Source organism: Dryobates pubescens, chromosome 28 (assembly GCF_014839835.1).
Source record: "Dryobates pubescens isolate bDryPub1 chromosome 28, bDryPub1.pri, whole genome shotgun sequence".
NCBI lineage: Eukaryota > Metazoa > Chordata > Aves > Piciformes > Picidae > Dryobates > Dryobates pubescens.
The window spans coordinates 8,674,695-8,746,783 of NC_071639.1; the positions used below are offsets into that span (position 1 = coordinate 8,674,695).

Consider the following 72,089-nt stretch of genomic DNA (forward strand, 5'->3'; position numbering starts at 1 on the left):
CACTAAATGAGTGACAGATGACCCCTATGAACTCCTGTCCCTTCCCAAAGCAGGGGGGAAGGAATAAGGGAGAAAGATTTATGCACTGGAAAAGGAAACTAAAACAACTTTAATGAAAATAATAGCAATCAAATGAAATATATACAAAATCAATACCAAACCAAACCCCCCTGATGGCAGTGATGTCACTGTCCCCACTGATGCTATGACAGGGACCAGATTCAGGAGCTGGATTCTGGAACTGTATTTAGGAACTTCTGGATCAGGAGTGAAGGTAGAAAGGACAAGGTCATTCTCAAAGAGGGGCCATTGAGAAGAGGTTTGAACCTTGTGATCTCTCAGCTTTAGACTGGATATGATCTATAAGGACTGGAATGCCTTGTTGGTCAATTTAGGGTCCCCTGAACTGTCTGCTCCTTCCTGCAGGTGCAGCCTTTTACTTTTTACTCAGTGCATGAGATTTAGCAGCAACCTTGGTCTGCACCCTAGCCCGTGGTGATAACTATAAATATCAGCAGTGTTATCACTGCTAGAAGCAGACAGTGTCTGTGAAAACATGCCATTAACTTCAGAAAGTGCAGTTACTGAGGAGAAACTGAGCTGGAAAGTAAAATCACTGAAGTGAATTTGTTCTGTTCTAACTCAAACCAGGACACTACTGTCAACTCAGTGATTTGATAATTCTAAGTGAAGTGTAAAAAGTTACAGGAAAAGCACTAATGTCAAAAAGCTGTGAGTCAGACCTGCTCATACAGAAGCACAATACCAAGCCTTATGGCTTCAGGAGAAATATTGACACATGGTTTGAAAGAGCAACATCAAAGTGTCAGGGATTTACATGGAGTAGCTGAAACATGGCAAGTCAGAAATTAAAGACATTTTATTCATCATAACTGTTATCAGATGCAATAACAATTCTTAGGCTCAGAAACCTTGTCATTACATAGCTTTTAGCCTGGTTCTTCAGGAAATTCAGGCTCACACAATCATGCCTTTGTTCAAGATCTCTACTCTATAGATCTTTCTTTCCTCCCTTAACTGTAAGATATCTGGACCAATATCAGACAGGAGGTGAGATCTCTGAGGAAACTGAATGTTTCATGAAAAGAGCTAGCCAGAGATGAAGGAGAGAAACCCCTATACATGTATGACTAAGAAGCTTCTCAGTTCACCAAACCTAAGAAATTTTCACAAGCCCTACCAAATTTACAGAACCAATCAGAGAAAGCAGCAGCAGCTTGCAATTAATCCTGAAGAGATGGACTGAAGACATGATAAGTGCACTGATCATTTGGCACCAGGTATTTCACACTGCAGCGATGAGTTACAAATGTCCAGGCTTCAGGGAAAGATTCAGTTAGGTATGCAGGGAAGCATCTCTCACTTCACTGGTTTTCCTTTTCCTTTTCATGTCAGAAACAAATCACCACAGTGAATATAAGCTCTGAAAGCACTTCCATAGTGGCACCTACAGATTATGACTCTCTATTGCTAGGCCATGTACTCGGTGCTCTGCTGAGCTGCGTCTTATGGCACTCTTTGGCTCTGCTTGACAGACGTGAGGTACATCACTCCTCTCCGCTTTACAAACTCACTGAAGTGTATGCTGAAGAGCCGCTGCAGATACTACCTTCTCTCCACCTCTGAGCAGAGTGATTGGTATAAACATATTAATAAGTCTGGAGCAGTCTTCTCATGCAGGCCTCTTCATTTCACCATGCTTGAGTGACTTCTGCAGGCTGAAAGAGTAGCAGATGAATCAGAGGAGCAGCAATTTATCTGCACATATTGAAGCAGCCAGTGGCATTGCTGGAAGTCAAGCCAAGGCATGAGGAGAGCCAGCCTGAGAGCCAGAGATTTTCCTCCAGATGACTGTCCTATGACTCTCCTTTGTTGCTTCTGTTTGTTTGTTTGTTTGGGTTTTGGGGGGGCTATTGTACTTTGGTCATTTTTGTTTCTTTGCTTGGTTTGGGGATTTATTGTTTGCTTTTTTTGCTGTTCTCTGTTGAGTGGGTTTTTTGTTGTGGTTTTTTATTGGGGGGTGTTTGTGTTTTGTTTTTAAGGATTTTTTTATGTCATTCTGCTGTATAAATGAAGCATGAAAAGATGCAAACAATAACAGAGCTGTCTTTGGATGAGATTACACCTCTAATTCTAGTTCAGGAGACTGAGGAGAGGGAAATGACTATTCTCTCTTAAATATTTTGTCTGAATTTTGCAGAATTTATCACTGAAATAAATAAATAATATATTTGCTTCCCTAGCAAACCATTTTTGGGTTTGTTTTAATGTTTCATCAAATGAGGTCTTGGGTGACAAGTTGGACTTGATCTTTGAGGTCTTTTCCAACCTTGTTGATTCTATGATTCTATGATTCAAACTATTGTCTTTTCCAACCTTGTTGATTCTGTGATTCTATGATTCAAACTATCGTTTTTGTTTAGGAAAACAATTGTAGTCACTTTCCAAACACTTAAATGCCCACACCAGAAATTAATCTCTAGATCTACCTCCCTCCCTTTTCCTTTCAAACACACTGCTCAATCGTGTTTATACACCTTGATAATACAAAGTATTAACACAGTCTATTTCTATTAAGAACTTGTGAAAAACTGTGTGGGATTTCTTTGGCAGCATTGCTCAGTCCAAATGTGACTGCTCTGAGGGAAAGAGTGGTAACTCTGTGGAAAATTGCAGGAACACTGACAAATGAAACTTGTCACAATGCCCAAGAATTAGCACTTGTTAACAGTGAAAGAACATGATGTCTATCACTGCGTTCAACAACAAGGCTTACAAATGAATAGATTAATCATTGCTCATTTTAAAGGATTATTTAAGGGTTTAATGTAATTTTCAGAGTACTGGGATACCCAGGCTAGCAGAGACAATGATATTTCACACCTTGTATTGAAGGAACTATCAGAAATGGTATTTAAAAGGTGATTTTGGCCACAGACAATTATTGGCACAGTTGCTTTGGTTTTTCTAACTGAAGATCATATTACACAGCTTCTGGCTTTGGATGACTTTCTTTCAAGGCTAGAGCTGGGAATAAGGATGCCTCATGTTTCAGCACACTGATTTCTGGACATTAAATACATAAAATCCTTCTCAGTCAAGAAAGAAGAGAAGCTCCTATGAAAAGCGGAACATGTTAAAATGATTAGTAAAATCCCAATTTTGCAAAATACAGAGGAGAAGGAGACAGGAGTTCAGATAAGATAAACCATTTTTAGGCTAGCAGCTGACTATTTGGAGTGATCTCAAACAAAATGGCATGACCAAACAACAGTACTTGCAAAATACATTTAATGGTCTTGATTATAAAGATGCATTTGTCCATGAACCTCCTGTGGTGGTAGGACAAGGGACAATGGCTTCAAATTAGAAAACAGCAGATATAGATTGGATGATAGGAACAGGTTCTTTACTATGTGAAGGTGGTGGAACACTGGAACAAGTTGCCCAGGGAGGTGGCTGGGGCCCCATCCCTGGAGATATTCAATGTGAGGCTCGAGAGGGATCTGGACAACCTGATCTAGTTGAGGATGCCCCTTCAGACTCCAGAGGGGGATGACTTTTGGAGGTCCCTTCCAGCCCAGACCATTCTATGGTTCTATATATTTCAAAATTACTCAGAAGCAGGACATGTGATGATACTTCCCTTTGTAGAAACACTTCACTTCCTCAGTAGACTGGGATGTTCTTAGAGCACCTTACTGAAGTGTTTTGTTAGCGCTGAGGTAAAAGAAAAGGCAGGGGAAAAGAAAAAGAAAAGAACATGAATATTTCAGAGCCTAAAGAAGGACAATATGACTTGTCAGGTTAAGTTTGATCAAGATGGCTCTTAAATAACCAGTGTAGAAGGCATTTAGGAACTAATTGCAGAGCGGTTAATTGCATTTATCAACTTACTTGCCACAGTACTTATTCCTTATAAGAATTAATCCCTATATAGAGATGCTTATATTGCACCCACTATGTGGAATTTGTATTCAAAGATGAATGTATGCAGCTGTGTGAGTGTTTGTGTGCACACAGAGCTCTGTAAAGAAAACTGAAAGCAAATAGATTCATTCAGGATTGACAAAAAGTGGAGAATCTATATAAAAGGAGCATGAAAATCAGCATGAATGCTAAAAATACTGCATCAGATCTTGTTTAGAATTTCTATCCCCATCTTTCTTAAGAATTCAGAATGAGTAGTGAAAGCCAGCAGAGTGGTCTCATAAACTACATGAAATTACACAGCCCAAAAGGGAATTGGACAGGATTTTTCTCAATAGGTTCCTTTTATGGGCAGAATATTTGCATTCTATACACCTACAGGGTGCTTGGCCATCTGTATATGCCCCACTGCAAAAGACAGCCAGCCCTACGAGGAGAGGCTGAGGGAGATGGGATTGTTTATCCTGGAGAAGAGAAGGATCAGGGGAGATATTATTGCTCTCTACAGCTACCTGAAGGGAGGTTGTAGCCAGGAGGGGGTTGGTCTGTTCTCCCAGGAAACTAGCACCAGAACAAGAGGACACAGTCTCAAGTTGTGCCAGGGGAGGTGGTGGAGTCCCCATCCCTGGAGGTGTTCAAGAGGGAATTGGACGTGGAACTTGGTGCCATGAGGTGTTGGATGACAGGTTGGACTTGATGATCTTTGAGGTCTCTTCCAACCTTGGTGATTCTGTGATTCTGTGACAAATATTGTGGCAGTTCATGTTTATCAATGGCCAATTTTTATACAGAGTTCTTCACAAAGGTTACTTAGCTTTGCTCTACAAATTGCATTGACAGCTTCCCACCTGGCTCATTATTATTTCAAGCATGTTGCCTTCAGACATAACAACTGTAGGGAGGGGACAGAGCCACTGACAGGTACATGAAGAAGAATATTTTTGGCAGACTTTGTCGAGTCTGTGTTACAGCTTCGCAGCAGCGGATGAGCTCACAATGTGCTAATGTCTGCACCAGCCGATGATTTCCCACCTCACTTCCCTCCTCCCAGCACCTGACCTACTTTACATCATTCTACGCTGACGGGCTGTATAAAGACCTGAAATCCTTCAATCCATGGAGATTTGGTAACTCTCCAGGTACAAATCCTCAGCTATTACTGTCCATCACTTATGTGCTAGAAACAGTGGCCATTCAAATGCATTCTGTCTCAGGGAACAGTTTTGGTCCCAGAAGCACAGCACTGTTAAGTGAGTTCCTGCTGTTAGTTGCAGATGAGAGTTTGAGGAAAGACTTTAAGAAAGATTTATTTTTTACTTTAAGACTTTTTTTGTAAGACTTTTTTTTAACTTTAAGTAAAGACTTTAGTTCTGGGCCCCTCAGTTTAGGAAGGATGTTGACTTGCTGGAACGTGTCCAGAGAAGGGCAACAAAGTTGGTGAGGGGTTTGGAACACAATCAAGAGAGGCTGAGGAAGCTGGGGTTGATTAGCCTTGAGAAGAGTAGGCTCAGGGGAAATCTTATTGCTCTCTACAACTACCTGAAGGGAGGCTTTAGACAGGCAGGGGCTGGTCTCTTCTCCCAGGCAACCAGCACCAGAACAAGAGGACACAGTCTCAAACTGCACCAGGGGAGGTTCAGAGTGGATGTTAGGAAGAAATTCTCCACACACAGAGTGATTGCCCATTGGAATGTGCTGCCCAGGAAGGTGGTGGCATCACTATCATTGGAGGTGTTTAGGAGGAGGCTTGATACAGTGCTTGGTTGCATGGTTTAGTTGATTAGGTGATGTTGGATGGTGGGTTGGATGCAATGATCTTGAAGGTCTCTTCCAACCTGGTCTATTCTATTCTATTCTATTCTATTCTATTCTATTCTATTCTATTCTATTCTATTCTATTCTATTCTATTCCATTCCATTCCATTCCATTCCATTCCATTCCATTCTGTTTGTTCTGTTTTGTTTTGTTCTGTTCTGTTCTGTTCTGTTCTGTTCTGTTCTGTTCTGTTTTGTTCTGTTCTGTTCTAAACTCTCTCTTCCTCTCTGGTTCGTATTCTCTGAGCTACTGCTGCCCTCTAATAGGACATAAGAGATGTTATTGCACAGAGGAGAGCTATAGAATTCCTCACATAAACTCACAGTATAAAAGACTTTTAAAAAAGAAATGTAGCAATGAACTGCCTTGTTCTTAAACAGCTCATTTCAAAATGTCAGAGAGTTAGCCTGGCTAAAGGAACATGCACATAACCTTTGCCTCTTACTGTACAAAATAAGCTACTCAAAGTAGCTTATTGGTAGAAAAAATTAGAAATGAGAAAAGCTTTGGAATATTACATGTGCCTTTTAGGAAGCTGAGTGTGTCAGATGATATAGATGTATAATTACAAACACAGACTCTCACCAAAGTGTTGCAAAACGGTTGATATTTATATTGCACACAGCACTCATTGGTGAATTATTCTGACATCATGCTGGACATGACATTTGGTGAGGAATTTCCTCACTGAGAAGCAAAGACTGAAGGTGTCTGTGCACCAAACTTACCTTTCATCAAAGAAGTAAGGAGTCATAAGCAGGGTGGAAAACTCTTCTGAAGCAGAGGGGCAGAAGTTTTCTCAGATTCTTGACTTGAGTTCATGTTTATGGAGCTTTACAACCTCACAGAGGGAGAGTGAAAATTCAGACATACATCAACTCTTTACTCTTATATTGGACTCTGCTTTCTGTGGTGATGTACTCCTGGCCTGGGAGTATCAAGGGAACCTTCAATGCTGCATTTTTAGTGTTTGAGCAGGAATCCTTCCATATTTTGTTCTGCAGCCCTAACAGTTAGGGTAGCTGGATACCCTGCTTCATCAGTGCAGACAACAGGCAGCTATGATGACTTCCCACTCTGGAAATGAGAACATGAGCAAGAATCAAGGAAACAGGTCTTGAGGAAGAATCAGGGGAGCAGATCTTCTTCCTCTGGTGCCCATGTACTGAGCAATAATGATAACAATGTAAAACTAACACCTAGTTGCATGCTACTTTTAACCGCTTGACACTGAAAAACAAATTGGTGCAAGACAGTTTCTTTTGTTTTGGGCTTTGGGGTTTTTTTTGCTTCAAACCAAACCAACCAAAGAAAAATAATCAAGAAAAAAATCCTACAAACCCCCACAAAACCCAAACCAGACCAAACAAACAATACCCCCCAAACAATTAAAAAACCCCACAAAACCCAAACCAACCAAACACTTCAGGTCTTTGTTTTCATCTTTGGTTTTGATGGTTTATTATGATTTTTTTAATGGCCTTTTTGTGGGCTTTTGTGCTAATCTTTTGCCATTTGAAACCTGGCAGGTAGCAAAATAGGCCTACTCTAAATGCCAAAAGAATTTCTTATGTGTAGAGAAAAGCGTGTCATGTCTAAAAGCTTTTGGTGAGCAAGTAGAGAGCATTTTTTGGATGTCCTGTTGCTCCTGGGGAACAGTTTGGTAATAAATAAATTTAGGAACCAAATTTTCTGGTTTACTGACAGGTTTTTAGGGAAAAAAAAAAAAAAAAAAGAAAAGGCAAACCAATGAGAACAATAGCTCATTAGAACCAGGAAACATTTATTGTTACAAACAGGGCATCCGAAAGCAAATTAGGTGCTACCTTCTATAGCGCCGCAGCACTAAGATGCAATAAAATTGATGAGCCCATATAATAAAATTTATGGCACTAAGATGAACTCAATTTATTTGAATATGCTCAGTTATGTTTTTGTTTATTCCTGTAGCAGATGTTTAATTTACAAACCAGGCAATTACGACATCTCTTCCAAACAAATAAGGACAAATTAGTCAAACGTTCACATCAGTTTTTATGCTTATCATTAGCTTTACGATACATCATGAATATTCAGCGTTAAGAAAAAACTGTCATTATGATACCTGGAAAAAACCTTAAAAGTGATGTTTTGCATCTCCAAATGGTGTTGCATCCTGTTTGAAAAAGCTGCTAATGTGTGTTACTACGAGCTGGTCTTATATGTTAATAGACATTGCTCAAACGTCTTCCTGATGCTTCACACAGATGAGCTTTGCATTCGCAGTACTTCAGTGTGAACAGGTCTGACTCTAACACTTGGTGCCCTGGTCTTGTAGTCATGAGGTCTTGGGTGACAGGTTGGACTTGATGATCTTTGAGGTCTTTTCCAACCTTATTGATTCTATGATTCTATGATTCTTTGACTCTGTTACCATTTCACAGAATCACCAAGGTCAAGTGCAGCCTGTCACCCAAGACCTCATGACTAAACCATGGCACATAAATGAAGGAATTTTGGTTCCCCTTCCAGAGAGAATTCTGGAGACTGGAATTTTTTTTCTTCTTTTAGTTTTTAACAAGAAAAAACAAACCTACCAAAAAATGCCTTCCCATCTCCCAAAACAAATAACAACCTTGATATCCACCTTGAAGTTTCAGGTAAAATCTGTGTCATCTGGCTTGCTTTGTGTTTCTTAGAATATATCCCATGGTAGAAGGAAATCATTCTCTCAGCAGAGATGCCATGTTGCATGCTGCATGCTTGTTTTAGATGCATACTGGCTGATTAATAAGAAGCTGTTGCTCAGCATTTGGGTGGGTCTAGTTTTTTGTTTCTTATTGCTAAGCTGAGAGGAGACTTGATGGGATGCTTGGTGCCATGGTTTAGTTGATTAGATGGTGTTGGGTTATAGGTTGGACTCGATGATCTCTAAGGTCTCTTCCAACTTGGTTTGGTCTATTCTATTCTATTCTATTCTATTCTATTCTATTCTATTCTATTCTATTCTATTCTATTCTATTCTATTCTATTCTATTCTAAAAAACCATAATGCCTGGCTGTCCTGGGAGGTGTGTGCATCCATGAACCTATGTGTCTGAGCACAGGCATGGCCTAGAAATAAAAAGTATCTCCTGTCTCATTATCTTCAACCAAGCTGTTGATTGCTGGGCTTTACAATATAAGAACGGACACCAAACCTCAGTTTCTTCTCCAAATTCCTACAATGTATCATTTGCTTCAACCATTTTGGCACTCTGCCATTTTCTTTAATTGCCAAACTAGGAGAAGGTTTTTTGGGGGGGTTAGATCAACTTGCTGAGATGAATTCTTGCAGGAATATTTTTCTGTGGGAGTATGGTTTGCAGTGCAAGGTAAATGTGTAACAGATTTCAGCAAAAAAACCAAGCATCTACTGCTAAAGGTGATTGCTATTGTAAAAAAAGATGAGTCTACCTCCTTGTTGACAACAGTCTTTGATGAAACAATGTTCTCTTGACAACAACAAAATGCCATCTACTTCCCCTTCATTAGTTTCAGTATGAATTTGATTAGAAAGTTAAGCTTTAAAAATAGCTTCATTGTAAGTGTTGTTTTATAGCCTTTGCGTCCATAACATTGCAGGATGCTTTGGACATGAAAATTACAATTTTTGGTCTTTCCTTACTACCAGCACCATTTCTAAGCCCTTTGCCACTATAAAAATACAAATAAAAGGGTGTTTTCTGCATCAGAAGCTTTGGAACAGGTTACCTAAACAGTGGAACAGATTACTCAGGTAAGTGGTTGAGTCACCATCTCATGAGGTATTTAAAAAGACCTGGCACTTAGGAACATGGTGCACTGGTGGACCTGTCAGTGTTGTTTTTATGATTGGGCCTGATGATTTTGAAGGCTTTTTCCAATCTGAGAGAATTATATGATTTTATTTATTTTACTCAATACATCTTCAGCATAGCTGCACCACTTAGCATTTGTATATTCTTCCTGGAGCAGATATAGCTGGTTGAAGTGATTTTTCTCATTCAAACTGAAATCTGACAATTTCCAGGCCAACAAACTCCTGCTAATTCATACTGAAACCCTCATCCTTTCTCCTCCAAAAGTTCCAACATTGTTTCCCAACTTCATAGAGAATTTCACAGCGAATTTCGCAGCAGGGAAGGTATCTTATTAAAAATATATCATGATGTTGAGCTGCAGACCTGGAGCATTAGGACCACATTATGCAAATAGCCATAACACCAAGAAGGAGGAACTGTGCTGATAAACAACTGCACATAACTATCGGATTTCCCCTGGAACAAAGCAAACCACTCTAATGAGAAACATTTCCCTGGCAATTTAATTTTCAGTTAAGTAGTAATGTGTGAGTACATTTACATCCCAGAGAATGCTTTCCAAGACTAAGTACACATAATTGTACACAGAAAAAAAGTAAATATATGTGCACAGATGGGAATGTGTGCAGGTTATTTAAGAACTCAGGCAAAAATCATACCACAAATAATGCCAAGTCACATTACGGGACTGAACTCAGAAGGATAAGCATCGATCAGCAACTTCATTCCACAACTCACTGCTAATTATTCTAATACTAGCAACCACTCCCATAGTTTTAGTCTGTTTCCATGGCATCCGAGCCTCTGAACACTATAAAAATGATCAATTACTCGGAATAGTTTAATGAAGAAAATGCAAAGGTTGCGAAGCTAAGCACTCCAGTCAAGAAATTAACAGCCAAGGTTGCTTGCACAATCTTAACTCTTGCCCTTTATGAATATATATTATAGTCTTTACCTGCAGATGGCTTCTTAATGGATTTCACAGTTTTCTCCAGGTTGTATTTCTCAGTCTTCTGCAGTGCTAATGTGCTATCCATTGAGCAAGCTATTTATTTTTCTTTTGCTTTGTTATTTATGCAACCAGGCTCTGAGAGGAATGCATTATTTTAGCATTCCATAGTTGTTTCTGCAGCAAATACCATTACCAATGTAATTGTTAGCACTTTTCTTTCAGTGTAGCTAGACTATTGGGTTTTTCCACACCCCCCCCCCCCACTGTGATTTGCCCCCAGTTTTCTTCCTCTTGATGTGTTTCCATTAAAGCACTGGACTAGGTTACAGTCACAAATCTTTTTCTCAATTATTTATTGGGAAATAAAATAAAAAAAATCTTCCTTTAAAATGCAAGCAGCCGATTTAGTTGTGGAATTCCATCAATAATTGTCAGAGGTGGTGTCACTTCTTTTTTCCCCTATATAATATCCAACTGCTTATACACTCACGGAATGTGCTAGTCCCTGCAGCATGTCAGTGCTGAGGAGCAAAGAGGTTACTCTCCTGCAGCAAATACACTCTATAGAGAGTGACATAGCAGCAATGAAAAGGGAAAGAAATGAATAAAAACACAAACCCACATCCTGATCTGTAGAGAGCTTTTGTCTGTTCCCTCCAAAGAAAGAACTTTTGATTTAATTTCATGTCTACTGAGCTTTATCCCAGATGATTCAAATTGGTGAAGGATTTTTTAATTGAATGGGTCAGTTGTATGGTTAACTCTTTGGGGAGAGACTGCAGTCTGCAAAAGGCACAGGAAAAAGAAAAAGCCATTTTCATTAAGGGATCTTAATGAGCTGTGCAACTTCAAATCTTAAAATCTCTTTGATTTTCATGCTGGTTCCTGCTAATCCCCTTCACAGAGTGTGGGATTTTATACTGTTTCCAATAGTACTTGTTTTTCTCTGGCTGCCAGGCTCTGCAGGGCTCATCAGGGATAGGATGGACGTGCAAACCCAGTTTCTGGATAGAACCAGTCAGTGTAGTGCCCTCAAGTGTGTGAAGCTATAATGAATGCCATTAGCTGTTCCATAATCTCTGTTTTTCCCTCTGGAGATTAGGAGAACTATCTCATTGCTGTAGTGTTCACAGGAGGATGTTTGCAATGTTGCTACTACTCTCACTAGTTTTACACTGGGTAAGGTGTTAGCTTTCTTCACCTAAAGATCTTGGTGCATACTGTGGTGCTTAAAACCAGAACTGCTTCATGACTGAGTATGGAAATTTCATTCCAGGATTCTGGAACTGAGATGGTTCTCTAGCACTGATGGCTGTCATGTAGGTTTTTTTCTTTCAAAAGATCTTGTCAAAAATAACTGTAGGAAAGTTTATTATTGTGACACAGGTTTTCCTTTCCCCACCAAAGGCACTTGGGAGAAGCTGAGCTTCATCTTTTCCATTAAACTGAATGAACACTCCTAAGGCAGCAGAGGAAAATCAACCAGCCCTTTTGCAGGCTCTGTGCAGCCAGCTCTCTCAACAAGCTGACCCTTGAGCAGCTGCCAGGTACTCAGCCTGGCTGCTGCCTCATCCACCTGCTCTGTGCTCTGTACCAGGCTCCTGCTGACTGGTTCACAAAGAGATGGCCAGGTGTTTGCTGCCTGCTGGCCTGGCCACATGTTGGCTGCCAGCTACCAGGCTCCTGCTACCCTGTTCACCTTCTGGCATCGCACCGTTTTCCTGATGCCCTGGATCCCCTGCTGGGTGGCAGGTGGTGTCCTTTCACCCTCTTCACCTTTTCACACATTTCTGTTCAAAATGCATGACTCTGCTTTTCTTTATACATTTGCACACACGCCCAGAGTCCCATCTTCTCTGCCCGTCTGCCTGCTTTTGCTCCTGCCCGTGAATCTGCATGAATAAGCTGGCGTGGAAAAAACAGGTTCCATTTAAGATCCCAGCTGCACGCTGACATTATCACTGGTGTCAGTTTGTAAGCACATCTACAGTAATTGTTGCTGAGGCAGCAGGTTTTGCCCTGAGATTCAGCAAGCCCCGTGATTGTTTCCACACGACAGCCTCAGAAGAAATTCTTTGAGTACTTGCAATATTTGATTCCCTGGAGAATTCAAAAAGTACCTCTGGGATATTTCCACTCTGTGTACCTCAGGGTGGAGATTTCTCCCATGAACACAGCTATTTAGAAAGGAAATTAAAGCAAACTAGACCAGGTCTCACTGAACACAGTCATTGCATTTTTTTTCCTTTCTTTTTCAATTTTCTCTTCTTTTTTATTGCTGAAGAAATGAAAACCCCAAAGCAAGCATAGGCATGCTGTGTTCCACAGACCAATACAGTTTATCAAGCTGAATGGCCTTTATCCAGAGAAGCTAAATCCTGTCATGAAAATAGAAGCAGATTTAAATTTCTCCAGCCACGGACACAGTTACATGTGGAACAAAAACATGGTAAGGAGCAAGATGTTTGTTAGTGCAGCTTGAACATGAGTATTACCATTGGATTGACTGTGCTTCTTTTGCATGAAATCCTGAGTTAAAATCTTTGCTGGAACACTAATAGAATCATAGAAACGTTGAGGTATGTAGGTAGGAAAAGACTTTTAAGATACTGAGTCTAACCATTAACCCAGCACTGCCAAGTCCACCATTAAGCTGTGTCCATAACCATCACATCTATATGTCTTTTCAATACCTCCAAGGAAGTTACTCAACCACTTCCCTGGAAATTCTGTTCCAAGGCTTGACAACCCTTTTGGTGAAAATACTTTTTCTTATATCCAAACTTAACCTTCCCTGGCACAACTTGAAGCTGATTCCTCTCATCCTGTGTCTTGCTTCTTGGAAGAGTCTGATCCCCACTTTACAGCAACCTCTTTTCAGGTAGATATAGAGGGTGCTGATCTCCCCTGAGGCTTCTTTTCTCCAGGCTAAACAACCCCAGCTCCCTCATGAAGCCTGTGCTCTAGACCATTCATCAGCTTCCTTGTGCTTCTATAGACATGTTCCAGCACCTCAATGTCCTTCTTGTAGTTAGGGGCCCAGAACTGATCCCAGTATTTGAGGTAGAGCCTCAGCTGTGTTGAGTACAGAGGGACAACCACTTCCTTGGTCCTGTGCAACTAATGTGTTCCACAGTCCTCTGTGGATGTAATGGACAGCCCAAGTGGTTAACATGTTAAAATACTGTTTATTATGATGGATTCTATAGGGCCCAAAGGCAGACTTGCTTCATCAGATACATGCAAAACCACACCATATATCCTGTAGAAAACTATAGGGCTTTTGCAGAGTGAAATACTAAGGAACATGACAAAGTGAGTACTGGGAGCTGAACTCAACAGCTAGATATGGGAGGGCATTTAACACTGGGCTGCTGTATGTAAAATATTTCAGCCTGCTTGCAAATATGATTGATTTCAGATACAAAAGCTTAAGCTGCACATTGGGAGATTAGCATTTTGACTAGCTGGCCATTACTGTAATTTCTGATAAGAGCCAGCTTAATTAACTTATGAGATTTCCAGTGTATCTGGAGCCACAGGAATAGTTAGAAAAGCTTTAAAGGTCATAGCAAGCTCAGAAAATACATAAATATTAAACCAGACTTAAAGTATGAAGTATCTGTGATTCTTTTTGTGTTGAGGGATTTTTTGTTTGTTTTAGTATTTTTTAGTATTGGATTGATTTTTTTTTTCCTCTGGCCACTTGAGCAAAGAGGTTTCATCAGTATTAAATTTATTGGGCATCACATACTCCTACCAAGCCTGGAGAAAACTACATCCACCCAGACTTGCACAGTTTTGCAGTATGGATAAAGATAATGATCACAGCCTTGACTGGATGGTTAGGCTGCACAGGTCAAATTTCTAGCAATCTCAGAGCCAGGATCACAGAGCTTTCCACAAAGAGATATCACTGTGTACAAATAGTCCTTGAAGAGACTCTTCCATGCTGGATTAGAGAAAGGAAGTGCAAGGTTTCAGGGAACGTCACGGCCGCATGCTGAGTCCCACAGTCAAAGCCTGTCAGCATCTGGGCTGCCCTCCAGCTCTACAAGTGCAGCCACTTCATGGTTGTGGCCTTAAGACGCCCTGTTGTGGATATAGACAGGACCATTCAAGACCCTGTTAGTTTAAAAAAGATCTGTAACCTCTTTGATTGGTCTCTGTGTCTGACAGATCTGTTTACAAGTGTTTTAGAAGCCAAAAGTCACCCAGAGTGCAGAGGCAGCTGCTTTAATCAGGTAGAGACAGATGACTGCCTTAATGACTAGGGCAATAGAAACCGTGAGAAGCTTGTAGAACCTTTCATTTTATTATTCATTGCTTTATTCATCATCCAGAGAAGATTTTAAAAGTATCAGCAAGAGAACGAGGCTACTTTATACTGGATGCTGTGATGGGAATTGATGTTTCCTTAAACATGAATCCTGAAAATGACTTTACATAAGACATCTCTGACTCAGCATCTTTTGACAGTTCACTTAACCTTTACACATAAATATTAAATGGAATGCTGGCAAACTGTAACATCACCTCTACCTAAAAACTCATGTTTGTCTTATTTTAAAGCAAGAAGGGAAAAAAAGAAAAGAGAGAGAGATAAGAATCTTGCCTGAATAATTTATGAATCTTGAAACAGCTATTATCATGTAAAATGCAAACAGTGCTGCTCTGTATGAAGAAACTCTAAATCCTTACAAAACTCTTTTTTCCCCCACCCCCTTCCCCAAAGTAATGAATCTTATGAATTCATATTTTCCCTCTCAGCAAATCTGGGGCTTTTGTGATTACAATCCTCCTCCAATAAAGCTCTTCTAGGAGACTAGCACTTGTTCCCACTTCCCACACTCCTGACTCAGGGGCTGGATTTGAGGAGTCCTTGGTTCAGTCACAGGTTAGAGAGCCTGGATTTGCAAACAGCAGAGCGAGCATCCTGGGTCACTCCACAGGCTGGCTTGGCTGTGTTAGGCATCCCTCTGGGGCTTGGGCAGCAGACCTGCTTGTTTCCCATCAGATTGTTACCCTTGGACGCTGGAAAAATGAGGTATAAATCCTGAACTTCAGGAGACAAGAGTACATCTTCACACACATTAATTTGCATCCATGACTATAGTTCTCCTAACTTTGTTGAAGACATGTTTATTTATTTATTTATTTATTCATGTTAACAATGACACTAATAATTCAGCAGCGGCTGCTGCCAAAAGAATAATCCAGTTTATAGGCCCAATTAGGAGTAATCTTTTACATTATTTGAGATAAATAAATCATGATTTTCCAAGCAGACAAAATAATTTCATTCAGTCACCATCCCTGGAGTTGTTCAAGAGGGGATTGGACATGGCACTTGGAGCCATGGTTTAGTAGTCATGAGGTCTTGGGTGACAGGTTGGACTTAATGGTCTTTGAGGTCTTTTCCAACCTTATTGATTCTATGATTCTATGATTCCTCCAACCACTTGAAAAAATAAAGCTAGTGCAAGGAATCACAGAATACTTTGGGTTTTAAAGGACCTTTAAATGTCATCTTGTCCAACCTCATTGCAAGGAGCAAGGACACCTTTCAGTGGATCAAATTGCTCAGAGCCTTATCTAAGCTGACCAGGGTAGTGGTGGAGTCAACTGTCCCCGGAGGATCTGATGTGGCACATAGAGCCATTTTTGGTTGCCAGGAGGTGTTATGTATTAGGTACTAGGATGGACTTGATGATCTCTGAGGCCTTTTCCAACCTGCTTGATTCTGTGATTCTGTGACTAGGTTGCCTGATTTTGCTTCTGTTGAAGTGTCTTCCACATATGTTGGAATTTCTCTACACAACAGAAATGATGCAGTAGACCCTTAAATATGAATGAGATCTGTTATAGTATCTTGCTGCAGTACCTCCCACTGGCTCCCCAGATACAGAAAGGTGCCAGAACTGAAAACAGTCATGAGCTGATGAAAGGCAAAACAAGCTCTCCAAGCTACCCCCATTTCTAATGACCAAAATCCTAACTTGTGATGTGTCATTATGTGATGTGTAATTATGCCATTTTACTTTTCATTGCTTAACAATATCCTCTGACATTTTTCTTTAAAACTGTGAAATAACATAACATATATTAAAAAAAATGAGTAAAATAGAGTTCCACTGTTCATGCTCATGTTCCCTCATCATCTCTATGGAGCTTACAATTGTTATCACCCCCTTATTCATATCTCCACTAGTTTGCTATCCCTAAAGGCTTTAAATGTTGACTGACACTCTGTCACCCCTAATTCTCTATATTACCTATATACTATTCCTCTCTCAGCGAATTTTCCTTTCTACTTTATTGCAGCAAGCTATTTCACCAGAGCTTCTTATGAGACATTTAGGTTTTCTACATGAAAAAGGGCTTATTTTTTTAGCATGAGATACCTGAGAGGGAGAATTGTCTTCGGGACAAAGGGAAAGATCACCATTCAGTATCTTAGCAGCAGCACCACAGGAGGAAACTTGTGCTCCAAAGTTTCTATTTCATTCTCAGTGGATCTTAATCAAATGTTGTAGATATGTTGTGCTTGGCTTCTGGGCTTGTAATGAAAAAAAAGAAAAGCTTTGTGCAGACAGAATTTAGATTAAAATCAATTCTATTTTTTTTTCCTTTTCTTTTCCTTTCTTTTTTTTTTTTTCTTTTTTCTTTTCTTAGTAATATTCAGAGTTGTCATTTCAGCAGAAAGTGAGCCTAAACTTAGGTTTGTAGTAGAAACACAAAAACACTGTGCTGGAATACAAAGACTGCGATGCTAATGAAATGTAACTTCAGCAAAAGGGAGCGGTTTCCTTGCCCCATCACACACAATGAAAGATGTGATTTCCCTTGAATGTCTCCTGTTCTCTCACCCTCCTAGCCCTGGAGGGTCTGTTCTCTGCTACCTGGGATTCTGGAACAGAAGGTCAAAACTTGCATCATTGGGAATATTAAAAAGTGAATCTTTTATCTCCAGATTCACAGTCAAGCTGCCTCGCACTGTATTTTGGCCTTTGAAAATGGGAACCTCCTCGTGTCCTGAGAGTTGCTTTAATGAATTTTTCTGGTTCTGAGACCCTTCTGTGCTTGAAGGCTTTTTCTTTTCATGATTCCCAGGATGTAAAGACACTCACAAGGTTACAACAGGTTGTAATGACATGATGAAAGCAGCTCTTATTAAAGGATAAGTACTGTGCTGGGTAAGGAACAGAGCAGGGTGATCTCTGAGGAAAGCAGACCTGACAGCTCTTCCCTGACTTCCCCCTCTGTAGCAGCTCCATCATGTCCTGGGCTCTACCATTCCATTCCTAGATGTCTCTGTGAAGTACTATCCCCTCTGTGAGTACCACCCTCAGGAAGTTTACAGGCTGACCTTGGCTGACACCTGCACCACTAGGACTCCATTTCTGATTATGTCTATTCACAGAATCGTAGAACCATAGAACTTTCCAGCTTGGAAGGTACCACAAAAAAATCACCTGGTCCAATCTTCCATGGGAAAAATAGGAGCCCAGAAGAGGTCATCTAATATCCTGTCCACTTGCTCTGGTGATGGGAAACCACCATGTCCTTGAGCAGGTTGCTTCAGTGAATGATTGTTCGTGCTGTAAACAATTTATATCGATCTTATCTCAAGATGAAAGTGCAACTTGTACTCATTGCTTTTTGACTTCACCATGTAGTTCCTTCTGAAGAGAGCCTCTGCCCTCTTTGTAGCCACCCTTTAAGTACTGGAAAACTGTAATGAGGTCTCTTACCATAATCCTTCTCTTCTCCAGGGAGGAAAGACCTAACTCCTTTAGTTGATAGATTTCATTTACAAATGGAGATTAGAATGTGTTCAGCCACATATATTTCTTCATTTATGGCTAGCAAAATCCACCTATGGCTTTCTTTTCTTTCTTCAGCAAGGTTTTGTGTCACAGTCTCTGACCACTAATAGAGGCTATAACAAATACAAATACAACAAGAAAACAAAACCACATGGGAACAAAATCTATACTTATTCTCAACACTGAAGAATCCTGAACATGTCTTAAAACATGGGATATAAAACATAGGATATAAAGGCTTAAAGATATTTGGAGAGTGGTCTAAATTTTCCCAAGACCTTACAGTAAGTCAGCTTTTGAGTCCAAGAAACATCTCTCCTGCATTTGCAGATAAGTGAGAAATGACTGAACTGTTTCTTAGCTTTCCCTGATCATATGAAGTGTCATTGTTTTCCTGTCTAAGCTTTCTACATCACACATTTATTCCAAAGCCATCATTTGAGCATGCAGAGATATGCCTACTGCTCTGATGACTATTTTCAACACATGGAATTTAACCAGTACATATTTCAAATGAATCTAGTTATACTTACATTGATATAATTAGCATGATTTGCCTGTTTGTACTTTGGCTGCAAAGACACCATTGTAGAATTTGGAGGACATACTCTTTAATAAGAAATGGAGAACCCTTACCCCCTACTACCTCCCACCCCCCATTAATGTGTCATTTAGACTGAGTAATTAAACATACACAGGTCAGGAGATCCAGAATGTGAAGGTATGAATTTAAACTGCCCACCTTGTAGTTTTATCCCATGCATTATTCAGATCCATACTGAATGGTGAAAACAGCAATGTAAACCACAGTTGTTCAAACAGGCTATGGAGACAGAGTCATTTTACTTCACAGTCAAGGTGAGATCTAAAAAGATGGTGCTCAAATGCAAAAAGCCTAATTCAGATTAGAGAATGGAGTTTAGAATCACAGTAGGAATTAGAGTTTATCATGCTGGATCATTCCAAGGAGATTTCTGCCCAAGCTGTCAGACACCTTGTATTTATAAAGCTTGTATGCAACATTTGAAAACAAAGAGAGTGTGCTTTTTAAGATAATTTGATCTTTTTGAGATATCTTTGACTCTTACATGCAAAGTGAAATGGAGCCTTTAACTACTTAGAAAACATTGTAATATCCCCTTCTTTTATGCTTTATCAGTAATTACCCAAGGATATTATCTTGTCATAGGAATAAGCTGATTTCAGTAAAGTCAAACCTTCCCTCAACATCACCCTGTCAAAAATCAAATCAAAATTACCTCTGCTTAAAAATACCAAATGCCTAAAACTCACTTAACAGAGGTAGGATTTCAGTTGCCCATATATAGGAAATTAATAGCAATTTAGACACATGGGGACATTTTCCTTCCTTCTCAGCTCATTCTTAACAGCAGCATGAGCCTTTCATAGGTATCAGGTCATACCTGTCAGCCGTTTGGCATGTCTCTGATACTCTGGAGCATCTGCAGAGATTTCTTCACATGAGCACAGGATTAATCATTTTCTGGAAGTCAAACTTATCTTAGGACAAATTCCTACATCCAGTCTTTGTTCTTTCAGAGAACTGTATTTTATCTCTGCCTTCGAATGATATTCTTACAACCTTTTTTAGAAGTTGTCTTACCATAGACCTTCAGTTTCTCAGCCTGGAAAGAAGATGACTGCAAGAAGCTTGACCATTTCAGTACCACATATTTTTTTCTCACATTAGAGCATACATACAAAAAACCATTAATAGTTTCCTAAACACTTTTAGGTCAATGTACTTTATAAAGTCAATGTAACCTCAGCCAGCCTTCAGGTTTGTTTAAGGCTTAAGACTATGTTTGTACTTTTCTTTCCCTGTACATAATCAGTAGCAGAACTCTGGAGCTGAAAGGACATTGAAAAAGGCCATGGTGGAGCTAACTTTCTCAGCCCTTGTAAATGATTTCAACCTGATTAATTCCAGGGAAATTGCTTCACTGATTTGATTCTGGAATGATATTGGTGTGTGTGAGACCAGCATGCAATCCAGTATTTATTGTTTGGGCACACACTGCAGCAAACAGCATTGGAGATGTTACTGCTCTCTAAGAAGGTATCATAGAATACTAAGTCACCTAATAGTCCTGTAGCTTCATGAGCTGAAGAATATTTAGATAACAGCAAACAATTTTGTTTTGAAATGAAAGTGCTAGTGACTGTCTTCTACCCTTCTCATTCAAGGAAACATAATTTTCTCCTGCAAGGCAGCAAATTTCCTGCCTCAGGCTGAGCATGAATCAACAACAAATGTTATAGCACATACTATAATTTTATAAACTATCACACTGTGGAGAACTGAGTTGGAGTTATGAGCACTAACCTGAGGTACATCTGTGTTTAAAGCTCCTAACTGTTGAGTTAGGAGTACCTCAAAATGCCTTGAAGCATAGCAACGGCTTCAACAGGGATGTGCTTCCACTGATAAATATATTGCAATTGGAGGATCCCCATGATCTAAAAGCTTTCTCCTATGAGGAGAAGTAAATTTATTTCTGAATTGACCCATTTCTGGAAGATTCCTTTGTTAAAAATGGGGAAAAGGAAAAGCTCAAACCAAGGCCATAGCAATAGTAGAAAAATATTGTTCATTTTTATTTTCCAGTGTAAAAATCAGATCCTTGTACTTTGATGGATGACATTGAAATTCAGTACTTGTCCTCTGGCCATCTGTAACAATCACAAGTCATTAGCCATTGGAATGTGCTGCCCAGGGACGTGGTGGAGTCACCACCTGAAGGTGTTCAAGAGGGGGATTGGACATGGCACTTGGTGCCATGGTTTAGTCATGAGGTCTGTGGTGACAGGTTGGCCTTGATGATCTTTGAGGTCTCTTCCAACCTTGGTGATTCTGTGATAACATAAATTAAGATCAGAAAAATTGCTTTGCCTGCAACTCACATTAGTTTGCCTTAGCTTTGGAAGACAGGAAGGTGTTGTTCAGTAAAGCTTACAGAACTATGAGCTCTAGACATTTCTTGCTCTCTGCAGCAGTTCTGTAGGAACTTTAACTCTGTGTTGAATCTGTGACTTGAAGCTGGTGGCTCATCTTGCTGCTGCTGTTTGCTGTAGTTTGGTGATTTGCATTACCTAAATTCTGTGAAGCAGTGACATCAAAAGCATGCTAGGCTTTCTCACAGGCATCACCAGCTTCACAGCTCTTTGCAGGTTGCTACTGCTCCTCTGATTTGTGGCCCCATACCCCAAGATATCCATGAGCATCACCCCAGTTGGAAACTTTTAGGTTTCAGAGAGAAAAATGAGAAGTCCTACAGTTGTAATGCAAGCTCTGTTTGCTCCAAAATCTTAGAACAAGCCGAGTAACGTCAACAAGAGACCTGGAACATTGTCTTTGACTATTAATGTTGAGAAGTGCATAATGAAAACTGATTTCCAGTTTTGAAATGCATTCATTAGCATTTGGGCTGTGTTTTACCAGCCAATAATTATTGTTTTACTAGCCAATAAACACAGATTTTTCTGATCATCACCTAATGTGTTCCACATCATCAGACTGTGCAGCAGTTCCTCTTGGAGGAGCGCAGTTGAATGGAAACAAATGGATGTTCTGAATCCAAGAAAAGAAGTAATTAATGCCCAAATAGGATTAAAAAGCTGCAGAAAAGAAGAAACACTTTATTTTAAGTGACTTGTTTAATTAATTTGTCTAGTTTTCATGACAATAGCATTGATCATAAAGGATTAATTTGATATTAATGGAGATGTCATATGTACTTCTGTTGAAATTCCTCTGTAATTCAGTATTAGCTAAATGCACCATTAAAAGGAAGTGTTACTCATAAAAAGGTAGGGTTAGTGAATTTGAGTTTACTTTATATTCTTCCTTCCCATTATAGAATATTTATAGCTGAAAAGAAAATGAAAGTTCTAAGGCTATTAGGGAGGCATAAAATGTATCCATTTGCAAGTTTAACATTCCTTAAATTGGTCAGATTTTGCCCTTTCCTAATCTAAATCTTGCAGGATTAGCTAAAATTGGTTGTATTTAGAACAATCAAAGCAGTAAAAGAAGTGCATTAAGTTGCTTTAATAGTTGTTCAGCACTGAATTTTGTACCATAACTGTGCTCTCTAACTAGCTTCTTTCCTGCTATAAAAGGTGCATATTTTTGCCTTCTTTCTCTAACAGCATTAGGAAGGACACAGTCTCAAGCTGTGCCAGGGGAAGTTTAGGCTTGAGGTGAGGAGAAAGTTCTTCACTGAGAGAGTTGTTAGCCATTGGAATGGGCTTCCCAGGGAGGTGGTGGTGTCACCATCCCTGGAGGTGTTCAAGAGGGGACTGGATATGGCACTTGGTGCCATGGATTAGTAGTCATGAGGTCTTAGGTGACAGGTTGGACTTAATGATCTTTGAGGTCTCTTCCAACCTTGGTGATTCTGTGATTCTGTGAAAAGTTATACACACTAAGACAGGTGTTTGGAATTGTCAGTACAGTGCTTCACAGTTGAGTCACATTCTCATTAAGCATTATTATGGTAACAATATTTATAGTTCTCTTTTTTTTTAAGCAATCAAGGTCAAAACTTGGAGTGATGTCACTCAGCATCTTGCCACTGTCTTTGGTGGAAATGTACTGATTTACAAATCACCTGCCTAGTGATTTTAGTAATGGAGGTGGTAAAACTGGTGTCAGTTGAACACTAATTTATACCTTATATTCTTATTTACAGCTTATGTCCTTATTTATAGCTTATGTCCTTATTTATACCTTATAGCTAACTTCTATCCTACTGGCATATATAAATCAAATATAACAACAACAACTATATATATATACATAAAAGGTAAATTATTCTGAGATAACAAAGAGTACTCTCCATGTGGTAAATGCATATTATTGACAGAAAAAAATATTCTGAAAATAGCTCATATCAGGGGGAAAAAAAAAATGAAGAAAGAAAGAGTTTAAGCATTCATTTAAAATTTAAAAGAGTTGTGCTTAAATTTGTCATTTAACATTAACATTCTGAAAGTTAGCTGTCTGGTCCGTGCTGTCACTTCTCCTTTAGCCCTCATCTAATGAGCAGAGGCAAGGATCTCCAGGGGGTGATTCATCCCACCTCTCCAGGTTCCTGTACTAGTGAAGATGATTCATTACTACAGTTCCTTCAGCCTGCAGCCTCATTATGACAAAAACATTACAGAAACACATTACAAAGACAGACACAGTCCCAAAGAACCCAGAACCCAGGTCTACTCTACCTCTGAAAGGCAGAGAGGTTCCAATACTTACAACTGTTTACATATGGAAAATTAAAAACCCTTAAAAATAGGATACAGCTGTGAGTAAGGAACTCTGTCCAAGGCAAAAAGTAAGCCAAAAAGCCACTAACCAGAAAAATAAGAAGTAATTACAAGAGATACTAATTTATGTATTCTTTCCAGAGAATTCTTTGCAGGCTTCTGAGTACCTCTGCTAATTTCTCTCAAAGGAAGAGCTTTTACCAGTGTGCAGTTCCTAACAGATGGAGAAAAAAGTTTAAATGTGTATTCATGTGAAATAAATTACCAGTACCATTCCACATATTTGTGCAGGAAAGCCCAATCTATCAAACTATTTGCAAAAGCAATTTCAGCTTTTGTATTCAGGGCTTTGCAAGACTACAAAGAGATATGAATATATTAAAGATTCATTTCTTTTTTTTCTGTACAGAATTGGAAGAGAAACAGTACAGCTCCTGAACTTTTAGGAACATTTGGAGGTGTTTGTATGCATAAGCTGAAACTGCTGAAGAAAAGAGCGGTGTAAATGTTTTGGATAAACCCTAATTGAGTCATTTAATCCTTAAATTCCATGGCCTGTCCTAAAATCTGCATCATGAGGCTGTATACATGGACTGGATTTCAAGGTGATTGAACTGCAGACCTGTGTTTTGTATTTATTATACCTAAAATGCACAGCTTCTTATTGTATTTCTCCTTAGGTGAACAGCTGTTCAATGCTATCTAGGTTATGAAATTGTAAGTATCATTTAGCATGACCATTTAAAATGCTGCTTCAAATTAGATCCCTTGCAGTACCATGCTAAGTCTCTTTAAATGAGGAAAACTATGAAATCTGTTTAGAAATGGCAAGAAAACACCTTGAAAATAAAATACCTCTTTTGCTTACAACAGCTGCACTTTGCACACAGTTGAATGCTTGCTGCAAAACTACCTTAAGAGAGCCTGATATATTCACACTTGATAAGAAAGAGCTCAGAGCTCCATTGGTCAAAAACCCTCCAGGGAAGGAAATGTTTCCTTGTATTTGATTTAACTCTTTTTTTTTTTCCCCAACTACCTTATCCATTTTCTTTAGATCTTAAATATTAAACAGATGATACAGTATTCAAAAGCCTGCCTGCATGTCTTGGGGCATCTCTGTCATATGAGTAGAGCAACTCTGAATACATATTCTCGAATATATTGATGGATCCTTAAAAATACGAGGAGGCCTCTTTTCTGACAGTGTGGCTGTAAGTGTGATTAATATTCTTACATTTTAAGATTGTACATTGAATGCATTATCTATTTCCTGATGCAAAACTCTGCATCCAGTGCTGTTGGAACAGCAATAGCCCTGCATCTCGCAAACAAGCTGGCTACAGCAAGAGGCCATCCACGTGCCTTTGTAACTGGTGCTGAGCAGCTAATTCAAGTGAGCAAATAATATGCTCAGGTCATTTAAGGCTGTTTTCCAAAACCACAGGCTGCCCATGATTAACTTGAATACTTACTCAGGTTTATTATTTAGCAAATTTTATATTCAGCCTTCACTCATTATCTGATATTTGAATCATGTTCTTTGTCTTTGGGTAACAAGAACAGTAGGGTACTATTTCAGCATCCTACATGTTCATCTAAACAACAACAAAAAATAACTGAAAAGGAAACTTGAGAAGGTAGCTGAATCTTTTAAGTATTTTGGAGAGTGATGGTGAAAATTAATAAATGGAGGAAATCAAATAGCAAGAAGGAGGCACTGGAGGGGCAATGAATTATTTCTTTCTTATTCTCTTGTACAGAGCACTTGCACAAATATGTTTACAGGAAAAAACCACCTCTAAAAGTAATTTCCCTTTATATATACTTTCTCTCTCTCTCTTTTTCTCTTTTTCTCAAAGTCACTGAAAGAAATACCATGTGTTTACCAATTTTCACAATACTTCAAAACAGAGTCTGCACTGAGATTTCTGCCTGGTTTGATAGCTTTTTGTGTTAGGATGGAAACACAGGGAGGGGGGAAATGCTATTGCTTTGGTCTTTTGGGAAGTGGCCTAACTTCAAAGAATACTTTTAAAAGTCTATTGTTGAAATTGTCACAAGAAAATACAGGAGGCACATACATTAAAGGAAATGGAACTTGCTGAATACATGCAGTAAATTTGAATACTGTTTTGTATCTCAGAAAAATCAAATAGTGAGTGTCAATCAAGCAAACAGTGCAGCATGGTCATCTACAGGCCCAGAGCTTCAGTTTTCTAAGCTTAGCAAAACTCCACTGATGTCAATGGAGTTTATTCAATTTATACTGGATGGTAACCTTCCCTGAAACACTTATTTCATTAGCAAAACCAGAAACACAGAGGGAGAACATTTTCTGACAGAGTCTTTAGCAGAGGTTTGCAGCATGGCTGGAAAACACTGAAGCCAGCCAGCGTACATTAGCACCTGCAAACTGCAATAAGCGATTCTTTACCAGCAGGTTGCACTAACCAAAGATACAGACTAAAGGGTTTAATTCCTGCTTTATTTCACTGTCTCCACATGCATTAGAAAAAGATTGTGGTGTCTAAACCCTTTGCCTTGAAAGCCTTTCATGGCAAAGCTGTGAAATCTTGCCAGTTGTGACCGTTCGACTCAACCTACCACACCAGTTAACAAATGCATTAAAGACAACTTGGATAGAGAAAGTATTTCCATGATTTCATGATACATTTAACTACTGCTCCAAGAATAAGAGCTTACTTATAAGGATCTGTATTTTGCAACCTCAGCTTGAACAGAAGCATTAAACTTGTAGTCACCCTCAAGCTTATGGAACTGTCTCCTTAAGACCCATGTGAAATGCAACAGTAGAATTTGATTTGATCAGGAATGCTATTTATCCAGAACAATCTTCTTACTAAAATCCACTAAAAAATTGAGTTTGCCATTTTCCTGTGCAATTACCAAGTGATATTTTTTTGGGGAAAAGATATCACTATTTCATATTTTGCTTTTTGTATGGCTACAGGAAGGATGACTTTAATGTAATGGAGTAGCTGTCAAACAAATGGTCTGCTATTTCATCTATTTCTTTTTCAAACAGTATTGCTCCTTCCAAGAAGAGAGGGATCAAATTTTCATTTCAAATTACATTACCAACTTTATTAGGGTAGAGATGATTATTCACCTGTGCAATGCTGCAGGTTTACAGCAGATGAAACAACCTGAGATGCAGGATTTCAAAGATTTATAAGTGTAGTCTTGTGGCCTGGGACCTGTTTTCCTGTGAGATTGTGAAGAGCCTTAAGGGATGAAAGAATCAGATCAGAGGATTTGAACAATAGAACCCAAAATGAGAAATGTTTCAAATTAAATCTGAAAGCCTTTTGTTGATTTCTTTGACTTGTGTGAAGTCAAGAGAGGACAGGTTTACAATGAAGAGGGGGAAAAAAAGAAGATCAAAAAGACCAGAAACACAGCAACAAAGCTCAAAGTAGTACTGAATTTTTCAAAGGGACAGAGTAGTTCTGTGTGTGGATGGGTTTAGTGGGAATTTCAACTTCATTAACTTGTACAAAAAACCACAGTGCCTGAACTTACAGACACTAGCCCAGAAGTAGACTTCGGTTCCCATTTCCTGAGTCCCAAGTTCATACTGTTTTTATGTAGCCAGCTTCTTCACTGGGAACAACAGCAACATCCCTCTCCTACTTGTTCCTCACCCACTGTTCCCTCTTCCTTCCTCTGGAAGAGAAGTAGATCCTGGAGAGCAAAACAGAATGGCGCTACTTCTCAGGAACTCTCTAGGAAGTCTAGAAGCTTTGAGAGATAGCAGATATGGGCAAAACACTAGTGAGGGCAGCAGGTGTCTCCTGCAAACTCTAGTCTGCACTACACAAACACCTGAAATCTTCTCTTTTACAGCAGCAGAATTTTGCTGCCAAACCACTCTGCCTCGCCCACTGCTTTCTTTACAACACCAGAGACAGCAAATCTAGCTCCTCTGCATGTGCAGGAGGCACTTTACTGACTGTTGTGGTTTTTTCTAACAGTCTTCCTCAGCATGCAAAGGATGTGTTAAAACACAAGAGCTGCATCAGATGGGAGAGTACATTCCCAGGTTCTACACCACCAGCTATTCCACTGACTTCCCTTCATTTGTTTTACCAACATGACACACAAACCCCATTGCCAACAAAAATGTAACTGTGTGAAATGAGAAGTTATTCCTTTGTGAATAAGTATTCCTGTCATCTTCTTACCTGTTTGATGCCAACATCCCGTGCTATTGTTTAAGTTTAATGCTTGCTATTCATTTTAAAGCACAATTTCCTTCAGTTATATTGCAATCAAGTATTTGCAGATGTTATCAGGTGGAGAAATACTTCAATAGGCAGCAGACTGGATATTCTGTGTGTTGTGATGCTAACTGTGGGAGTAAATAAAAATTAAAGTAGTGAGAGAGCTTGTAGTGCCTGAACTGAAATCAGAACCAAGAGTAATTGCCTACAGCTCAGCGAATGCAAGTTAGAGCTACAAAAGAACAGCAACTTATACCTAAATAGTTCACAAAATCTTCCTAACAGATTAATTTTTACCCATATTTTTCTTTGTTTTAATCCCTTTGCTCTTTGTTTTAATCCATATTTCTCTCTGAACAGTTAGATGACCAATTTCTCACTTAAACATAGCACAGGACATATAAATTACCCAAACTCCTGCCAATATGTATAACAAATATCAGCAACAGTATCTCAGCCCTAATTAATGATACCACATTTTCACATAATCAAGGAAAAGCAACATGCTGATGTGGAGGAAAACTTACAAATAGGAAATGCTTAGAAAAAATCTCAAAATCCTTCATGTTGAAGTAAGGAATGCACCTTTAAACCAGGAAATTCAGGATAAGCACATATTCAGAAGGTAGGTTACGTATATCACAGAATCACCAAGGTTGGAAGAGACCTCAAAGATCATCAAGTCCAAGCTGTCACCACAGACCTCATGACTAAACCATTGCACCAAGTGCCACATCCAATCCCCTCTTGAACACCTCCAAGGATGGGGACTCCATCACCTCCCTGGGTAGCACATTCCAATGGCTAATGACTCTCTCTGTGAAGAATTTTCTCCTCACCTCAAGCCTAAACTTCCCCTGGCATAGCTTGAGACTGTGTCCTCTTGTTCTAGTGCTGGTTGCCTGGGAGAAGAGACCAATCCCCTCCAGGCTACAACCACCCTTCAGGTAAGCTGTAGAGAGCAATAAGGTCTCCCCTGAACCTCCTCTTCTCCAGGCTAAACAATCCCAGCTCCCTCAGCCTCTCCTCATAGGGCTTGTGCTCAAGGCCTCTCCCCAGTCTCGTTGCCCTTCTCTGGACACGTTCAAGAGTCTCAATGTCCTTCTTAAAATGAGGGGCCCAGAACTGAACACAGTACTCAAGATGTGGCCTAACCAGTGCTGAGTACAGGGTCTCAATGACTTCCCTGCTCCTGCTGGCCACACTATTGTTGATGCATGCCAGGATGCCACTGGCCATCTTGGCCACCTGGGCACACTGCTGGCATGAATGTAGAAATAAATGAGGTGGTAGCTCTCCATGAATTTTGATCATTGCATTTTTTTTTTCTACTAAATTTAATTTAAAATATTACTCATTCCTTAAGGAATGAATTTAAAATCATTTGATCCAGTATTAAAATCTTTGCATGAAGAAAGCAGCCAGGAAGAAACAGACATTTCAGTATCAAACTGACAGTGAGTTTTTCCTATTGTCCATAAAAGCAGTGAGCAACACTGACTGTAGCCATAGTCTACAGCAATTCACTGTTCAACTCCTTCCTTGTTTAATTTAACAGTGCACTACTGTCCCTGCTACTGCCTTCTTTTGCCATCTCTCACTTACCCAGATTTAAACTACACTAACATTTACCTTTCAGCTCAGGCACTGTCAAGTTTTCTTTGCAGTCTCCCGTGAGGTCTTTTCAAAGCTGTTCAAGTAAATGAAATACTCCTTGGAAATGCACAATTTAAAGGGCACCTAACTAGAGCTGCCATATTTTTCATCTGATACTCCAAAAAAATAAATAAATTAAAATCTAAAAGTGCTTTAAGCAAGTTATACTGCTGCTCTGCCAATTATGCATATGTGGTATTAAAAGAAAGTTTGCTTCATTTACCCTAAGTCTCTGGAAAATGATTTACAACGCTGTCCTAATCTAGTACTTGTTAATTTTCTCTTCCATGCATCATTGTTATTTCTCTTCCTTTTTTTTTTTTTTCCTTTTCTGTTTCTGGTGGCTGCTTGGTAGGAATCACATTTCTTCAGGTGGTCATCTGCCTGCCTACAGTAAGTGTCCTTCTAACACCTTGAGTACTGTGTCCAGTTCTGGGCCACCCAATTTAAGAAGGATATTGAGACACTTGAACGTGTCCAGAGAAGGGCAACGAGGCTGGGGAGAGGCCTCAAACACAAGCCCTACAAGGAGAGGCTGAGGGAGCTGGGGTTGTTTAGCCTGGAGAAGAGGAGGCTCAGGGGAGACCTTATGGCTCTTTACAACTACCTGAAGGGAGGTTATAGCCAGGAGGGGGCTGGTCTCTTCTCCCAGGCAACCAGCACTAGAACAAGAGGACACAGTCTCAAGCTATGCCAGGGGAAGTTTAGGCTTGAGGTGAGGAGAAAGTTCTTCACAGAGAGAGTCATTAGACATTGGAATGTGCTGCTCAAGGGAGGTGGTGGAGTCACCATCCCTGGAGGTGTTCAACAGGCGACTGGACGTGGCACTTGGTGCCATGGTTTAGTGGTCATGAGGTCTTGGTGATAGGTTGGACTTGATGATCTTTGTGGTCTTTTCCAACTTTATTGATTCTGTGAGTCTATGATTCTATGATTCCAACTCTGTTCAGTGCCTTGTGATCTGTCTTTACTCTGTGAAAGCCAGCTGAGCAGACATGGCCAAACACAGAAGTATAACGCTGAAGATGCAGTGACTCTAGGCAACGTGAAACCAACACACCAAGAGACGGTGGTTTGGTTTTTCACACTTCCTATACTCTGTCATATTGTATCCAGTGAAATTCATTTACATGTTCTTTGTTTTGTTTTATTTTGTTTTTCTCCACTCAGGGTGCCAGGGCAGATAATAAAGCAACATAAATATACAGAAATTTGACATGGCAAACGCCTGAAAGCCCATGCTGTACACATCAAGCCATTTTCATGAGAAGATTTTGGCATATTTTTATACTGTAGCATGATATTAATCACAAGATATGTTGATTGATGCCTTATGGCAAAAGAAAAAATCTCTAGGAAGCTTCTCAGAATATAATGCGGAGTTTCAGGGATGCATGAAATAGGAGGATAATGAGGTAGAAGGAGCTAATTTTTAGCTGGAATTGCCTCCAGCTAAGCATGTATTCCTTTCACATACAAACTTTAAAAAGTAATTAAAAAAAAAAAAAGCAAAAAGACAGAATGAAATATAATGTTAAACTATCAGGAAAATACCAGTGCATTCTAAAAGCCCATTACTGTTCCAGTGCCTTGTCCACAGGCAATATAACAAGAAGAAAGAATTCAAGGGAATCACATAGGCTGAACCTGCTTTCTGGGACCTGAGTCTAAACCACACAGCCTGTGTAGCCACACAAAGTGCTGTTGTTTTCTGACATTCTGCCAGAAATCCAGCAATAATGCCTTCAGGTTTTCCTTGCCACTGTCCTGCTTGTAAGGCCCTTGCTTCTGAATCTGATGCTGTTACTCCCTGTGATATTCCCCAGCTGATGCAGGCAGTCTCTGAAATTCATACATTCTCCTCAAAATGATGAAGAGAAGTTTCCTATCAAAAGCTTTCATTAATAGTAGGGGTTAGTAACACTGGTACATTAATGCTTTCCTGAGATTAATTAATGAGCACATACAAATTACCAAGACACGTTCTCTCTACAACACAGACAGGCAAGAGTGCTAATTTCAGCTACTGATATGTACTACTTTTAAAAGAGAAAACATGAGTGAAAATGAGGGGTGGAAGAAAAAAATCTCAAGGTAGTAGTGCAAATAATTAATTACTGCTAAAGTAAACCAGGCTTATAAACACTGAATCTGAGCTACCTTCATTACCATGGAGGGCAAAATGGGAGCACTGAAAATGCACACCTGTCATTTCCCCACTGCTGGCAGCTTTTCTCTCTCTTGATATAGGATTAGGTGCTGAAAATATTGTTCTTGTCTGGCTTTGTTTTATTATTCTGTACTTGGTTCTACATACAGGATTCTGCTGTGTTGGAAAGAGACATCATGCAGTGCACAAAAAAGCTTTCTAAATAGAACTGTCATGATCTCTTTGGAATATAAAGATTGAATTTCACACCTAAGGGAAGTTCAAGCATTTCCTCCATGTTCCATGTCTAAGAATGACTATGTATAACCTTAAACTGGAGCAGCCTGTATGTTACCTGTAGCTTATCAATTTGCAGATATAATGCAAAAAAACCCCTGTCATAAACCCCCTAAAATAATTGGAAAATGGGTCAAGGAACACTAACTTTTAGCTGTAGTAGATAAACAATAGATACTGTAAAACCTATATCCATATACCCATAATCATCCACACCTCTAATCTGCATTGCTGGTCAACTACATAGAATTCTCACTTCTGATTCCTACTTTATTTTTATTCCTTTCACTCACATACACCAGGATATACAATTCAGCTATCAGAGGATCAGAGTAGCTTTCCACCACTGATCATTACATCAACTCAAAGATGTTCTGTGTGACAGACAGTGTAAGACATCACTTGCATTTTGTCTTGCCTTCCAACTCCCCCTCCCCCCCAAGTTCCTAAAATACTTTTATTTCAAACACTCTTTCTCAGTTGCTTTCTGCAGAAGGTGTGGCAATGTCCCATCTCCCTTCATTCCTTTCCCCATGACCATTTTATCTTCTCTTCTCCCACCCATCCACCTCGTGCCTCCAGTTGTAATTCAAAAAGCAGGGAAAACCAGGCCTAACCTCAATTTCCTGTGTTGAAAGTGCAGCTGCTTGATTGATGGCCTTATGAATTAGTAATGAAAAGACCTTGTGCATATTCATGGCAGTGCCTCTTTATTAATTCTTAATGCAGCTGCTGTAAAGGCAAGGCGTGGAGGGCTCAGTCTCCTCCCACCTACAGGCATAAGCAATGTCTATTCCTTAGCTTCTCTCCAGTACCTGACCCATTACTACCTTGCCCTCAGTTACACACCACCACCAAATTCCATATCTGTTGTGTTCTGTTCTGATGTCTTGTGCACCCATCTTGTGCTAGCTCACAACAAGAGGAAGCAAGAAGACTGGCAGCAAATTCCTCAGTAACATTTCTTATGAAAAAAAAATAAGTCTTAATGAGAGTAAAGAGAGTTTACAGCTCATTTCAGTTCTTTTCAGCTGCTCTCAGGTGCTGCAGCATATGCTTCATTTAATTCTACAATGCAGCATGGTGATGTTTGTCACCAAAGACTACAAAGAAGCAAAAATATCCCAGAGGAAATGAAGAAAATCATAAAGTAGTTAGTTACCTGTGCAGCTATATTTTTCCAGCAATAAGAAACAGGAAACACTAAAGAAATGAAGAAAATAAGTTCTTAATGAGAAAATTTTGTCTGAAACCCAAAATCCAGTTAAAGCTCTGTGAATTATTGGTGTAGGAAAACACTGAGGGTATGATTCTATGTGAGCAGTTCCATTTTTCTGTCTCTAAAACGGTGCTGGGTATTTCATGGTGTGATCTGGCTTTCAGTAGAGTTTGTGCTGATGTAACTGGCAAGTGGAATGATTAAAGAGAAACAAGGACAAGCAGGAAAACCCAATACTTAGCACTGCATAACTCCTAGCCTCTGAATGCATCATTCTGAATGGGGTTAGGTGATAAAGGAGGAGTTTGTAATTATCTGAAAAAAGAAGAAGGTTCCTCAAAGTTTCTCACTGGTCCTGTCATCACAGGAAAAGGAAACCCCTGGGCACTGTGGCTCTCAAATAAACCACTCAGACTTACAGTAGCTGCAGTTTCAGAGCTGAGGGCAGGGTATAACTGAGTAATTCAAAGGATTTTTCATGGGAGAGGTAGGAGAAAGAAAGGTATAAAAAAAACCAGCAAGGCCACACTTGGGAATCACTTCTCAGAGGATTAAAGAAGGTGCTGCTGGAGTGAGGAATGAGTTTCTGAACCCTCATGGACCCAGAACCTGTTAACATTTTGAGCAGTTAGTTTACACATATATACAGAAACTGTAGTCTAGTTCAGATTCTGAATCCAAGAGTTTAAAGCCAGAAGGGACTATTAGATCATCTCTTCTGACCTTCTCTGTAACACAGATCATAAAATATCATGCAGAGACTGTTAGAGTGAGCCCAAGGACCAGTGTGGAGTCATAAGTCACAGGAGTTTCACTGTCAGGTTTTGTCTGCAATATTTGATCTTAAAAGCAAGGTGATTTAGCTTTAGATAAATAGAAAACCTTACCTCATTGTCTCTATCATAATTCCTACTTGCTCTGGCAAAAGTCAAGGAACACAATTGTTGGATGAAATGCAATTCAGAGGAGGGCTGTCCATTAAATTAGATAATGGAGATTCTATTTGTTGCTGCTAACACAACTATTAACATGTATTAAATAAGCAACATCCAAGATACAGCTTGAAGTAGTAGTAGAGTGTGGACATATGTTTTAGTGGAGCTAAGAGCTGTCACAGATGCTTCAGCACTGAAGATGTCTGTCAGTCCCAGCTTCTTATCTGGACATTATAACACTGAGGGTTTTGTGGGGTTTATGCTTCTTTCTTTGTTTGACCTCAAATTTTACTGCAACCTGCATACTTCTTTGCCAGTTCTTATGCAAATGTCATCCACCTCAGTGCTTGTTATTAAGACAGGCAGCAGCATACACATCTGACTGCACCACAGCAGGTTCAGTGTTGGCATGTTTGTCTAAGCCACAGAGAGCTTTTTCCTCACAGAAGGCTTGTTTCTTCCTCAGGCTCAGCAGAAATCTGCTAAAGCTAGGAGCTAGTGCTGTGATTTATTTTCTCATCTCTCCCTGCAGGGCATGCAAACATTTCCTCAGATTTGGAAGGAACTATTCTGAATGGGAAACCTCTACAGAGTCAAAGTGAATGTGCATGGTTTTATCACCTGCATCTGCCTATGGGAGAGGAACAGAAATATAGGTCAGTGGCAATTCATGCCATGAAATAAAGGAGGGAGGATTCAGCTGCATGATGGAAATGGGAAAATAGATTTGGATTGTAATCTAGGCTTTGGGTAACTACCTTTGCTCTTCCCTGAAGTAGCCATATAAGTGAACACTTTTGATGGCATTTCCATCTTCACAACACACCAAAAGCTTTCATGCAGTGCTGTTGTTACCTGATACTCTCCAGAATGTTAACAGCAGCTGAGTTGGCTGCCCTGCTGTCTTACAGAAAAGGTAGAACTCCTTTTGAAGAAATATAATGAGGGTTTTTTACAGATTAAAGGCCCAAACTAGATCACATTTCAGGGAGAATCCCATCCATGATTTTACATTTTAGCATAAAATCTTTCAAAGGTAATGGTGGATCTGAATACATTTGAGTAGCAGTGCTGTGTACATGGGATTCTTAAATGCTGTGGGACTCTTAAACATTATGGAACTACATACTTGGTAAAACTACATTTCTTTTTCATAGAAATGCTAACAGGAAAGTATTCACCTGTAGGTGAATAAACTCACACAAAATAAGGATCAGTTCAGCCCTTCATTTAAATTTGACTGCAAGCCAAATTTCTACCTTTGGGAAGCTTGCAAGTGGTCAGAAATAAAGAGTTTCTGTTTACAGATCATTTTCAGGTGTGGAAATGTCAGCTTACCACTGAAAATTCTTAGAACTGAATCACAGACTCAGAGATTATAGAGAGTTTTGGGTTAGAAGGGACCTCCAAAGGTCATCTCATCCAACCCCACTGCAGTGAGCAGGGACATCTTCAAGTAGATCAGGTTGCTCAGAGCCCTGTCTCACCTGACCTTGAATATTTCCAGGGTTGGGGCTTCTAACCATCTCTGTGGGCAACCTGTGCCAGTGTTGCACCATCCTCATTGCAGACAATTTCTTCCTTCTATTTAGTCTAAACCTTTTAGTTTAAAACCATCACCTCTTGCCCTGTCACAAGAGGCCCTGCTAAAAAGTTTGCCCCCATTGTTCCTGCAAGCCCCCTCTAAGTAGTAAGGGTTGCAATAAGATCTCCCTAGAGACCATGTGTGTGTTTCAGTTACTTAAGGGGTAAAAAAGATGAACTTGCCACATATATGGCTAAATAATTTACCCTAACTAAAGGTAATAGAATGAAAAAGTTACATAAAGGAGAGACAGTGAGGGATAGAAATACCATGTTAGAAATAACATGTTTAAAATTTCCACAGAGGCATCAAATTATTATTGTCATATAGAACTGGAAGACAGTTTAAGAAGTGCATTCTTCTGGCTGCACATCCTGAGTGATTTCAGTCAACACAATCCTGAACTGCGATGGTGTAAATGAAGAGACTCTGCTGAGAACTTTATAATTTTAGGACTCTGTTCCCTGTCATAAAGTGAAGTAAATTATAGCAGAGGCATTACTCACAGTTACAATCTGAGAAAAATAACAGTTTGAGCACACTACTGCACATTCTTTCCTCTTTTACTGCTTAACAGTCAGTGGGGGAGAGGGATAATGATACTTTTCCAGTTTTGAAATTAACATTCATATTTGGTATTGAGTAAAAAAAAGAACCAAAACCAAACCCACAAACAAAAAAAAATACCCAACAACCCACCCAGGTTATAATTATCCTTCTTTATTTAAATAATAAATATTCCTACTGGGAGCAAGGAGCTCTTCTTTTTAGGTGAATATAGGGATAATGTCAGAATGAGTGATGCGTATGGATCGTTGTGAGTTAGTTCTTTTCCAAGTGAGTAAGAGGAGGAAAAAATAGCATTGACAACGTTCCTCAGGGGAGCAGGAGTAAAAGAATTTAAACTTTAAGGAAATAAATAAATAATCTAGCTAGTGTTCAGCTTGCTTTATAGGGCATTTCTCTATCCCACACTTGGGGAACTTTCTTTGGTTTTACCGTATTTATAGTCTGTAGGTTTTGTTACTGCAAACCAGCTGATATTGAAGCCTGATAAAGGGGAAAGTATTCACAAGGTCTCACAATGATCAAGCTCAAGTTTGCTGATTTGACTTCTTTTCCACCTGCCTCATTTATTCCTGTGGTCTTTGGGAAGAGGTGACATCTTCAGTGTAAATATGGTGCTCCTGGCCCAGTGAATCTACTGACAAAACAGTGAGTTCTGGTAGCTCACAAGGCAGACTCAAACTCACATGATCTGTAACTAGCATTTTTTTGTGGGTCAGGCAGCAAGGGCCAGTCAATGGAAGTAGGAATGGCAAAGAGGAGCCATCCACAAAACTCCTGTCTAAAAATGCAGGCTCAACATTATTCTTAAGCACCATAAATAGAAATTCATTGAATCAAACCAAAATGTTAAAACACAGTGAAAATTTAAAGCTAGACCCTTAGAAAAGATGATAGGCTTAATGCTTCTAAAATTGTGAAAGACTAGAGAATAGTTAAAGTAGACAGACAGTCTACCTGCAACACTTAGTGCATGACCAGTTCTTTCCCCACATTCTGGGCCGTCATCTACCCCACCTGTTTTAAGCATTCTCCTACTCCTGCACAGAAGCTGGTGGATGCTGTTGCCCTCTCCTGGCTGCAAACTGTGCAGTGCAGCAGTGCAACACATGGATGCTCTCAGCAGGTGAAGGAAAATTGACAAGGAAGGTCTTGGTCCATGCCATATAAACATCTGCTGTGGTTGAACTCTGGGGATACAGACAGCCTCAGCACAGAGAGAAAATAATAGTAATAATCATTAAAGTGAGGTTAAAGCCACCGTTTACTCAGGGAAGAATGGATCACACAAATTCAGTCAAAGTGTTCCTTGGTCCTCCTGGCACTGGAAAAATTCACATGAGAGAATGTTTTGTCTAGGTGCAGTTCATCTGCATAGCTGCTCTCCTGAATGTCTTCCTTCAGTCACCTCCACTTAAAGCAGACTGAGGCCCGGCGGACAGTAGAATGACACTTGCAGCAAGCCCAACTTTCTTCTTTACTCTGCTTCCTGTGGTGGGCCCCTCCTGATCTCTCTGCTGTGACAGCAGCTTGAAGGGTTTAACAACACAGTGCCTTTTGATCTCACTTCTGCAGCTGTGATTAAATAGACACACATCACTTGCTGTGCCACTATGTGTGCAGCCCATGGTTCACCTTCCCTGAATTAGTACCCGCTGAGCACTGCAAATATTTGAAATGTCAATCCATTTGATAATGTCAAAGAGGGCTGCAAATACCACAGAATGGCACCAAGGAAGCATTCAACACACGCAGTGGCATATATAATATCTCTTTTCTTCAGGAGAAAAAGCAGAGTTAAATAGAAACAGGAAACCATCACAAGAAGATGTTAAGGTCAAAAGGTCCAGGAACCTGAAGTGAGATGTGCTCCTGCAATTTATCACCTTAAAATTATAACCAAGCCCATTCTCTCTCACAGAACTGTAGTCTTCCACATTCACTCATTCTAGTAAATCATTTTCCATCAGTAAAAATTGGAATCTTATTAGCATAATGGCCCAAGTGCTTTACATGTAGATTCTGGAGCTTCAAATCAGGGTGGAAAGCAGAGCCTTGTTATGACATCATTATTATGTTTTCCCACTCAAGAATCCTAAACCAGAGGGGAATATTTTACCTGAATAGAATACAATAATGAGGCCATATTTTCAGTCACAGAAGCCTGGCTCAGCAAAGAAGCAGGTGAAAATAGAAGAGATTAAGCTGACTAGTGGGTTGCACTTTGCCCTGCAGAAAGATTTGCCTTTGCAAAAGACAGCAGGAAATAAGCATTAAACTTGTTGCTGGAGGTTGAATGAGGAAGTTACTAACCTAAAGCACAGGTAACAAAGAAATGAAATCTAGCAATTACACAGAGGAGGGAACAGTCTTCCAATGAGTTATAGCTTTGGGGGTGTTGGTTGGTTGGTTTTGCTGCTTTGTGTGTGTGTGTGGAAGACTTTCCTTGCTAAATTGCAGATTTTTAAACGTTTCCCCAAACTGTACCAGCTCATACAAGCAGTGATGGAGGGCAAGTTTCTTTTTCAATTGAAGAGTCATTCACTCACCTTAAAGTTGTTGGGTTTTAATTTTTTAAATGAAATAGAAAGAGGTAAATTTCCTGTACTGCCTGGCACAGCAGGCAGATACCTTGTGCCTTATTTGTGGTAGCTGAGTCAGGAGATGCTTTTCCCCTTTTTTATGCTGGTAAAGGCTAATGCACCAACACATGTGCATGCAATTAGATGAGTGGTACCTTAGCAATAGAGGCTTATAGTGAGGCTTACTTTTGTATTTTATACCTCTGCCTGATTATGTTGACTTGACATTGCAAAAGGCAGCTGCTTTTCAGTAGCTCAAAGGACAATCTAAAGAGCTATTCTTAAATAAGGCAAGAAAAATTACATGCTGCAGTAAACACAGCACTGAAACTCCTTCTAAAGGTTGGGTTACCTGTTGGATTTATTAGTCACTTCAACATAGAATCATAGAATCATAGGATCAACAAGGTTGGAAGAGACCTCAAAGATCATCAAGCCCAACCAAAAAAATTCAAGTCTCTTTCACTGCCCCTTGTACTTTACATGTATTTAATTAAACCTGAGCTGTTGATCACTGTTAAATAAGTGCTTCAAAAACAAGCTTATCAATTATTTTTCTTCCACCTGCTTTTCATCTGAAAGCAGGAAGGCACGAGGATGGAGTCAAAAGCAGGCAGGCTCTACAAAGCTTTTCAGTTTTGATCACCTCTACTAATTTTTCCTTTGATTATATCATTAGGCAACTATGGCAGATATTCCTTTTCATGTGTGCAGTTTATCTCAAATCTTTGCCTTCTTATCCCCTAATCAAGAAGGTACTAAAGTTCTGATTAATGTCTCTGTTACACTGGCATTCATTAGTGTAATTTTTCTTTGCCCATATCTCTCAATCACCTTTGAAGTGATTCAATTGCACACCTAATGCACAGAATTGCACAGAATATTAATGTATTTCAACAATGGGGTGGCTTCAGCAGAGGATCTCTCTTGTCTGACTTTAGGACATGCTTTATCCTGAGCCAGATCCTCACACACTCTCCCCAAGTGGAATGAAGAAAAGGTCCCTGAAGACATTTCCAAGATGAAAGCAAGTCAAGATCCTTCCTCAGTGCCTGATTAGCTCATTCTCTGTTCTTTCTCCTGTCTTTATTTTTGTCTTTATTTTCTTTTCTCCTCTCCTAAACATGCTCATCCTTTCTCTGACATCAACAAGGCTGGTATATCAACTGAATATGGAGGAAAGTAATTAGAAGAATAGACCCCCAGGTGATAATTAAAATGTGTGCCTCCATCCATTATTCTGGGTTCTGGCTTTGAATAATACCAATTTATTTCTAATCCTGGAATAGATAAAGATACAGCTCCCTTTGCATGGTGAGACCTGCCAATAATCTTGTGTTTATTTACTGTTGCTTTTATTCCCACCAGCACTCACTTTGCAGATATTTGAGTTGAATGTAGTGCATTCAAATACAGCCACCCACCTGCCTGCCTAAGACTTACTACCCTTTACTCCTGTGCATACAAGCTTTTCCTCAGGATGTGTGGGCAAAAGAAGGCAGTACAAGAATACTTTCAAGTGTGCAATAACAACTCCCACAGGCAAAGAGGATTCTGGCCTGATAGAGGCTTCCTGGTGAATATCTGCGTATGCTGTGGCTCACTTCGGAATCACAGAGTTGTAGAAACAGAGAATCATAGAATTGTTAGGGTTGCAAGGGACCTCAAGGGCCAGGACACCTCACACTAGATCAGGTTGCTCAGAGTCACATCCAGCCTGGCCTTAAAAACCACCAGGGATGAGGCTTCCACCACCTCCCTGGACACCCTGTTCCAGTTTCTTAGCTCTTATCTCCAGTTTCTTCACTCTCATGATGAAGAACTTCTTTCTAACATCCAATCTAAATCTGCACATTTCTCTTTTTTCCCCCATTCCCCCTAGTCCTATCATTACCTGCTTTCAGTTGATCAATAACTAAGGTCCTAGACCCATGCAGGCAACCAGCTGTGGCAATGTGGATGATGAAGCACTGCATTAGAGGAAGCAGCTAAGTTCCTGAGGGCAAGGGAGAGATGCACTGTCTGTTTGCCTCTCGTTTTTGTAAACATTAAAGATGCTGTACTACTACATCAGTTTGGACAAGCACCAGCTGAACCATTGCTTTACTGAGATGCATTGCTCAGGACTTGATGATCTTTGAGGTCTTTTCCACCCTTATTGATTCTATGAAAGGTATCCAAACTCAGCTGAATCTTCCTTTCTATGCTGACTGCAATACACATACCTGAGAGGACTAGAATAACCCTCGGTAGCAGATATAGCTTCCCCAGAGGCAGCTAATCCTAAATGCTGCTTTTTCTGGGGGCTTCCTACATCATATTCTTCTATCATGACTTTTGTGGGAGGTAGCTTATCATGGTAATGCAACTGTACTTTTCACTGTTTTAATGAGTAGTCACAGGAGCTAGGTGAATGTTTGAATGGATATAGAAATTAAGGAAAAATATGAAACTAAATCAGTCACATTGTTATCATTACTTCTTAAGAAGTCTCAAAATAATCATCACTTTTTGGAACCAGTATAATGACTTCATAATACCATATGGTAATGCAGATATCACTTGTTGAACATTCTTTTCTCCAAGTCTAGCTGTCAGCTTGCGTGGTTGTTACAATCACAGAATTGTCAGGGTTGGAAGGGACCCCAAGGATCATCTAGGTCCAACCCTCCTGCCACAGGGAAGGACACTCTCCACTAGATCAGGTTGCTCACAGCCACATCCAGCCTGGCCTTAAAACCTCCAGGGATGGGGCTTCTACCAGCTCCCTCGGCAACCTGTTCCAGTGTCTCACTACTTTTATGGTGAGGAGAGACTGAGGAGAGACTGAGGGAGCTGGGGCTCTTTAGTTTGGAGATGTGGAGCCTAAGGTGTGACCTCATTAATGTTTGTAAATATGTAAAGGGTGAGTGCCAAGAGGATGGAGCCAGGCTCTGCTGGGTGATGCCCAATGCCAGGACAAGGGGCAATGGTGGAAGCTGAGGCAGAGGAAGTTCCATAGAAACATGAGGAGAATTTTATTCACTGTGAGAGTGACAGAACAGTGGAACAGGCTGCTGAGGGGAGTTGTGGAGTCTCCCTCTCTGGAGATAGTCAAAACCTGCATGAGACTCTTTCGTATTCCACTGTCTTTAGGAGGACAGTCATTATTAGAATAGGTTAGTTTAAGTCAATAGCTTTAATAAAATACAAATTTTTCCCCAGGGCAGGAAAGTAGCCTGTTCAATGCCTTATGCAGCTCATTTCTTGAGAATGGTAATAAAAAATGTGACCCATATCAGGGGTTAAACAATTATTCTCCCACTCTCCCAACAAATGAGTCAAATGGATGCTGGCCAATATCCCTTTTACCTCAAAAGGAAGTAGGAGATCTACAGAGCAGAGCAGGGATGATCATTCAAGGTGTCAGGAGTGGCTACTTGATAAAGATCCCACCACACACTTCCAAGCTGGATGAAGCACTATAAAAACAGTTAGGCAAACCCCCAGTGATTAAATCAGATCTGCAAGGACTGGAAAATTGCCAGAATATAGCTAGTATCAAACAAAGGGAGCAGCACTTTTTCATTGTCTTTTTACTTATTTATTTATTTTTTTTCAAATTGCAATTTACTGAGGGTTGTTCAAAGATTTCTAAAGGTTCTTAAAGAATTAATTAATTGATACATATTTATATCTGATCAATGGTCCTAATGAAAATTACTTTATTGAACCCAGCTTGAAAGGGATTGTAAAACTTTGAGTTTCCAGACACCTAAATGAGACTCCTAATCTTCTACCTGGGCATAATAAAAGTTTGGAGTCCAACAAAAGAAAAACAATCATATTATCAAGATATTCATAGAATCATAGAATCAGTCAGGGTTGGAAGGGATCACAAGGATCATCTAGTTCCACCCCCTCTGCCGTGGGCAGGGACACCTCACACTAGATCAGGCTGGCCTGAGCATCATCCAGCCTGGTCTTAAACACCTCCAGGGATGGGGCCTCAATCACCTCCCTGGACAACCCATTCCAGGGCTTCACCACTCTCATAGTGAAGAACTTCTTCCTCACGCCCAGTCTGATGGAAATATCTTCCTCTTGTTTTGTTTTGGTTTGGTTGGTTTGGTTTGGTTTTAAAAAGCTGGCAAATGGCTCACAGAAAGGTTGGAGTCTGGCTCTAGAATATTCAGAGAGTAATATAGTGAAATATTTGTAATGGCACAAGCGAGTTGCCAAGGACGTGGCAACTTCTCAATCTTATAGGAGCAATCTGTCTCACCTGTCTTAAACATTTAATTCAGAATGGGATGAATCATCTTCTGGAGAAGTCTGTAATACCAGTGAACACAAAGCCCAAAGAAGCCAGAGAGGAGTCTGGATGACTAATTTAGCCCAAGTGTCAAATTTTTAAGTAGCCATAGTTAGATGAAATAGACCCAAGTTATCACAAGACAGGTACCTAAAAATATACTGTAAGTCAAACAAAAACTATCTTGTTTTGCAGAAATAAAGAGAGAATCACAGAATCCAAGAATCACAGAATCAAAGAATCACAGAATGTATCTGACTGCAGAAGACCTTCGAGTTCATCCAGCCCAACCTTTGACCCAGCCCTGAAGGGTCATGTCCCTAAGTGCCAGGTCCACAGGCTGCTTGAACACCTCCAGGGATGGTGACTCCACCACTGAACTGGGCAGACCATTCCACTGTTTGAGAACCCTTTACAGTGAGGAAATATTTCCTAACATCCAGCCTAAAACAGCTTAATTGCTGCATTTTCCAGTGGGTGTATTATCAGCCAGCCTTTCCCAGGACTGTGAAAACTGTAGATGGGCTCTCATTGTAATGGCAGACAGAAAACTTTTCCTTTTTTCCCTAATTATTTTTTCAGCTTTGTTCAGATTTGCTTTCATTTTTCTCTCAGACCCTACCACTAACTTTCGTATCTAATCTACCCTATTATTTCATCTCTGTTCTGTCAGAATGTTACCTTGCCAGCCCAATTCAACCCAGGTTCCCCTTTGGATCAGAAAATCTCTCATTCAGGGGTTTTGCTGTTCTCTCCTGACAAGCTGGCAATCAAAGCTTCCTCTTTGTGAATAACCCTATGCATTAGTTTAAATCTGACAGATCGTTCTGCCAGAGAGCCTTCATCAGCATAATGTGTCTCTTTTCTCTCATCTCAGTCATCTGCTTCCTCTGCATGTCCTATTGCATTCACAAGCCTCATCATGCTGCACTCAAGTATCTTGGCTATGGACCTCATCTCCTGCAGGGAGAGGAATCACTGTGTCCTAGCTTGCTGCATATCTTAATATGGGTTTGATTTTCAGTAATCAGGACAGAGCTCATGCAAGAAGATTTGTATTTCAGTTTCTTCTAGATGATTAATATTCAGAATAAAAGCAGTGTACACACCCTAAACATTCTTAGGGGTACAGAGTGAAGTCTTGTCATTGACCACTCCCTGTGGTTTTAATAGTTTCCAAATATTTCCCCTCATGTCTCAAAGCCTTCTTCCCTTTCATAAGCTACTGCTGCATTCCCTGTTTGGGCCAGCATCTGTGGAGGGTTCATGATACCTTCTTTTTAAAGGGAGAAATTGTGTCAAGAAACATTTTCTTCTGAGAATATCCATTTTTCCTCCTTATTGAAATCATAGGCTGGCCATACATCTTCATTATAAGAAAAACAAATTTGGCTTCCTTAATGACACAACATCTTCTTGCTAGGCCAATATATTGCCTCTGGGTAATTTACTAAGGAGCAATAACTGCCATCTAGCATTTTGGTGACTCACTGTCATGTTTTAGTGTAAGAAGTCTTACACTAGATGTTGTGTTCTGTCACTTAAACATTTAAATTGGATAAACATATATATCTTGCACCTTGATTGAGAGGACACGCCATGATTGTTAACTAGTTTAGAGATCTAAGCTCTGCACGCCTCTTCTAAACACAGTGTAGCTGTGCTCACTCATTCCTCTCTTTTTTTTTTTGGTTAGAATAAAAGGAGAATATTACACCAGAAAAGAACTAATCACCTTCAGACAAACAAAATGTTAATTAGAACAGATTAATCATAGAATTGTTAGGATTGGAAGGGACCTCAAGAATCATCTAGTTCCAACACCCCTGCCATGGGCAGGGACACCTCACACTAGAGCAGGTTGCTCAGAGCCACAGTAATGTTAAGCTCTGTTTCAGAGCTCCAAATACAGATTTTGTTTTTCCACTTTCTTTGAACAAGTATTTGTAGAAATTGAAGGAATAGAGTTGTCATTTACCACTGCAGTTCTGATGGTCTTACACAGCTTAAGTTTCTGTTTCCAGCTACAAAGGCTATATCAAGACAACAACAGAAAGTTTTGGTGGTAAAGTCAGCCACAACTCAGATGACATTTATAGATGACATCTAACTGCTGAGCCAAATTCATAATGAAGAAGAAGAAAAGGAGCATAAGGAATGGCAGCTATACTTCCATTTCCAATATAAATAGTCCATGAAACAACATTTAGCCCTTCTTGACAAGGTATTACCAGCATGAAGTCTCAGCTTAGATTTCTTCTCTTGCATAATGAATATATGGTGCAGCACAATTATACAGGCTTACCCTGCAGAAAATCTTCATTAATGTGTTTCAAAAGCCCATGTGACAAATTGCCCCATTTGTAGCCTGCATCCATTTGCTTCAATTTAATTTACTTACACTGGTTGCTCAGTTTCTTGGAAGAATTAATAGTCACCAGGGTTCAGGAGTTGTGTACTCTCAACTAGTTACCATTGTGCTGTAGACAGTATTCAGGTTCCTGTGGTTTGGGGGTTTTGTTTGTGCACTTTTCTTCTCCTTTTATTTCCCTCTCACCCCCCCCCCCCCCACCCCCCCCCCCCCCAGTTTCTTTCTCAGGATTGTTGAAATTCTTTCTTTTCTTCCACGTGCCTGCCCTCAAGGTTGTGAGCTGAGCACTGCATCTCCTGCTTGCACTATTTCTCCTTCCCTTTTCATTCCTAACAACAGAATGAGCCTGTTGTGGACCTAAGCTTCATTACTACTCAGCTTCATGGAGGTGGGGTACTATTCAAATCCCATTTTTCTTGTCTGTAAGTGAAACAATCCAGCTGGCTTGTTTGACACAGGCAATGTGCTTCTCTGCCCCTTGTGATTTCCACTCCTCTCAAATGGGCCAACACTGTATATAAACATCACATAATTCCTTTTATTAGTCCTTCCAGTGAAAAACAGTTCTAAAAGGGACTGGGATAGCAGCAACATGTTGCTGCTCTTCAGCCCCAGGGCTGGAGTCATGCAGCCCAGAGTCAGATTTGAGAGGGGAATCTCTGGCAGAAAAAGGGCAAACCATACCGGCTGCACAGAGCTCTACACCAGAACTACGAGCCAGACTGTGCTGGAGCTGATGGTGCGTGAACTTGCCCAGCATAAACCATTGAGGTTGGTCATTTTGCAAAAGGGTGACCCCTGTGAAAAACTGTGGTGCTGCCACAATATTTTGCCCCTGTGAAAATGCCTGTATGTGCCATACAGCTACCTCAGCTATCCTCAAGGAAAGACAAAAGCTTGGTATTTCTGCATCTTTCTGAGCTGAGAAGCGCTGTGACTCTGGGCTAGACTCTACTAATTTATGACCATACGCCCATCAATGTTCTTAGGGTTTTCTTTGTGTGTGTTTGTTTTTTTACCAAGTATTAGCATCCTATCTACTTCTGGAAACAGTAGAGATATATGTTAAAAGGACCATATGTGGTAGTGTGATACTGTGGTATGTCTGGCCAGGAAACGAAGCGAATTGATCAGCAGCTATTTATTGCGTGTGGTTTGGATCTGCCATAAAATGACTGATTCTCTTTTTGCTATTCTTGACATCTTTCAGGGTGAGGATACACACCAATAACACCAAAAATGATTAAATAAGTTTTTATATCCCTAAACCTTCTAGACAATGTTTGTCAAAAGAAGAAAAAGAAGAAAGAAAGAAAAGATGTTGACTCCAGTACTGGTTTCTACTGTTAATTGAATGGTATTCTTATTTTGCTGGGGATTTTATTAGTTTGGGTTTGGGTTGGTTTTTTTCCCCCTGATCTATCTAGTAGCCATTCCTGGCTGCAGCAGCTACAAAACAGGTCATATGTAAAGTTGAATGCTCCACCAACCTGTCTTTTAAAGTGCAGGCTTTACCTTACTGATTGATTGGTGGCAGTCTTCTAACACAATGATAATAATTTGAAACCTCAAGAACAAGGCTGGCTAGCTTTGAACAGTAAGAAGTGATGCACTTGGTAATTCCAAAGTCAGGAGACAATAGCTGGCTGATGCCTTTTCCTTTCTAATCAACTTCCTGTGGCAGGTAGTATAAAAGATTCATTGGTTAGAACCAGAAATAGCCAGAGCCAGTCTGAATTATGGACACTAATCCAAATATTTCATGTTAACACTAATGCTATGATTTACCACGATTCAGTGCTCAGAGAAATAAATGATCATTGCTAATAAGTAGACCATTGAGAACACACAAAGAAAAGCTGTAGCTAGCAAAGATGAGACTAAAGCAGCATAGGAAGTCAGAGACATGCTTCTGCTGTAGGAAGTACAAAAATCCCTAATGTGACTAAAGAGCAGCACTGAGATCTATCTTTGTGACTCTGCTATATGGCAAAGAGTTACCAAGTTACTAGTGAGGGACATCTTTTTGTTTATTTGCCAGTTAGCAGCCAGTTGAGCTGTCAGTTCATACTGACCAGCTCAGAAGAAAAAGATATACCTATTAAGAAAAAAATAATAATAAATTATGATCATTTTATTTTAAACAGAGGAAAGGGAGAAAAGAGAGTTGTTATGAAATGAGGTTTTGTCTTTGGTTTTTTCATCTTGTCCTCAAAGCTCAAATAAAGTAGCTGTTAAGAAAGATTTTTCTGTATGTAGAAGTCCATTAGGATTTACTTTCTGTAACTAGCTTTTCTAGCTGTAATGCTAGGTGTTTCAGTAAGAGGATCTTCTTTCTTTTTCTTATACCATATTAATTTCTTACTGCCTTAAGTATCTCTTAACTCTGGAATTTCTTCTACTATGTTTTCTTTATCCGACTGGAAGCATGTGAAATTCTGGCAGCGTGTGCATCCACAAGTCCCAGACCAAGGTTTCCTTGCTGTCCAGATGTGAACAGAGCTGAAACATTCACATTTTCCCAGTGTGTGAGCATACACAAACAGGCCTGCAGTAAAGCACCATATAAGTTTGGAACCATTGCAATAAAAGTTAGTTCAGAGCTCATCGTTACATGGGATTTCACAGAGTGATCATTTAACATACTAAATTACCACTCTGCTCCTCATAGAACATGACACTTGTGACCACACAGTAAAATACTTTATGACCTGTTGTTCAGAGTCATAATTCCACTTTGCTACAGGAGGAAGCTACAAGTCATTCCACTCTAGCTGCCATTAGGGGATGCATTGCCTTCCCAGCTTATGCACTGCCATTAAAAACACCACCCGACAGCCTCTCATCTGCAGATGGCAGAAGCCTCTAAAGCTGTTGAACTGGCACTCAGTCAGTTGGCTTTTGATCTAGTTGTTCAGCTATAAGAGCCTATTTAAGCAGAAAAGAAAATAGGCTGTTCATGTGCAGTTAGTCTAAAACTCTCTTCCGACAGGGCTTTGTGTCTTTCTCTGTTCCTTCAGCTGCCTTTAATTAATGCTTTGAAGACACTGTGCATTTTTGGGTTAGGTGCAAGAATAAGTTTTCCTACCTCAGCTCCATATTAAACATCCTGATTGTGAGCAGCAGCCCTGTTTCTTCCCCACTGGGCTCCACAGAATAACTTATTAATACATTTCTTTAAATACATCCAGGTTTTTATCTTTTAGCGAGGAATCTATTTGCAATCCCAATCTATTTTCAGTTCTTTGGAGAACCAGAGCTTTGTGCAGACTAAATGTATAGATAAATAAAAAGCTATTTCACAGCTTTGTGCATAGCAGCCATTAAACTTCCAGGGTTAAGGGAAAGCCCAGCAGCATGATGCCTATAATTTGCAGGGAGCTTTTGTGATCCTTCAGGATGAATCCCTAGGTAATAAATAGCTTCATTACTACTTTTGTATCAGCTGTCCAGTGGATGTAGTGCAAAGCAGCAGTTTGCACAGTGCTCCTCTGTGGTGGGGAAAAGAAACTCCCTGGGCAGCCATAGAAAATGTAAGCAGGGCAGGATTCCCAGCTGGTGCAGAGAGGAAGAGAGGCACTTTGCTCTTCTAAGGGAGAATGTGTTAAAAGAAAGAAAGCAGCCCCCAACAGCAAGACACACAGGTAAAAATTGTAGAGGTGCACAAAAGGCAGGTGAAGGTGGCAGTGCTGAGGTGGGGGGAGAAGAGGCACACTGCCTCTTGCGATGCTGTCACACTGCCTGCTCTGCTCATTGCTGTGGCATCTTCTGTTTAAATAAGATAAAGCAAGCAAACCTTTCAGTACTTAGAGGAGATGATAAGAATGGTGAGGACAGAATTTTTAACAAGGCCTGCTGCAACAGGACAGGGAGCAAAGGTTTAAAACTAAATAAGGAGATTCAGAATAGATAAAAGGAAAACAGTGAGGGTAGTGAGACACTGGCCCAGAATGCCCACAGACGTGGTAGATGTCCCATCCTTGAAAACATTTCAGGTCGGGTTGGACAGGGCTTTGAGCAACCTGATCTAACTGAATCTGTCCCTGCTCACTGCAAGGCATTGGACTAGGTGACCTTTAAAGATCCCTTCCACCCTAAACCATTCTACAATTCTATGAGCTGTAATTGCATTCAAAATACTGAAGGGGAGAAATCACCAGAGAAGTCAAAAGCTGTCAGGAGCAAGGAGTCCCTTGGTTCAGGAGCAGTGGGAACAACCCCTTGAATCATGGTCTGATCAAAGACTGATCAAACAGTTGTCTGTGTTATTCTAAGAAAATTTGTGCAGGGTTTACATTGTTGAAGGAAAATGAAGTAATCTATGGTTTAATAAAAATCCAACATAAACACTTCTCTTGCTGTTAAAACTACTGTAATCCAAACACTTGCACTCAGCTCTGAGTTGTTTAAAAAATGTATAAAGTATTTACAGAGATCAATGAGAGGAACTCAAAATGTTATCTGTTACCAAAACTGTCTGGAGTATAAATATTTGTAAGTGTTTTACATGTCAATATCCTGGAAGATATTTACCTTTCATGTGCAATCTTATCTCAAACTGACTGTCAAACATGAAGACATCCTTCAAAAGGTAGAAGACAGGGTTTAGTATTCCAATCACAAAGCAGTGCTGCAGTCACACAGCAGATGACAACCCTATGTTGCACTTCATCATGCTCCAGTAAAGTCAAAACTGATTCATGAAGAACTGAATAGATTGATGTATGCACAGAGCTTAAAAACTAGCTGACTCATGGCTGGGGTATGGACAAGGGTGGAAGCAGAGAAGAACCATGCTTTCTGGTGGGCTCCATAGAAAGTGTGTTAACCCCTTCATTTTGCTTCCAGCTCATCTAATTAGTTTCAATAAGGATAATTGGAGCTTGGGACAGCAAGAATTCACTCATCAAAATTGCCTGCTATAGAATCTAAAGATGTGTTTGGTGAATTTGCTCACAAATTTATTTCCTCATATTTGTAGCAGAGATTCTTCTGAAAAGGATTCCCTCAGAGGGGTTTCACCACAGTATGGCAGCTTCTAGAAAAAGGAGGGTCTGGGTTTATCTCATGCTGGGTCTCAGGATCTTAGTTTTCCATTGAACAAGATCAGAGATGTGGACACAGCATGCTGAGGCTTTCTTTCATTGCAAATGTCTAGGCTTCTTTCTCTCCTCTTTGGCATAGCCTTATTTTCTTTAGCCATGAATAACTTGGAAACTGTGCCTTGCCACTCTCTTTCATGCCAATCAAGTGTATTAGTATTTACCTTCCATTTAAAATTCTATTACCTTTGAGTACACTGTTGTTGCTGAGCTCACAGAAATGTTTTAAAAGCTCTTCTTCAACTTTTTCTCCTTGCTGCTGTGAAACTGACACAGCTGATCAGTTTGTCTTCAACAGGCCCATGTCCACAAAGTTCTATTTTGAAACATTGACAAAACCTTATCCTCTTACCCTCTCAGACCATACACTGTTAAAAGAGTCTTCTTTTTCCTCTGCAAATCCAGTGCATCCAGCCCTGTTAAAGAAAAGGCTCTCCCCTGGCTTGATTTCAGTAAGACTGGTTTCAAATTCTCTCTCTTGCATGTCACATCAGTTTCCTGTTAGACTTCTCTCATTCTCAAAGCCCTCCTTTCTGCAAAATATGTTCAAAAAGGAAGCATTATGCTAATTACTCACAGTTCAGTAAGCAGAGTCATCTTTGCTACAGCAAAGGTGATCAGATTCATGCACTGCACATGCTATCCTAAATTTCCACTTTCATTCTATTCACCAATGCCCTTCAGAAGAGTATTGTTTTACAAGGAAATAAAGAAGGGGGGTAGGGGGGGGGAACACACCAAAACAAACCAGGCAAAAAAATAAATACATAAAATAATCAAAACAAAATGCATTTTATTCCCTCAAAGTGCAGCTGTCTTTACAAAGTTACTGTAGACTGCTGTGCAAGCTGAATATATTTGCTCCAGAAGCAGTGTTCCAGTAAAGTCCAGTAACATAGTACTCCACCTTAAACAATTGAACATTAAAGCCTACTTTTTAAAGGAAATAATAATTACTTATACTCTAGCTACCCATAAATCCCACCTAAAAAGCTGTAGTTGATTTTGTCTCTTTGAGAGAAAGAACTGCCAACAGCAGAATATTCTTAGTTTTGAAATATTGTCTTCCTTTCAATGCATTATTTTTCTTCTCCTGTTCCATCTGTAAGTATCAGATAAATGAGCACAGCCAGAGGGATATGAAAAGCAGTTATAATGAAACCCCAAACCACTTCTAAAATACTCTTCTCTTCAGTATTGCTTAAGCAGAATACACATTGGGGTAACATAAAAGGTTTATTAGCTTTTGGAAAGAGGTACATAATTCACTCATTGCTTCATCAGTTCAAAGGAAACAAACAAACAAATAAATCACAGAATCACTGAATGTTAGGGGTTGGAAGGGACCTCGAAAGATCACCCTGTCCAAAACCCCTGCCAGAGTAGGATCACCCAGGGGAGGTCACACAGGAACACACAGGTGGGTTTTGAATATCTCCAGAGAAGGAGACTCTACAACCCCCCTGGGCAGCCTGTTCCAGTGTTCTGTCACCCTCACAGTGAAATTTTTTTCCTTATGGTTACATGGAACTTCTTCCTACGCCTCAGGATATGGATTGCCTGAAAGTTCTGCAGAGTTAGCTTTGCTCATTTCAAGGAGCCCTTCCCTTTCTTGTCTCAGAGGATCATTGCACAGGAATGCGACCTGTCCCAGAAGTCTTTATATAGGCCATCAAGTGCTTCATAAAGCATTAGTCAAACATGAGAAAGTAATCAAGTAAAAGTATAACCAAACAGGTTGATCTTAAGCAAATATTTCAAATGGCCTTTGGACTGAGGACTCAAGCAGTCCATGTGTATTTGAGAGGTGAGGATGGCAAGGGGAATTAATAAGCATGAGGTGTGAACACTTTCCTTTCTGAAATGGAGTGAGTCTTTGGAGTACAAGAATCAAACAAAAAAAAATGCAAAAAACACCCTAGAGACCCTTCAATGAGATTTGAACTAACAGGAAAAAAAAGGGGGAAGGGAGGAGGTTGTCAGAAAGTAACATTTTACCTTTTGGATCTGTATGGACCATAGAGTAACTGAGTAATAGTCTTGGCTGCACAGTGGTAGCTGGTAAATATTGCAAGAAGTATAAGAAAGGATATTGAAAAATCTTCTTCTGTTCAAAGAAAATGTGAGCATCTGCTCCACTCTTTCACAAAATGAACAGCAAATGGAAGTCCTGTTTGGGAGGTTTATTAGCCTTGGTGGATTGCACATGGCACTGCCCTGCGTGTCTTGTGTTCTTTGGAAATTAATTTGGAAGATAGAAGAAACAAAAAACCAAACCAAACCAAAAAGCTAACCAACCACTTGTTTCTTCACAGCTTTGATTTCTTAGATTCTATATGTAACTAAATCCAAGAGGGTGCCACAGAATGTGGAGCTTGGATTTAATAATGTTCTCTTCATTAGTTCCAAGATTTAATAAAAGAAAATTAAACATCCCTAGACCTTTCTGCTTAAAGGGTAGAGCATGTGACCCATTGGTATTCATGCAAGAGTTTGGGGAACTGGAAAACTGAAATAAACTGAGAAAGAGTGGCACTTTTTTCATGTAATGGAAGATACACTGAACAGGGCTGCAGCCATTAATGTGCTAGTTGACACCAGTGAAGAATAGAATAGAATAGAATAGAATAGAATAGAATAGAATAGAATAGAATAGAATAGACCAGACCAGGTTGGAAGAGACCTTCGAGATCATTGCGTCCAACCTATCATCCAACACCACCTAATCAACTAAACCATGCAACCAAGCACCCTATCAAGTCTCCTCCTGAACACCTCCAGTGATGGTGACTCCACCACCTCCCCAGGCAGCACATTCCAATGGGCAATCACTCTCACTGTGTAGAATTTCTTCCTAACCTCCAGCCTAAACCTCCCCCTGGCACAGCTTGAGACTGTGTCCTCTTGTGCTGGTGCTGGTTGCCTGGGAGAAGAGACCAACCTCCGTCTGTCTACAACCTCCCTTCACATAGCTGTAGAGAGCAATAAGGTCTCCCCTGAGCCTCCTCTTCTCCAGGCTAAGCAACCCCAAGCAGCAACTGCTACCAGTATGCAGACTGTCAAGCTGAAACAAAGCAAGCATCACAGGCTGTCCAATACATCAAAAATTGCACAGAACTTACGACAATTTTCAAACTGTGCTATGAGAAAATGAGAGGCAGGAAAAAATTTAGCCTTATTCTCTGCAGATGACTTAAAAATGCTTCTATCTGCTTTGCCTGGAAGCTGTGTCTCATAGGAAAATCTGTGCACTCCCAGAATGCTGTGTACATGAATGAGATTCCAAATTCTCCTCTGTTTAAATATAACCCTTCATTGTGCCTCTGCCACTGTTGAGAAATCAAATGAAGCTGAACATTCAACAAACCGAGAGAGAGGATGTTAATGTTTGAAAGCACAGCTATAATATTTGAAACAGTGGAGTGGAGACTTTTTTTCTCCTTGTCTTTTTGACCTTGGAAATGTCAACTCTCTCAGCTGCCTTTCAGCTCTTCTTTTGGAAGATTGCAATACAAACACAAGAAAGAAAGTTTAAGGCAACAAATCTCTCAACAGTTTGTTTTTAGGGTAAGCAGCTGATCTGGGGAAACTCATGTGAAAAGAGCTGTCTTGCAGCTTCCAAATCAGGTTTGCCAGCTTGTAGCAGACAATAACTATTATTAGCTGTTGCAGCAGGCAAGATATAAATGTCTTTTTTTTTCCTGAAAGGTGAAGTTAAAGTTTTCAGTTTCACTAGAGAAGATCCCTGTCACAGTTTAAAGCAGTGCTATATGTGGAAGCTGCCACTGTACCGTCTGTCACAGCAAGTGATATTTTGGGGTCATGTTGTAACCCAGCTGATGACTAGCTCACAACCTTGACCAAAATATTTCCTGTGAATTAAAGTTACATATGCACTTGGGGCCTAAACTCAGCTTATTTACAGGTAGGTCATCACCTCTGGAAGAGCTCTAAGGGAATCAGGAAAGGCAGGAAAATATTGAATAGAGTAGGAACGCTTTGGCCATCTAAATCTGAACATGCTTCTAACCCTTGAGTTCTGCTGATAGCTGGGGTCATTTGCCTACCATTCTTGCAGTCAAAGGAAATCAGATGGACACACTCTTTTGTCCAATATTTTTAGCCCACCTTGCAGAGAGATATGATTTTCCTGACCTGGTGTAAACCTTTACAGTTATTAATCCTTTTTGTGCTGAAAATCTTAACTCTCAACAGCAATTCAGCCTTTAAAAGCCACTTTTTGAGGTTTTGACAGGTGAGACTTTGCAAACACAAACTCTTTGAAGGTTTTTGTTCTGAATCATACTTAGATACATTATATGTATGGTTTTGCCAAGGTTTTGCCAAAATGTGCCATTTCTACAAATGTGATAGGTAGCTTTGATATCCTGGGTTCCTGTGTGAAGGTGAAGGAGGCAAATCCTATCCTTTCTGCAGCCTGGGGAAGCAGTTTGCTGCAGTTTAAAAAGCATTACCCAGAAGCTGCTGAGAAGACTCAAAAAAGGTCAGCCCAAAACTGAAGAAAGCTAGCAAGACAGACCAGAGAAACAAATAATTTCTTTCTTTATTCTCCTGTACCATGTGCAGCTGATGTGCATTAACTTCAGAGAGATTGGTCTGTGATACAGTTTTCTGCAGTGTATTTTGGCAGCCTTAAATAAGTAGCATGAAATTTTCTGAGAGGTGGCTGATCACCAATAAACTCCATCGTTGTTCTTATGAGGGCTACAAGGCAGCTCCTAAACTCACGTGAGATATCTTAATGCCCAGTGGGAGGATAGGAGCACCATGACTCTAAATTCAGGTCTGAAGGTGAAGGAATGAAGGTCCTCACCTGAAAGAAACTCAGATTTACATAGCTGAGACCTCAGTAGTACACCTATTGGGAGCTTGTGAGGGGTGAAGCTGTAGCAAATGACTGTTGCAGGAACTGTGGAGGTGGCTAAAATACTTTCAAAATCTGTTTATAAAGGACACTATTGACCACTAAGCCTTGGAATGAGGCTTAATTTCAAAGTAGATGCACCATAGTCCTTTTGTGCACTTAGGATGGTACAGGTTTAGGAATACACAGTGGCAAACAAATACTTTGAATATGAAGTTCTGCTCTTCAGTGCTTATATATCAAAGCCTATTTCCATGGTTATTTCAACAGCACAGCTGAAAATAACTCTGAATCTCAAAGCTGTAATATCACTCTAACAAAAGAGAGTATTTTACCTGTGTGAGAAAGTGAGGGAAGAGAATTAAAAAACCTCTCCACAATTTTAAGAGTGACTGTTGCCTAGCAACTCTGTTGAGGCTGATGGCATTTTGCTGAGAAGCCAGCCAGCAGGCAGCTGGCCAGTGGTGGGCACCAGGGACTTCTCCCCACACTCCCACAGCACCTTTCAGATAAGTCCTTGACTCCAAAAGCACCATTCAGAAGTCCAGTGGAGCATTTTTATTCTATTCTTCATAAGTTACACTTTGTTGCTGTCTGAACTTTGGGAGATTTGGCTTTTCATGCCATTCTGGGGCTGCACAACGTGCCTACAGACTCACTTAAATGCTATTGATCCAATATGAGTTTTCTCTTCTGGCTTCTTCTGCGGTGCTATACTGAAGTTGCTACTGGGCATGTAACCAAACTCCTCCCACAAGTACAGCTGAGGTGAAATGAATAAACATTTCAGACTGCAATCAACCAAGTTCAAAATCCAGACAGTCCTGTTCCTAACATCAACCCAAACCCACACCCCCAAAATCATCACACCACAGCAGCTGTCCACCCACTGTTCCATGTATTAGTGCCATCTTCTTCAGAATCCTAAACAGAGTTTCTCTGTGAGTGTGGCTTAAGAAATCCCACCACTGGTTAGGTGTTGTAGCAAGCCACATATAATGTCTTTGCTTTACAACACTCTAAAGGACAAGGATAAAGGAAGGGCAGTGGATTCTCCACCCAGGAATATACCACTTATCCCTGAAAGTTTGTCACTGCACTTCAGGGATTTCTCTGGGGAAGGCATGGGCAAGAGTGACTCTTTGCAAGCTTATTTGTCATTTTGACAAGATGCTCAAATTTAACTGGATTTTTTTTTTCAAATGAGAGTGGGAGTGAGGGGGAGGATTTTGACAAGCCTTGAGATTCTTTATCTTCCCCCTTTTCTTCCGAGCTACTGTAGAAATAGATGAGAAAAATTTAGATTAAGATTTTGACAGAAGGAATAAAAACCACACAAACCACAAAACACACCCTGCAAACACAAACCCCACATACTAAAAAAAGAAAAGACAGAAAAGCAACAAAAAGACAAAACAAAACCCCAACCAAAACCCAAAAAAGCAAGCCACCACACAAACAAATGCCTCAAAAACCCACAGTCAGTTTCCCAGCACTGTTCCAGACAGCTCTTGAATCTCTCCAAAGATGGAGACTCTACAACCTCCTTGGGAAACCTGTGCCAGTGCTGGCACTGGGCACCCCTGAAAAGAGCCTGGCTGCATCTTTGCACCCTCAGCTGTACAAAGATATTTATATAGATTGATAAGATTCTCCATAGCCTTCTTTCTTTCAGCTTTCTCAGTCTTTCCTCATATAGACTAGACTAGACTAGACTAGACTAGACTAGACTAGACTTGACTTGACTTGACTTGACTTGAATTGAATTGAGTTGAATTGACCAGGTTGGAAAAGACCTTTGAGATCACTGAGTCCAAGCTATCCTTCTTTCTCTTCTCTTCTCTTCTCTTCTCTTCTCTTCTCTTCTCTTCTCTTCTCTTCTCTTCTCTTCTCTTCTCTTCTCTTCTCTTCTCTTCTCTTCTCTTCTCTTCTCTTCTCTTCTCTTCTCTTCTCTTCTCTTCTCCTTTCTACTCTACTCTATTCTATTCCATTTAAACCTTAGTAGTCTGTTTTGATGGCTTATCTGTTAAGTTGAAAACACCAAGGATGCTGCTGGATCAGTTTTGCAGTTCCCACAATTCTGTATTTTAATCAAGCTCACAGAGCACACTACAATGATGCCCATGCCCCTGCTGAAGGCAGTATTAACACAGTAATTTCTAGATGTAATTTTTTACCAAATTAAGTCAGCTTCAGTTGAAATAATTCTCAGGCTTTTGGCTCAATGCAGATATTTAACAATATTTAACAGGCAGGTGACTGAATTCCACTGAAACCAATTTGGGGAGGTTTTTTATTGCTACAATGCAATCAAAACTACACTGCCAGTTTATGAGAGTGGAATTATCTGCAGTTTGGAGGAGAGACAAATTTCACCATGTAACTGATAGGACAAGATCAAAGAATAATCAGCTGTTCAAGAGCCTTTTCCTCACTCAGCTGAAATATTAAGCATTCTCATATATCTGTCCTAGCAGCAATACACCTGCTCCTCAGGCAGGCTGAGGCTTACACTACCATTAGCTATGCTACATTTCTAACTGCACACTGAGTATATTTGTAACAAAGCCTTTTCTTTCTACTAATCTACAGTTATCACTCACTAGGTAGTAAACAGAAATGCTGCTTGCAGCAGGAATTGAAAGTATTAAAGCTATTTATTTATTTATTTATGTCCCTCATGTCACCTGGTTTAGGCCCTCTCCTGTGGAGATCTTTTTCTTCTCTCAGTTTGAATTTGGGCTGTATTTACTCCTTTCCACTTCCATCTCACAGGAGCTGATTCCCTAGTCTGTTTCCAGTTCAGTCACTTCACCAAGTGTTAGTGTTGCCCTTTCATACAAGTGTGCCCTCAGTTTTACCTACTCCTGTTCTATAGTCCATCTCTCACTTAATTTCATTCCATTTTACTACTTTTCCACTTCCAGGTGGAGTGCTCAGTTGCTTGTATTCTGATTCCAGTGGAAGGAAATTAATTTCTCCCATTTTCTTGCTCAGTCTCAACTACTTGAGAGTAAACTGAAGTGAGTAAGATTTGAAATTTAAAAGCAATACATTATTCATCATCAATGAATTAGAATGGAAAAAGGAAATTAATACTGTGGGCTGAACTGGCAGAAGGAAATAGTCCTGGTGAATCATATCAGGAAGTTCTAGATGTGCAGGGAAATAAAGGGCATCAGACGAGATCATTTGAGCAGGGAGGATGAACTGATGGGACACTGCTAGTCCAAAAGGGAAGGGCAAAGGTGCAGGGATAGAAGACGAGGGAGAATTAGCTGACACCAGAATATGAAAGATGGTGGTCCCTGTTCCAGACTTGGTGATAAAAGAATGCTTTAAATGTAAATAAGAGGAATCATTTCATATATGATGACTGACCTTGCCAGATTATTTCTCTAATTTTGGTACATTTTTGTGTGTGCACAGTGTTTTATAGGAGCTCTGTGTAAACTAAACCAACATTATCCCTACCCTGGAAATAGTAAATATTAATGAGAACATGCCAGGTCATATATAAGTGAGTATTGTTTTGTTGTTTCTTCTAGCTAATCTTTCTAAGCTCTTTATTTCCTTCTTGCCAAGAACTAGAAGTCACTTCAGAGTTTGATTCTCAGACAATGACTATTGCTTACTTATTTACTTTTTCCCAGTGCCTGGGAGGTGGAAGGACTGACTGAAGGTTTTTATTGTTCAGTTAGACCTTTGGACATGAGAAAAGCAGGATTCTGCATGCATGATGATAACATGTCAAGCAGTGACTGTCAGTGGAAGGAAGAAGTAAAGGCAGCCCAAGCTTAGGTGATCACCCCTATGACAGAAGAGTGCACAGAGAGGGATCAAACATCTTGTTGATGTCCCTGTGGAATGAAGGCGGAGAAATGTTCTTGACAGTGGCAACCATGGGATTTCTTTCTTTGTCAGTGAAAGGAAAGCACAACTGACAGTCTCAGCCTGGAGTACAGCAGCAAGAATGGAAATAGCACTGCAGGGTAAATGAGCCATGGGAGGAAGTGCAACCCACAGAGTGGAAAAGTAATTTTTAGAGCTTTAATTTAAAACAAAATATTACTGCAAGTGCCCTTTAAAATAGCAATTTAAACCACTCAAATGAGGGCTGTGTGTTAGCTCAGAGGAAGAGTGGAAGAGATGCCACATACCCACCCTGTTTTCAGAATATTTATTAAATTAACATATTTTGACTAAGATCTCTGGAAAGGAAGGAGATAATAGGGTTTTCATCAGTCCAGGGATGAGATTCTCCAAATATGGACATGAGAAATTGGATCTAGTTTTGTTGAAATAAAGAAATGGACTTAAGGGATAAACTCCACCTAGAAAATTACTGAATTCCCTCCTAAGTATCTATCTTGTGACTTAAAGAATCTATTCCTTGAGGTCCCTTCCAACCCTAACAATTCTATGATTCTATTCTTCCTCCCCCAAGATGTCTTTGTTTTTTCTTCTTTCCACTTTTTCCGTCCTGCTCATTAACTTTGAACATGAGAGGATGTGGTCCCAGGCTGGTGCTGGAAGGCAGCGACGCAGTGTTTACAGACACAGTGATGTATTACCTTAATTCTACTCATCAGAGTATAAACTGATGCTAAAACAGATGGATACTAAAAACCAGCCAAAACTAGATAATGAACATTCTGTAAGCAGTGTGAGAACCAACATAAATCCATGTTTTCTGTCTAAAATAATCCTTCTCTATTGATCCTCTAACCTAATTTTCTCTGACTAAGCTTCAATTTCCGAACGCAGCAAAGCACAACTTTCTTTGGTGTTATTAGGTCTTGTTCAGGCCTTCACAGATTCAAGCATTTAGTTTACCCCCTAAATATCTATTTTAACTTCCTAGACTTTTTGACATTAGCCTCAATCTAGACCATAGGCAAATTGTGTGAGGTCTGCTTTGCTGTGTGTTGTACAGAGATATGGCTTGGAGATGGCAGAGAAAATGAAACACCATTTGTCTCCTTAATATAAAATCCCCAAACTTGTATGCTCAAGTGCTGTACTTGCAAATTGATTCTAGAGTTGGATGGCTGCTTACAAGTAGAATAGAATAGAATAGAATAGAATAGAATAGAATAGAATAGAATAGAATAGAATAGGACTAGAATAGAATAGAATAGAATAGGAGTAGACCACAGTACAAGCTTTTATGCAGAATTTGTTCTCATTTTGTAATGCTATAAGTAACTCACCTATTTATACCAGACAAGCGTGGGGATTGAAGCCTCAATACGCCACAGAAAAGGTCTTTTGTCAGCAAGGGGTACATTGAAGCATTTGATGCTGTAGGAATTCATGCAATCCTAAAGATAAGAGGTTAGTTTGCACCAGACTCCTGCCACTGGGTCATGTACCCATGCTGAGACACAGAACATGGCCCACGGTGTGCTCAAAGGAGGCAGAGGACATGGAACAGTTGCAGTGCTGCACAGCAGCAGGAAGAAGAAAGGAAAGAGGAAAATAACAAGTATTTGGAGAGCTCAGTCATTTCTAGCTAGAAAAAAACACCACCCAAAACAATGATCAGAATAAGACTTAAAATTTAGGTGTTTGCAAGGGAGCTAAATAGGTGTTAGGAGTAGGTTGGAAGAGTGTCACCAGTAATAGCACTCTGAAACTGACCTTCAGACCACTCTCTTTAGTGCTTTCATAAATGATGCTGGCACAGAAATATTGTTGTTGACATACTAAAGTGATAATGTCAGAACCCAGCAGATTTAGGGTACTAAACAGAAAGTGCAACATAACAGTGAGGACTAGAATGATAGGAAGCAGTGCAGCTAAGTGGGAAGTCTATCAGCTGAAAATGATGGTGAAAAAAAGGATCTGCCAGTTATTTTCAGAAGTCTACAAGCCAGAAGGTTGGAGCAAGGTGGGTGTTGATCTCTTCTCCCTAGTAACAAGTGACAGGATGAGAGGAAATGGCTGCAAGTTGCACCAGGGGAGGTTTAGGTTGGATATTAGAAGCAACTTCACTAAAAGAGCTCTCAAGCCCAGGAACAGTCTTCCCGGGCAGGTGGTTGAATTGCCATCCCTGGAGGTGTTTCAGAGAGGCAGAGATGTGGTGCTGTGGGACCTGGTTTATATGTAGTATTTGTATTAAATATATATATACACACAATATATATTAAATTATATATAATTTTTTATATATGTGTATACATATGTGTGTATATAAATGTTTAATATTTATATTATAGGTCCCTGGTTTAAGGGGGCCTACAAGAAAGCTGGTGAGGGACTTCTTAGGATGCTGGGTAGTGATAGGACTAGGGGGAAAGGAGCAAAAATAGAAGTGGGTAGATTCAGATTGGATGTTAGGAAAATGTTCTTCCCCATGAGGGTGGTGAGACGCTGGAACAGGTTGCCCAAGGAGGTGGTGGAAGCCTCATCCCTGGAGGTTTTGAAGGTCAGGATGGATGTGGCTCTGGGCAACCTGATCTAGTGTGAGGTGTCCCTGCCCATGGCATGGAACTGGATGATCTTTGAGGTCCCTTTCAACCCTGACAGTTCTGTGATTCTGTGATTTGTGAACTATAAGCATGTAAAGACACTTAATAAGAATAAAAAGTACATTTGTAAGACTGATTCTAGCATAAAATGTGCTGTATTTGAAGTCTGACAGTAGCATCACATGTTAAAGATAACCCTGCCCTTTATGAAGATATTTCATGAAGAGAGCTGTGAATGAGCTATCTTTTTCTCACTTCTTAAGTGAAGCAAAAACATTATGACAGCCAAATAACAATATTTAATACATGATGGCCAAGCTGCTAGGATAGAAAGCTTGTGAAAATATAATGTACAACTTTCTACAATGAACTATAAATAAGGTTATGTCAAAGCAATATTTAAACCTATTAATGACTGTATAAAACTGCAGTCACTGCTTGTAACATCTTTTAAATGCATATTATTACATCTCTAAGGCAAATGGACAATAGGGATCCATAGGATGACAGGGATATTACAGGCTTTGGAAGTCAAGAAATTAGCAGGCTTCAAGCTGCCATGAAAAGGAAATAAAAATGCAAGACTGCTTTAGTCAATAAGTTGACCTGTCTCTAATTTCCATATTAGACATGAGGGCAAATTTCAAGTTCCTCTTCCTTGCTCATTCTAAAACCAGAATTTCACTGATTTCCAGCTTCCATGATAAAAAATATGCTTGCCAAGGCAGAATTTCCACATTTCCTACTTTACATTACACTACACTTCCCCAGAGTCAAGCCAGGACAAGCAAAATCAGACTGGCCATCTGTATACTTCCTCACTAGGAATCTGGAATCTCCTCCTTTTGAGTGCATGTGAAATGGACAAGAGTGCAGCTGCCTGCCCTCCAGAGTGGTTGAACATTATGGTTTAGGAAAGCACATAGCTGGGCAAACATAAGGTTGCATCCAAGCTCGTGTGCTCTGCTCATCATTACCACTCATATTAGTTGAGGTTAGGCAGCCTTCAAACCAGGCTGTGCAATGAGAAGACAGGTGGTAATCTCAGGGCTGTGTGCATCCAACTGTGATCAATTGTACTGACTAGCAGCCCTGCTATAGTCTAATCTCTAGCACTACATTTAAACTGCTGGAGCTGAAAACGCTTCCTAACTTGTGGACCTGGATATAAACCCTTATGAAATGAAGTGAATGACCACTCTTCATCTATCATTGTCTTTCTCTGGTTTCCCTTAAATAAAAATCTGGGTATGCAGAGACTATGTCAAAAGGTCCCTGCCACATCCCTAGCTCCCTGCCCTATTTAGACCATGGACAGAAAGTCTGATGCAGGGTGCTCACAGGACTTCCCTCGGTGTTACACACAGACAATGCCACCTTTGGGCTCTGTGAAAGCTACAAAGTAATTTTCTCAATTTGGACTTCTACCTGCAATCAAGCATGCTCACAAATATGTGGTTTTTTTTCACTCAGATGAAACAGTCAATGACACACAAAACTGAAACTCCTCACAAACAAGTTACACAGAAATTTCCTGTGTAGTCCTATGCAAGTTATCACTCAGTCCAAGTGACTAAAGCAAATGCACTCCTGCAGCTCAATGTTGCAGGCCACTCGTGGTCCAGCATCTTTATTCCAATCACAGATGAAGGCTGACTTGAGCCAGTAAGTCCACTGCGGTTCAGCAGCTTCAGCAGCTTAATTTCACAACTAGTGTTCAAATTCTGCCGTGTCTGGTACAGCACCAATAGAGCACGCTGAGAACTGGGGTGGCATTAATGTCAGTGGAAACATCTGCCTGCTTCAGAGCAGAGATATCTTATGGACTGGCTGACTGAAAAATTTTGTCTGAGCATAAGATCAAGCCTCGGTGTTGACAAAAGGAATGCAGAAAGCATGCAGGAGGACTCTTAACAGAACGAATGCCTACAGAATGTAAGCACAGCTGCCAACTTTGGCTTATTGGTGCTTGATGTGTCAGATATGCAGATTATGAAACAGCTGAGGAATTCTTGTCCCTTTAACAGAGAAATGAAAAGAGAGAAAATACTAAAAATAAGACACACACACACAAAAGTGTATCTCACATCCTTTGGACAATCAAACCAATTACAGATGTGCTACCCTTCAAACAAAACCATGCCGTTGAATCATCTACAGTCACTTATGCCAAGTCTGAGTATGTGATTTTCAAGGCAGATGTGCTCACTGATGATTCACATGTTCACATTCCTGAACATAACTGAGACCTGGCTTAATGTTTTTACAACAAGCCTTGGTTTCTGCGTAGACTTCCCAAAGCAAAGAGCTGACTTGTGCAATGTAGTAAAGCAGTTTTGTGTTGAGTATTATTCTTCTTTGGGCAGTTATTTTGACTTATCCTGGAAAAGTTTATTGATTTTTTTGTTTGCCTCAAGAACAAGCTCAGTGAAAGAGTGGGAACTAAATCTGTATAATGTTTATGTAAGACAAACAATAAGCAAATCTCCTGTTTGTGACAAACAATAACTGCAGCTGCAAGAAGTGCTTGTTGCAGGCACTTGTTACTCAAAAAGCTATGTCTGCAAGATAGATATTTGGCACCACGAGCCAAACATGAAGCAGACCAGAGACAGCAGCAGCACTCATCTCAGATCCCACAAATTCTGTCAGATTACAGAGGGATTTGTTTCAGAGCATATTTTGATTGTGATCTAAAATGATAACACAGGTGTGAATTTTAACAACTGTGTAGAACCATAGAATTGTTAGGGTTGGAAGGGACCTCAGGAACCATCTAGTTCCAACCCCCCTGCCATAGGCAGGGACACCTCACACTAGGTCAGGTTGCTCAGAGTCATAATCCAGCCTGGCCTTGACGTAAAGAATGTTGAAGTGTTAACTTCTTAACGTTTTAACTGATAATAAATAAGAGCAGTAAAATGAACTGTTAAGTAATCAGCAGGTTAAATTATATCTGCAAATAGCAGCCAGAGATGTATGGATTATGCTAAGAACCCTACTTATAAAGTACAGAAAGTAGCACTCCTACTAGTGAGCATTTATTTTCAATAGAAGGTCTTTAATTAGCTCATTAACATTTACATTTAGGGCTGAAATATAAGAGGTGATTGACATGGAACTCAGGAATTGCACAATTCAGAAAGTCTTTTGTCACAGAAATAGCAACAAGGAGACAGAAGGCAGCAGGAAAAAAGAAAAGACTATTTTTAATGATGAAGACAAGGATCAAATTATGCATGCTAAAATTAAAAGGTTTGGTTTTGCTAGTATTTTTTTTTGCCTTCCCCCCCCCCCTAATTTGTTTTTCTTCTTTAAATATTGCTTTTCAGAGCACCACACACAGCAACCATCAATACATCTTCTTACACATTCACAAACACCTTAGGGACAACAATAACTTTTTCAAAAGTATATTTCTAATGCTTAAAGCATTTCAGAGGCTGAAGTTCCTTCTTATAACCACACAGAAGGCAGGGGAGGCCCCTGATAGATAGTTTATAGATAAGACTCAGTATCACCTCACACTTTGGGGACAAACAAGATTTTTTTGGAGACCAGGGGTAGAATGATGATGGCACTAATTTTTAGCTGCCATTAAAGCTTTATTTTTCCAATAGAATTTTATGATCAGCATAGAATTGAATCTTATGATCAGGGTAGCACAGGGTTTTGAGGAGCAGAATCAGTGTAGCACAATTTTGTAAGCAGACAGCACAGAATTTATAGCACAGCTTAGCTCATGGCTCCTAATCACCTGCACCCTCTGCAAATAGGATCCACTTGTACCACTGTACTTGTGTCAATCTTACAATCATAATCTGTACTGAAAAACACATAAAGGAGTAGGAGTCACTCATGTAATACTTGAAGGAAGCAGGTGATGGTGAAGGCATCCATGAGCACCAGGGGTCATGAGCCCAAGTCCTACTTAGGACTTGCAACTATTGAATTTTACAGTCTGTGCTCTTTTATTTCCCTGCTCTGTGATGGGGTCACAACCACCAACTGGCTGGTTGAGTGCTTGGGGCCTTCAAGTCTGGTACGAAGGGAAGAAGTCAGCCTGAAGACCAGGAAACTTCAGGCTGATAGGAAGGGGAAGAAGAAACCTGCCTGGTATGCAGAACCTTCACAGACAGAGGAGGAAGAGAAAGGGGACCAATATGTGACTGTTTCAGTCACAGAGAATGACTGTGTGCTTTATAAAATGTTGTTAATGATGCTAATGATCTTACCAGGGGTCAAGAGTAAGATGCCTAAATGTTACAATCAGTGGAAAAAAATATATTGTCTTGAAACAAAAGATCCCTTCTCCCAAGGAAAATTCCCCATTGCCAGTTTAAAGAAGTGTGTCACTCTGGCCGTGGGATAATGAATTTTGGGCTCTTCTTTGCAACTAGTTGTGTAGTTTTGACAGAAACAATGACAGATATCCCAACTCTGACTAATCTGTGGTGCAAGAAGGCAGTATAAATGTCCTGTGGCTTTGAGAGCATCTTGGGGATGTGCTGTAGGTATTGATCCTGTCACAGAGCAAACAACTCATGTTTCAGGCTGTCCCCATTTTGCCTTGTTCTCTCATCAAAAGGAAATGCATTTCCACATCTTGGGCTGCTAGCTGCAGCCAGGCTAGCACAACCCTAAGCTGTCCTAAGCACTTTTCAGAACCCAAACTGGAAGAGGATAGGCTTGGAGGAAATTTATTAGTCCACATCTGAATTATGGATTTGTCATTGTGTACAGTGTACACCAGAATGATCGAGTTTAACAAAAGAGAGGCTTAGAAACTCAGACAGACTTATGTTAACAGGTCAGAATTACTAACAGAGAATAATATTTTATAACTACAGAAAAAACAACAAAATGAAGTGCTAAAATGCTTAATAATAATAATAATAATAATAATAATAATAATAATAACAACAATAATCCTCGTGAGGTGCTCCAGTGCTTTGGCTGTAGTGAAGTTAGATAATTGGCCTAATTACAACCCAATTAAAATAGAAGAAGAACAGCAGCTCTGTCCTGCTAGCATCATTTCTAATTAAATATAACCAAGGCTGATGTGGCTTGTGTAAAGTCTGTAGCTATCTGTATGTTAGGCATGTGCAGGCAAACATACCAGATTGGGCCCTTCTCAGGGGACCTAAACGGGGCAACAGCTAGCTTGGGGGGTGGTAAGTAGCAGAAGATGGGGACCCAGATGCTCAGCCTTTCAAAGACAGCAGATGGCTTTTACAAAGAGTCATTCCATGTACTTAGAAACAATGTTTGGTAAGAGGTTAGTCACCAAACAGGTTAGGCAACGATGTGGTGTTCTTTTTTGGGCTTTAAGAATCTAACCCATTTCGCTGGCATGTAAGCATTAGATGGCACAATATTGCATTAACTTTGGAAAAAAAAAAAGAACTAAAATGTCCTTCTACTATGTTAAGGAAAAAAAATAAATCATTTTCTAGAATAGGACATGGGGTTTTTTGAAGTTCTTTTCCCACTTCATAGGTTAGCTATGAAGTTTATGGAATGGTCAGTTCTTTACTATGGTTTTTCAACATTACATTAACATTTTGAAAGAATCTGAAATCCATGTGAGTGCAGGTTTGACTGTACAGAGATCACCAGCACATTTAACCTGCCAGGAGTTTAATCCCTCATGATGCTTGAAGTGTAAGGTAAGACAGAGCGTAGGGGCAAAAAGAGAGTCAGGGTCCCTCTCCTCTTCATAACAATTATCCCACTTCACTCTCCTTTGTCAGGAAATGCTTTCTGTCAGTATGAATGAATGCACTCAGGCACGGGACAAATATGGTTTTATTGTCTTCACTATGATTATGTAAGATTTCTAGCATGACACAGCTTTGGAGAGACCTACAGAGATGGCTATTCAAGCTGAAAAGGCATTTGCAGTTGTGGAAACCTTGTCACTTTCAGCGTTGCAATATGCAGTCCATGAATGAAGCTCTAAAACCCTTCTGAGCACGAGAAAGATGGAATTTCTAGATCATAAAATTCAACATTTTCTTAGCATAAATACAGCCAAATTTTCCAGAGATATCTGCATATGTCCAGATGCACTCTCAAGAAAAGAATTCCAGTTGCCACTTCCACTTGTTGCTGCTCTAACGATATTGACGTGGGCTAAAATGCAAAACTAAGGAAGGCGATTTAGTCTCAAGTCCCATAGTAAAAATTCCTTGTAGCAACTCAAGTAATATACATAATAAGCTAAAAGAAGGCTGTGACACATGCAATTACAGCAGATGAGACCAGGGACTTGAGCAGAGGATCAGAGTGCCCCAGGGTATTGAGGATAAAGAAGTCTGTCTATTAAATGGTTCATGCTTTGCTATGAAAAAGTGTAATTGTCCAGACATTTTAATTTGACTGTGCTGTGCTAATACCTTCAGGTTCTTTGGAGAAAGATGGGATTTTCTTTAAGGCATTAAGTGCTGAGATTGTGTGTGGAGAAACCCTGTGGAACATATTTTGTGGGTGAGGCAAGGGCGAAAGCAGCTGGTTCTCTGCTTGCACATTTCTCTATCATCATTTAACTCTTTTCTTGGAAATCAATAACTCATAACTGACAACAGCAGGAAGGTGGTTGGTTGGTGCTGTTTTCTTTCTTCCCCCCCCACTTCTTCTCTATCCTTCAGTTGCTGAATATTTGCTTGTCAAAACTGGTGGTGAAATGCATTGTTTTCCAACAATAGAAAAATATTTCTCAGAGCAAGGACCAGAACTTCAAGAAAATTAAAGAAGAATTGCTGCAGCATGGTGTTCCCCAGCACAGAACTATTCAGTCTCAGCACACACTAGACGTGATTTCACTTACAAAAAATTCTCTGCCTTCACTTCTCTGTGGCTTCATAATTATGTTTACTGCAGAAAAAATAATAAATACATGGAGGAAATAGCTAAATTTAGGCTTAACAGGAGGAAACTATGCCTAGGAGAGCTTGTAACATAATCCATTACTCAGAGGAATTAGAGAAATCCTGTTTGCTACAGAAGTCTAAGACTGAAGTAGATGAACACAAAAAGAACCTTAAAGCCAAAGGCTTTGCCATCACCCAAGTGTACCTTTCAGTATTTCTAGGGCTGGATGGAATCACACAGTGCTTGAGGTATACTTGAGGAGTGTGCACAAAAGTAAAACAATGTTGTTTATTTCCAGGGTTTAAGTCAGGGCTTTCACAGAGGACATGCATGCTTGAACAGGAGAGCATTTGAGTATCCCACTGATTTAATAAACTTCTTTAAGAAGTATCAAGCCTGTATGTAAGTTCTTTGTGAGATTGGGGCTTTTATTGTCATGTTTAAAGCTGATCCTATGAGATCAGAATGACATTAAGGACTACAGGCTGCAGAATTTTAGGGCTGCCCATTTCTTTCCCAGAAGACCAAAAGAATAGGACTTAAGCAAACACTTTGGAAATTTCCATAGAATCATAGAATCAATAAGGTTGGAAAAGATCTCAAAGATCATCAAGTCCAACCTGTCACCCAACACCTCATGACTACTAAACCATGGCGCTAAGTGCCATGTTCAATCCCCTCTTGAACACCTCCAGGGATGGTGACTCCACCACCTCCCTGGGCAGCACATTCTGATGGCTAACAACTCTCTCTGTGAAGAACTTTCTCCTCACCTCAAACCTAAATTTCCCTTGGTGCAGCTTGAGACTGTGTCCTCTTGTTCTGATGCTGAATCATAGGATCAACAAGGTTGGAAAAGACCTCAGAGATCATCAAGTCCAACCTATTACCTAATACCTAACACCTCATGACTAACTAAACCATGGCTTCAAGTGCCATGTCCAATCCTTTTTCGAACACCTCCAGGATCCAGGAGAACTATGGCTTAATTAAACACCAAATTCATATTTCCTGAACTTAAAGGTATTTCAATCACAAAAATGCATGAAACATCTGTCTAACACTTTCCCATCTCTTGTGGATTCCACAAGTGAGACGTGTTCCCTCAAGCTTGCTTGGACTTGAAGCTGTCTGAAGCAAATCTGCAGAACGACAAAAGCCATTAAAGCAGCTGTTAGCATGAGGAGGGATGGAATTCCAGGGGACATGTAAAGATCACCCAACAGTGAATGGCCCTCCGAAGTGCAGAACTATTATGTGGAGACAGCACAATGTACTAGGCACAGATCAAATCACATGGGACATTTTTAGATGAATTCAGATTGAGGTTTCATAATAAAGGAGAGAGATGTGGCAAACGTGTGGGGGGGGTGGGGAGGGTGTGTGGTGTGTGAGGGGAATGTATTTCTTTAAGTAATGCAGTTATATCTGTGACATGGTTAAGTGCAGTGCAGAGTGGGAAAAGCACCAGCAGGCTGAAGCTGGTGAGGGTTTGGGAGGTGTTTTGTTCAGAGCGTTTTCCAGCTGGAAGGGATTCAGACACTTCTGTTCTTCATTTTGATTTAAACTTGTAATTTGCTGAATGTTTGTTACACTCATCTACAGTAAGCAGGTGTTTCAACTAGCTTTCTTATTTCTGCTTATCCCTGTGCTTTGATGACAGCCATCTTCCTTTGTCCCTTTGAGATTTAAGTGATCTCAGCATCTGCAGTGTCTTTGCAACTGCACAGCAGAGTCTCAAATTGTGTTTGCTCTGCAGAAGTGTCTCTCTTTCATCCTACTAAGCTTAATTAATAAAGAATAGGGGGTGGGGGAGGAATTTTCAGTTGGGCAACAGTCTAAGAGCAGCAATCTATTAAGCTTAAGGATTAACAGACCAATTCTTTAGAAACAGAGACAACAAGTTTGAAGAATCTATGATAATTCAGTCAATTGTATGCTGCAAGAGTCCAGCTGCAGATTGCAGTAACACATATTTAGCTTTTCCTAAAGAAAGAGAAAGGTGAGCAAAGAGTCTGTATGCAGCTATTCATGTGTTTGCTGATTAGATATCTGTGCAACTAAGGCAATATTAACTGTGTAAAAGCATTTAGTAGTTGTCTTTTATTCTTAGTAGGCTGGAAACATAGCTGTTAATTTCTTTCTTTCATGCACTGGAATTTCATGAGATCTTTCAAGCTGTTTTCTCAATGCAATAGATTCCTAGCTGTGACTTCCTATGGTCGGCAGGCTAACACACTACTCACATAAAAGGCTTTGGCCACAATTACATTTCAATCCCATGGCACAAGAGTCACATAAGTCTCTAACACTTATAAACTGGAGATGTGAATTTCCCCAGCTGGGAATTTGAAGCATTGTCACACATAGAAATGTACCAAGACGTGGAAATCCAAACAGAAGGTTATCACAGAGAAGTTCTCTTGCTTAGCAAGCTGAAGTGTGTTCATCATTCAGTCCCCTGGCCTCAGCAATCATAGAGTTGTCAGGGTTAGAAGAGCTCAAGGATCATCTAGTCCCATGGGCATAGACACCTCATACTAGATCAGGTTGCTCACAGCCACATCCTGCCTGGCATTAAAAACTTCCAGGGATGAGGCTTCCACCACCTCTCTGGGCAACCTGTTCCAGTGTCTCACCACCCTCATGGGGAAGAACTTCTTCCTAAGATCCAATCTGAATCTACCCATTTCTAGTTTTGTTCCATTCCCCCCCAGTCCTATCACTCCCTGACATCCTAAAAAGTCCCTCCCCAGCTTTCTTGTAAGAGCAGGTAACTAGAGAAAATAAATGTGTAGCTAGCTATGCACTGCTTTGCAGAATGCTTAAACACAGCAATGGCATTTTGAGTAAAATAAAGAGTAATATCAAAGCTATGTTTTTAGGAAAGATATTTAGGATAGAGTTTTATGCTTTAAAGCTAAAGAAGCCAACACTGACAAAACATCAAGGGATTAAGCCAACATGCATGTATTAGGACATACATGTAGTAATCCTACTAGGTCAAATGTTACTTGTTATTATTCCTATTAGAGCAATTCCTGAGAAACCTATGAGGTGAGGTGACTCTGTGCTGGAAACATATAGAATGACATGACCTTGCCTTGAGACCTTTCACAATCTAATTTAAGTCAAGACCCAACAAATGGATGCAATCACTAAGAAAGGAAGGTAAAGCAAACAATAGGAA

The 72,089-nt window shown here is 40.0% G+C and overlaps 1 pseudogene; it reads right to left on the bottom strand.

Annotated features, from left to right (window-relative positions):
- Window positions 1-28,618: 28,618 nt before the first annotated feature.
- LOC128898617 (uncharacterized) lies at window positions 28,619-41,230 on the bottom strand (annotated as a pseudogene).
- Window positions 41,231-72,089: the final 30,859 nt, after the last annotated feature.